General features: G+C 30.6%; 7 protein-coding genes across 7 annotated transcripts; 2 read left to right on the top strand and 5 right to left on the bottom strand.

The window, feature by feature from the left end:
* Nucleotides 1–2,870: 2,870 nt before the first annotated feature.
* On the bottom strand, nt 2,871–5,814 carry LOC145334163 (uncharacterized). Its single transcript, XM_080179520.1, has 3 exons — nt 5,734–5,814; nt 4,576–4,653; nt 2,871–4,040 (listed from the first exon to the last, which is right to left on the bottom strand). Exon 3 carries the CDS (start codon nt 3,976–3,978, stop codon nt 3,022–3,024), a length of 957 nt encoding a protein of 318 aa, XP_080035646.1. The 5' UTR covers nt 3,979–4,040; nt 4,576–4,653; nt 5,734–5,814; the 3' UTR covers nt 2,871–3,021.
* On the bottom strand, nt 5,801–12,819 carry LOC145334161 (uncharacterized). The gene is made up of 3 exons (XM_080179518.1): nt 10,876–12,819; nt 10,544–10,636; nt 5,801–9,183 (listed from the first exon to the last, which is right to left on the bottom strand). Exon 3 carries the CDS (start codon nt 9,119–9,121, stop codon nt 7,862–7,864), a length of 1,260 nt encoding a protein of 419 aa, XP_080035644.1. The 5' UTR covers nt 9,122–9,183; nt 10,544–10,636; nt 10,876–12,819; the 3' UTR covers nt 5,801–7,861.
* A 2,121-nt stretch (nt 12,820–14,940) lies between these two features.
* LOC145334162 (uncharacterized) lies at nt 14,941–18,520 on the bottom strand. Its single transcript, XM_080179519.1, has 3 exons — nt 18,444–18,520; nt 18,122–18,214; nt 14,941–17,451 (listed from the first exon to the last, which is right to left on the bottom strand). The coding sequence occupies exon 3, from the start codon at nt 17,387–17,389 to the stop codon at nt 16,349–16,351; it is 1,041 nt and encodes a 346-aa protein (XP_080035645.1). The 5' UTR covers nt 17,390–17,451; nt 18,122–18,214; nt 18,444–18,520; the 3' UTR covers nt 14,941–16,348.
* Nucleotides 18,521–26,584: 8,064 nt separating this feature from the next.
* On the bottom strand, nt 26,585–30,832 carry LOC145334160 (uncharacterized). The gene is made up of 3 exons (XM_080179517.1): nt 30,325–30,832; nt 29,992–30,085; nt 26,585–29,822 (listed from the first exon to the last, which is right to left on the bottom strand). Exon 3 carries the CDS (start codon nt 29,758–29,760, stop codon nt 28,405–28,407), a length of 1,356 nt encoding a protein of 451 aa, XP_080035643.1. The 5' UTR covers nt 29,761–29,822; nt 29,992–30,085; nt 30,325–30,832; the 3' UTR covers nt 26,585–28,404.
* Nucleotides 30,833–30,975: 143 nt separating this feature from the next.
* Nucleotides 30,976–36,835, top strand: LOC145334402 (uncharacterized). The gene is made up of 12 exons (XM_080179855.1): nt 30,976–32,043; nt 32,121–32,271; nt 32,829–33,029; nt 33,241–34,197; nt 34,406–34,605; nt 34,692–34,757; nt 35,022–35,184; nt 35,261–35,381; nt 35,472–35,571; nt 36,347–36,423; nt 36,510–36,625; nt 36,701–36,835. Exons 1-12 carry the CDS (start codon nt 32,029–32,031, stop codon nt 36,781–36,783), a joined length of 2,250 nt encoding a protein of 749 aa, XP_080035981.1. The 5' UTR covers nt 30,976–32,028; the 3' UTR covers nt 36,784–36,835.
* Nucleotides 36,836–37,854: 1,019 nt separating this feature from the next.
* On the top strand, nt 37,855–42,224 carry LOC145334400 (uncharacterized). Its single transcript, XM_080179854.1, has 9 exons — nt 37,855–38,030; nt 38,242–38,329; nt 38,893–39,059; nt 39,156–39,316; nt 39,416–39,530; nt 39,614–39,746; nt 39,927–40,029; nt 41,195–41,274; nt 41,364–42,224. The coding sequence occupies exons 1-9, from the start codon at nt 37,855–37,857 to the stop codon at nt 41,388–41,390; spliced, it is 1,050 nt and encodes a 349-aa protein (XP_080035980.1). The 3' UTR covers nt 41,391–42,224.
* Nucleotides 42,225–47,931: 5,707 nt separating this feature from the next.
* Nucleotides 47,932–49,897, bottom strand: LOC145334159 (uncharacterized). Its single transcript, XM_080179515.1, has 3 exons — nt 49,852–49,897; nt 49,519–49,612; nt 47,932–49,349 (listed from the first exon to the last, which is right to left on the bottom strand). The coding sequence occupies exon 3, from the start codon at nt 49,285–49,287 to the stop codon at nt 47,953–47,955; it is 1,335 nt and encodes a 444-aa protein (XP_080035641.1). The 5' UTR covers nt 49,288–49,349; nt 49,519–49,612; nt 49,852–49,897; the 3' UTR covers nt 47,932–47,952.
* Between the last annotated feature and the right edge of the window lie 2,457 nt (nt 49,898–52,354).

The following is a 52,354-nucleotide window of genomic DNA, read 5'->3' as shown; positions in this document are numbered from 1 at the left end:
AAACAATATTATAATAATTTGGTTGGTAATAAGTTTTAAAATGATATTAAAAAAATTTCATATAGTGTCAAAATTTTAACTCATATAGTACATATAGTACCTAGTTTGTCATATAGTACCATATAGTACAAAATTTTGACTATATAGTACATAAAGTACATATAGTACACAGTGGTCACCCTGTATTTTATCCATATGATCAATAATTTTCTCTTTAGTTTCTTCTACAACAGTTGTTATTGTTTCATCTATCTGAATTGTAACAGGATCTTTATTAAGAGTTTCTTCTTCACTAATAGAATCAAAATCTTGTCCATTATTTATTTCAGACAATGATTTTATTTCTAAAGGTGAAAGTTTCCTTAGCTTGACACAAACAGGTTTCATTGTTGATAGTAGACCATTGTAGTTGTACGTATGTACAGTCCTATGTTTATTAATATGTTTCCTCATATGTCTGTCTCTACTTCCTTTCCGTGAGAATGATTTACCACATATGTCACATGAATATGGTTTCTCACCAGTATGTATTCTCATCTGTCTATTCTTAACACTAGATGAAGTAAATGATTTCTCACATATGTGACATGAATATGGTTTCTCTCTTGTATGTGTTCTCATATGTAAATCTTTACTACTTGACTGTGAGAATGATTTACCACATATATCACATGAATATGGTTTATCTCCAGTGTGTGTTTTCATATGTAAATCTTTACTACTTGACTGTGAGAATGATTTACCACATATATCACATGAATATGGTTTATCTCCAGTGTGTGTTTTCATATGTAAATCTTTACTACTTGACAGTGAGAATGATTTACCACATATATCACATGAATATGGTTTCTCTCCTGTATGTGTTCTCATATGTGTATCTTTATGCTGAGCTGAAATGAATTCTTTTTCACATATGAGTTCTCATACGAGTATATTTATTACTATACCATGAGAATGATTTCTCACATATATCACATGAATATGGTTTCTCACCAGTGTGTGTTCTCATATGCCTAACTTTATCACCAGACTGTGAGAATGATTTCTCACATATATCGCACGAATATGGTCTTTCTCCAGTATGTGATCTCATATGCTGATCTTTACTACCTAATTGAGAAAATGATTTTTCACATATATCACATGAATATGGTTTCTCACCAGTATGAGTTCTCATATGCCTAACTTTATCACCAGACTGTGAGAATGATTTCTCACATATTTCACAGGAATATGGTTTTTCCCCAGTATGTGATCTCATATGAGTATCTTTATTTTGATAACGAGTAAATGATTTCCCACATATTTTACATGAATAAGGTTTCTCTCCAGTATGTGTTCTTATATGAGTATCTTTACTTTGAGCTGTGGTGAATGATTTTTCACAGATATCACATGAATATGGTTTCTCACCAGTATGTGTTCTCATATGAATGTCTCTATTGCCAGCTGTAGTAAATGCTTTGCCACAAATCTGACAAGAGTTCTTCTCTTTTTCACTATCCATTATTCTATGATGATATATGATTTTAGATATTTGATATTCCTACAGTGGCACCAGTCACAAATCTGTAAAAGTAAACTTAAATAATTTCAAATAAAATATCTACTTTTTAATTGATACTATGATAATGTACATTTTAATGGTATTAAAATAGGACACCTACTATACTTAATTGCGTCTGATGCCCGGTATTGATTAATTAAATCTCAATGCTATACATAAGAACACAATTATTTGTGATATAATTATCAATTAGATGCTCTTGATTTTTTGAGAAAAAGATTTATAATTAAATGTTAGAGAAGCTTTATAAACATAGATCCTGCACAAATAAATTGTAGAAATACAATGCTAGTAAACTGTAGACATACAATGATGATAAACTACTTACCTAGATATATAATATTATGAATATGATTTTAATCTGAAATTCTTTGGAGACCCAAGTTCTGACTGGTACAACATTATTATTCCAAATAATAATTCCTCAGCAGTCTGAAATAATTAAATTAATTTTTAAAAAGGTTTATAATGAATAAATATTGATCAATAGCTTCCTTAGAAATTTTTGTAAGATGATTTAAAGAATATTATGTTTTAAACTTTTCGCCAGCACAAAATAATTTTTAATTAGTAAAGTTCTCGGGGATTACTAATTTATAATTATGATTGGGTATAATTAAACTGGTAGAATTAGCAAAATAATTAATAGTTAATGAGTCACCTGTATTTAGAAATGAACAAGGGTAACAATTCTTAAAACTCTTCCAGCTCTTTATTTCTTTTTCATCCTTTTAATCTGAAATATTTGCACAATTATCAGGATCACACAGGTTGTTTGTTCTATAGGTAAATAATATTTTTACAGCCAAGGAAATAAATAAATCTTGTGCAGAATATACACCCCTGTTTAAATTTTAGATTTAGTGGCATCCACAGAGTTTTGCCAGGGAGATTAAAGCATGATTTGGGTGATAAATATCAGAATTTTACAATTCCTATAATAAAGAGTGTTGCCCCTTTCCTCCTTAACCCCTATTCTACAAGCTTATGCTTAGATTTACTCAATAAAAAGAAATAATTTAAAAATATGGTCAGTAGAAAATCATATGTTAGAATTATATTAGGTCATATTTTAGAGCTTATTATACGCATCTGAGGATTTTACATATATGCACTTAAAACAATTTGTAATATAAAAAAACTTGTGAGTTGGTTATTAAATATATTAGATTTATAAAGATTTAAACCTGAAAAGAACAAAGCTTTAAAACTATTTTTGATTAAATAAACTTAATGACATTACCTTAAAATAATAAAACAAAGTTTATTACAAAGGAAAAACATGTAAAAATCTCTGGATTATTAAAATATAAAACTTAAATATTATTTAAACCTTCGTGTTCAAATGTTTACACTATTTTTTCTACTTTAGTAAATTGTTACGCTTTGAGGCATCAAATCTAATAAACTTTAAATTACAATGTCTTCTATGCTAGCGTGTTACCAAGGCACTAGGGCAAATCTGAAGTAAATTCTTCCCAATATTTTTTCACCAAATCTTCTTCTTCAACTTTCATTTTAACATTTTCTGTTTTTACTTGAGAAATATTAGTTTTGTCCTCTTCCTTTATGAATACTTGTTCAAATTCAGGATTATCAATATTGTTGTCACTAATATCGATATTGTTGTCACTAATATCAATATTGTTGTCACTAATATCAATATTGTTGTCACTAATATCAATATTGTTGTCACTAATAGATATATTATTCTCACTAGTATGTATTTCATGTGTCTTTGCATGTTTTTTTCTGCTGCTGAATTGAGTAAATGATTTACCACAAACACTACAGGAGTATGGTTTCTCTCCTGTATGTGTTCTCATATGAATGTCTTTACTTTGAGATTGAGAAAATGATTTTCCACATATATCACATGAATATGGTTTCTCACCAGTGTGTGTTCTTATATGTTTATCTCTACTATATGCTCGTGAGAATGATTTACTACAAATATTACATGAATATGGTTTCTCTCCTGTATGTGTTCTCATATGGACATCTCTATTTTCCTTTACGGAAAAAGATTTACCACATACATCACATGAATATGGTTTCTCATCAGTGTGAGTTTTCATATGTCTGTCTTTACTTTGAGCTGTGGTGAATGATTTTCCACATATTTCACAGGAGTATTGTTTCTCTCCAGTATGAGTTCTCATATGCTGATCTTTACTACCTAATCGCGAAAATGATTTTCCACATACATCACATGAATATGGTTTCTCACCTGTATGTGTTCTCATATGTGTATCTTTACTTTGAGCTGTGGTGAATGATTTTCCACATATTTCACAGGAATATGGTTTCTCTCCTGTATGTGTTCTCATATGAGTATTTCTATTACTAGCTGTACTAAATGTTTTGCCACAAATCTGACAAGAGTTCTTCTCTTTTTCACTATCCATTATTCTATGCTGTTATATATTTATAGATATTTGATATTCCTTCAATGGCATCAGTTACAAATCTGAAATAGTAAACTTTTATAATTTCAAATAAACTCAAGTATCTACTTTCGTATCAATTCTTTCTTTGCTTGATTATAAATACTATTGGAAGGATATAAAAAAAGGACACCTGATGGATTTAATGATAAGTAATGTATTATAGGTAAGTCTGATGCCCAATATTAAATAATTAAATGCTACCTAATTAATTGTTATCAACTGATGGTTGTATCTCATTGCTTTGGACAAGAATACAATTAATTCTTTATTATTATAATCTACATGTATTTGAATGGTATAAAAATAGGACACCTGCCACACTTAATGTCCAATACTTAATAATACTTGAAATATCAAAATCAATGCTATACATAAAAATACAATTCAATGTAGAATAAGAATTTTTTATTTATACATTTAGCTAATAGCTACCTATTAATTTTTAAATTTTGATAATCTAGATTTACTGTAAAGTCATTATTGAAAAGAGAAATACTATTAAATTAAAGAATCAGAAATTTATTATTATAAATGGTACACTAATAACATACTTACCAATAAAAGAGATGCATCAAAAACTTTTGTTGAGACCTAAGCTCTGACTGGTATAAACAACAATATTTTCTCAGCAGGCTGAAATAATTAAATTAACAAAAAAAAGGGATTGCTGCTGTTTATGAGAAGATATCTATAGCAGAGGCCAATAATGATTCAGCAAAAAAGAGTTTGTTTAAATATTTTGGAAATGATGGATGTAGCACAGAAATTATGATGTAGCTTAAGCAGTAAACTATATATTATCATGTACAGGTTGGGCTTATAGAAGAATAGAAATTAATTCCCATCCTAAATTTGTAGTTAAAACAATCAATTCCTTTTCCCGAGGTTCTTAAAAATTTTTTAAATCCTCCAAAATTATTTCAAAATCTTCCAATTAACACCTTCATAGATTACATTAGAACTCTAAATCTGTCAGAGAGTGTCACTAGAGGAAGGGGAAAAAAACATGTAAACCTGGTTTTTTTTTATACATAGGAATGTTTCTTCTTATCACTACCATGGCAAGGAATAAACATTTTTTGTTCCAGGGAATAACATGATGGAGCAATAGCTAAGGTAGTTATTAGAAATATTTCATTTAATCAAAGTATTAGTGGTAAGTTTTGTTATCTAAGTGATTAAAAAATAGAATCTGCAAAGAAAAATTATAGAGATGTTATTTATTTATATCTTTGTCTCTATCTAAATTCTAAATATCTATTTAAGAAAGTAGGTACATAAAAAAAGTGGTATTTGTAAAAACTAAATATAAATTCACATATTACATAATTAAGGTTTTGGTCTGAAGCTAAAGATCACAGAAAATACTGATCCAACTGGGTTGTACTTTTGAGTGACACTTTATGAATGTCTTTGGTTGGTTTCAGGCTACTTACTGACATCCCCCGCCCTCTCTAGAGTCTGGGGGATTTGCACTATCTATAGAAGTTTTATAAGTAAGTACCTATATAATTGATATTAAAAAAAAATATTATTACAACTGTATTACAAGGGACAGAAGAAAAAGCATGAAACAGTTTTGCCTATTAAAACTATATTTTTTATTTCATTATTGTTTTCATGGAAAATTTGCTTAAATTCTTAATCAGACGAAAATATTGAAGAAAAATCACATTTACTATTCTGGAAAATTATAAAAAATATTTTACTCACCTCTATTTTCCCTATTATAAACTTCAATCTACAGTTCCTATTATTTCTCCTTATTTCTTTCAATACATTTTGTATTTATCTGAAAAAATAATGAACTATGTTCTGTACATTATACAAATAATAATCAAGTATATAGAGTATGTTGGTATTGTACATTATTAAAAAATACAAGACAAGCTTAGCATCAGTTGTAAGTATTTAAAGAAATCAAAATGTTTATAGTTCCATAAAATACATTTGAAAAAGAAGTTATAGTTTAAACAAGGATGACAACATCCGTAAGTAGCGAAGCACAAAAAATAAAATCATAGATGGTAATACGTACAAGTAGATTTAAAGTGTATTTATTAATTGATTTATTGGAAAAAATAAACACGAAACCCTGTTTTATTTTGTATAATGATGAAAATCAAAGTAAATAGCATAAAAGATGCTCATGACAATAGAAAAAATTATTTTGATACATTACTGATATCCCAAAAAAGTTTTAAAATTGGACAAAAAACACCAAAGATATGAGGAAATATGTAAAACATACAAAAATAGCAAAAACCTGCTAAAAGCAGTCTGACCGCCATGCTTGTTTTCTTAAAACGACAGGAAATTTAATTTTTAAATCCTTAACTTAAAAAAATTTGAAAAATTGGACTATACACATCAAAGATATGGAAAAATTGTTTCTTTAAACAACAGGAAATTTAATTTCGATATGCATAATTGAAAAAATTTTGGAAATCGTACCATACCTAAACAACAAAGATATGGAGAAAAATGTGAAAAATAAAAAAAATAGCCTAAAACCTGCTGAAAGACAGTCTGACCGTCATAGTTGTTTTCTTAAAAGGATAGGAAATTTAATTTTGATATCTATAACTAAAAAAATTTTGGAAATCAAACCATAAACACCAGAGATATGGAGAAAAATGTAAAAAATACAAAAATAGCCTAAAACCTGCTTAAAGGCAGTCTGACTGTCATAGTTGGTTTCTTTAAAGGACTGAAAATTTAATTTAGATATCTATAACTGAAAAAATTTTGAAAATCGCACCATAAACACAGAAGATATTGAGAAAAATGTGAAAAATACAAAAATAGCCTAAAACCTGCTAAAGGCGGTCCTACCGCCATCTATGTTTTATACTTAATTGTGCTCCTTATTGATGAAAATGTTATTAAAAAAAATCAGCATTCTATCTTTTATAGGAGCTGAGTAAATCCCATTTCCCCCATAGCGTTACGGACTGACGGACGGACGGACAAAGTGAATTATAGAGTAGCTTCGCTACTAAAAATGGCGTAATGCAATACATAAATTTTTTTTAAAATGTTTCATCTTAAAAGAAAAATTTTAAATTTGAAGGAATAGCTTTCTTTTATAAAATATTATTTTCGGACCTTAAAGCTAAACTCAACTATTGCATTACTGACAAACCAGGCAATTTATATACTTTATTTGCATGGGTACAGGAAATCTTCACAAATAATCACTCTTTAACAGTCCCTGTACCATTTACCATTTTCTACACAGAGATGGAATGATTTACAGAATTTTTCAATGATTAATAATATTATTATATTCATTAAAACAAGAATTTACAAGAATAGGTAGATATTATAGGGTTTAATACAATTAAAACAAAAAAGTCTTCAATTTTCATTGCAATTATATTTTCCTAAATCTCTGAATCACAAATATTGTAACTAACATAGAGATAATCACCAGTTTCTTCTTCTTTTACATCAACATCTGCATCAGCTTTGTCAATAAAAGTAGGCTCCTCTTTAATAGAGAGAGGATCATTAGCAAGAGTTTCTTCTTCCTTAATTTCATAGAGATAATCACCAGTTTCTTCTTCTTTTACATTAACATCTGCATCAGCTTTGTCAATGAAAGTAGGCTCCTCTTTAATAGAGAGAGGATCATTAGTAAGAGTTTCTTCTTCCTTAATTTCTTCTTTTACATTCATGATATTAAGAGCTTCATCATTATTCAAAAGTTCATCTTTAGTAGTAAGAGGATCAATAAACACATTTTCTACAAATTCTTCATTTTTAATTTCACATATTTTATCCATATGATCAATAATTTTCTCTTTAGTTTCTTCTACAGCAGTTGTTATTGTTCCATCTATCTGAATTGTAACAGGATCTTTATTAAGAGTTTCTTCTTACTAATAGAATCAAAATCTTGTCCATTATTTATTTCAGACAATGATTTTATTTCTAAAGGTGAAAGTTTCCTTACCTTGACCCAAACAGGTTTCATTGTTGATAGTAGACCATTGTAGTTGTTCTTATGTACAGTCCTATGTTTATTAACATCCAGGAATGATTTACTGCACTTGTTAGATGTATCTAGTCTCTTTCCAGTAATATGTTTCCTCATATGTCTGTCTCTACTTCCTTTCCATGAGAATGATTTACCACATATGTCACATGAGTATGGTTTCTCACCAGTGTGTGTTCTCATATGCCTAACTTTATCACCAGACTGTGAGAATGATTTCTCACATATATCACACGAATATGGTTTTTCTCCAGTATGTGATCTCATATGCTGATCTTTACTACCTAATTGAGAAAATGATTTTTCACATATATCACATGAATATGGTTTATCTCCAGTGTGTGTTTTCATATGTAAATCTTTACTACTTGACTGTGAGAATGATTTACCACATATATCACATGAATATGGTTTCTCTCCTGTATGTGTTCTCATATGTGTATCTTTATGCTGAGCTGAAATGAATTCTTTTTCACATATTTCACATGAATATGGTTTCTCACCAGTATGAGTTCTCATATGAGTATATTTATTACTAGACCATGAGAATGATTTACCACATATATCACATGAGTATGGTTTCTCACCAGTGTGTGTTCTCATATGGCTAACTTTATCACCAGACTGTGAGAATGATTTCTCACATATATCACACGAATATGGTTTTTCTCCAGTATGTGATCTCATATGCTGATCTTTACTACCTAATTGAGAAAATGATTTTTCACATATATCACATGAATATGGTTTCTCACCAGTATGAGTTCTCATATGCCTAACTTTATCACCAGACTGTGAGAATGATTTCTCACATATTTCACAGGAATATGGTTTTTCCCCAGTATATGATCTCATATGAGTATCTTTATTTTGATAATGAGTAAATGATTTCCCACATATTTTACATGAATAAGGTTTCTCTCCAGTATGTGTTCTTATATGAGTATCTTTACTTTGAGCTGTGGTGAATGATTTTCCACAGATATCACATGAATATGGTTTCTCCCCAGTATGTGTTCTCATATGAATGTCTCTATTGCCAGCTGTAGTAAATGCTTTGCCACAAATCTGACAAGAGTTCTTCTCTTTTTCACTATCCATTATTCTATGATGATATATGATTTTAGATATTTGATATTCCTACAGTGGCACCAGTCACAAATCTGTAAAAGTAAACTTAAATAATTTCAAATAAAATATCTACTTATTAATTGCTACTATAATAATGTACATTTTAATGGTATTAAAATAGGACACCTACTATACTTAATTGCGTCTGATGCCCGGGATTGATTAATTAAATCTCAATGCTATACATAAGAACACAATTATTTGTGATATAATTATCAAGTAGATGCTCTTAATTTTTTGAGAAAAAGATTTATAATTCAATGTTTAAGAAGCTTTATAAACATACAGCATGACCCTCGAAAAAGTATTTTTAAGCATCTGCAGCCCATATTTCTCAATGAATTATCAAAAAATGTATATGTCCTTGTTCTCTGTAGATTTCCACATAAGTAGATATAAAAATATTTTTTTTACATCAAATAACAGCTGAGGTTTTTAGAGCCAAAGTTTTGAAAAAGTGGCTGAGGAAAAAGTAACTTTTCAAGAAAAATGTTTTTTTTTTAAAGTGAAATGACGTGTTTTCCTCATAATTTCAATACTTTTTATAAAACTTATATAAAGATGTTTCCAAGAAATTTATTTCATGCTGAAAGCACTTTTTTCACTTGCTCTAAAAGGCATTTTTAGATTAGTGTAAATTGCAAAAACACCCTTACAGAAAGAAATCCTATAAAAAATAGTAGCAAATTGAAAGTTTACATAAATAGAAATGAAACACTTTTTATTTTATCAAAATAAGTTAAAACACCAAAAAGTTACAGCTACAAACTTTTATTAAACATTTAACAATTTAAATGATTTTTATGTGTCTTAGATTAATTTGATGAGTGGGCGTGAATTTATTGGTAAAGGTGGCGCTAATCCTTCCGGTAATGAGCATAAATTGGGGAGGGGTTTATTTAAGGTCATATTAATAAGTGGGAGATATTATAAGATTTGATGGAAAATGGTTATAAGAAAAATGTATTCAGTAAAATTTGAAAAGTAGTTTTTTATAAGTAAAAGTAACGTTTTTTAATGCAATAAAAAATGTATCAATTGTAAACTTGCTCTTCTTTCTTATTTGTTTTTTAACTGGTTGATAAAAAGTAATATACTAATAAAAAACTAAGAAATATTTAGCAATATCCAGTTTCTCAAGCACTTTTTCAAAACTTTGGCTTTAAAAATCTCGGCTGTTAATTGATGTAAAAAAAATATTTTGATATCCTTTGATGTAGAAAATTATAGAGAACAAGTACATATGAATCTTTTAATATTTTATTGAGAAATATAGGCTGCAGATGCTTAAAAATACTTTTTCGAGGGTCATGCTGTAGATCCTGCACAAATAAATTGTAGAAATACAATGCTAGTAAACTGTAGACATACAATGATGCTATAAATACTTACCTAGATATATTATGATTTTAATCTGAAATTCTTTAGATACTCAAGTACTGACTGGTACAACAATATTATTCCAAATAATAATTCCTCAGCAGTCTGAAATAATTAAATTAGTTTTATACAAGGGTTATAATGAATAAATATTGATTAATAGCTTCCTTAGAAATTTTTGTATCTTATATTAAGATGATTTAAAGATTATTTTGTTTTAAACTTTTCGCCAGCACAAAATACGCTTTAATTGGTAAAGTTCCCGGCGACTTCTAATTTTTAATTATGTCTGGGTATAATTAAACTGGTAGAATTAGCAAAATAGTTGATAATTAATAAGTCACCTGTATTTAGAAATGAACAAAGGGTAACAATTCTTATATCTCTTCCAGCTCTTTATTTTCTTTTTTATCCTTTTAATCTGAAAACATTAAATACAGGGATGACATTTTAGAAACTAAAGACATTAGGTATAAGATTCATTAATCAACAAAATTATTTACAATAAGTAATATTATAGAACAATAAAAAGATGAAATATGGAATAATATTTGGTCATTTCATTTCAAAGATAAAAACTAATAACAACTGAAATATTTGCACAATTATCTACTTTGAGCCAATACAAAGAAGTGTTGCGGATCCGGATCTGGATCCGCAAGGATCCGCATTTTTTTGAGTCCAAACTTTTAAGTATAAATTTTAAATCTACCTAAATTTATATAAAATAGTCACTTACAAATTTTGAACTATCTGGTAACCTTGTTAAGAGATTAAAGAATAAATATTTTTTGAAAAATTTGGTGATTTTATTTTTATTGTCAATGATCCGGATCCGCACTGACCAAATTTGGAGGATCCGGATCCGCATACAATCAATGCGGATCCACAACACTGATACAAAGAGGTGGATTTACATAAAAATATGAATTATTATTGTAACAAGGATGACAACATCCATAAGTAGCGAAGCAGAAAAAATATGTATAAGAATTTAAAGATTATTTGTCAAAAGCATGTATATTAGGAAAAAAATCACGAAACCTTTTTAACATTTGTATTTAATTTCTTGATATTTATATTTCAGTACTATGACTAACAGACTGTCAGTCAAAGTAAATGGATGCTCAAAACAACGGGAAATTTAATTTTGATATTTTTAACTACAAAAATTTTTAAAATCGGACCATAAACACCAAAGATGTGAGGAAAAATGTGAAAAATATGAAAATAGCCAAAAACCTGCAAAAAGGCAGTCTGACCGCCGTTGATGTTTTCTTGAACGACAGGAAATTAAATTTTGATATCGATAACTAAAAAACTTTGGAAATCGGACCATAAACACCAAAGGTATGGAGAAAAATGTGAAAAATACAAAAATAGCCTAAAACCTGCTTAAAGGCAGTCTGACCGTCATAATTGTCTTATAGAAAAGACAGGAAATTTAATTTTGATACTATAACTGAAAAAAATTTTGGAAATCGGACCATAAACAACAAAGATATAGACAAAAATGTAAAAAATACAAAAATAGCCTAAAACCTGCTAAAAAGCGGTCCAACCGCCATTGATGTTTTAGAGTTAATTGTGCTCCTTAATAATGGGAATGTTGTCAAAAAATTTCAGCCTTTTATCTTTTATAGGAGCCGAGAAAATCACGTTTCCCCCAAACTAAGACATATGGACATACAGACAGACGGACATTGCAAGTTATAGAGTAGCTTCGCTACTAAAAATAGTTTGAAAATATAATACTAAAGGAAGTTCTAATTTACAAAGTTTAAACTGACACTTTCTTAGAAGTAAACAATGGACAACAATAAAGTTTAAAGTACTAAACATTTAAGTAATATTAATAAATTATAGGCTAAAAAAATCCTTCATTTGCCTCAAAATAAAAATTAAAAAAAAAAATATTTTAGTATCATCTCTATCTAATAAATTAACTTCTTATAAAAGAAAAAAATAGATTAAGATTTACATTTTACATTATCATCAATATTGTAGAATTAAATATCAATTTTTTCAATTATCATAGAGATAATCACCAGTTTCTTCTTCTTTTATATTGACTGAGTCATAAGCAGGCTCCTCTTTAATAGAGAGAGAATCATCATCAAGAGTTTCTTCTTCCTTATTTCCTACTTCTGCATTTATAATATCATATTTCTAGAAATCTTTATTTAAACTATCAGAGGTGGTTTCTTAAAAAATATAAAATTGCTAAAATGGCGATGGTAGCCAGATCACAAAATTTCATTTTAAACAAAATTGTCTATAAAGGGGGGGGGGGGTGGGGTTAATGCAACCATCTCGTAATCAGTGATTAAATGGAACTTAGAATTCGAATTTCTTTCTGAAAATTTTCATTGGTAAACCTTGTCAGGTCTATTTTCCCTAAATCGAACAAAAAGTTGGAAAAGTAACGGCTGGCGGCTCAGCCGTTTAGCCGCTTTTTGCCTATTTTCAGGGCAAATTCATCATTAATTACGTAGGAATCAACTTTTTAAAACATTTTTTGGTTTAATTCATATAAAATGATAGCAATAACCATTTTTTAAGTTTCTAGTACTAACAGCAACCGGCTAGAACCGTTTTATACGTTTTTTAAGCAAAAAAAAGTATTATGAGGAGATAGGTTTCATGACTAATTTTCTTTTAAGATACCCAAAAAATGTCAAAACGGCTGAGCCGCCAGCAGTTAGCCGTTACTTTTCCAACTTTTTGTTCGAATTAGGGAAAATAGACCTACCAAGGATTACTCATGCAAAATTTCAGATCAAAATTCGAATTCTAAGTGCCATTTAATCATTGATTACGAGATGGTTGCATTAACCCCCCCCCCCCCTTTTAAAGAAAAGTGTTAAAAAAATCATATAAGCACAGTGGGATCTTTTGAAAAAAATCGGGACATCCAAAAAATTTAAAATCGACTTTTATCTATCCTAGGAATTAATAATGGCTGTAAGTAGACAGCTAGAAAAGAAATTTTTAAAAAATATTCATTTTTGGCGGATTTATGCCATTTTTAAAAAAGGTAGCGAAAAATTTCTTTTCAGTTTTGATGATTTTCCAGATTTTTTTTACACAATTTTTTCAAAGCATCAAAAAATACATTTATGTTCATCTTATGAAAATAATTTTTGATTGAGGTACTTTTCAGATACCTGTACCAATGTCTAATTAAAGAAAATTTAAAAAAAATATTTTTTTGGTGGTGTAAATTGACATTTTGTGAGAAAATTTCACCAAAAATATTAAGATTTTTAACCCCAAAAAATCAGTTTTCTCCATTTTACACAAAAACGGACAGGAGGCCCCGGGTTTTGCAATAATAATATCAATATACAACATGTATTGTGTATTAAACAGTTTTCACAACCTGGGGCCTCTTGTCCGTTTTTGAGTAATTGAGCATTTTACATTGCATGGTTTGAACAATTTCGTTCTTGTTAATTTCAAATTTTCCCCCGTTAGAGGGAGAAGGAGTCATTTTAGAGCCCAAAGTCATCTCTGCAATGTTTTCAAACTTTTTGAGGCGGATCTTTCTTTACTTCTGCATTATTTGCCTCCGGCCAACCGTTACGCCGTTATTTGCCGCCGTTGGCGTGATTTTTAACGATTTTTGCCGTTCTCGCGGTTTTAATGTACATTTAAGGGTTAAAGAAGTCGTCTAATAAAGATGGCCTTCAAATACTTTTATTTTAGCAATTAAATTTGCTAAATTTCATGTGTTCTGAAAAAAATTGTATTTCTAACTGGTTTTGGTTCAGCAGAAATTCAAATTCGGGGATTAATTATAATATTGCAAAAACATTATATATGCGTCTGAGAGAGAGAAAGAAATATACGTTTGAGAGAGAATATAATATAAGCAATTATGTTTATATTCTTATACAAACTTTAAATGAAGATAGCTAGACTAAGAATAAAGGTATTAACACAAAATCAAAAGTGTTTTGAAAATTATGTTATTGTTGTTTATATCTGTAAAAAAACATTAGAAAACATGCCTTATTAGTGTCCTATTTTACTTATACTGGACCTACCTAAAAATGCCAAGTCTCGAACTGGGTGCACCTGACGCTATATTCATGTTCACAAACATTGTATGCATTGAAGAAATATTTACATAGACGTTTATTTTGTTAAAATATTCCTATCCTAACTAAAGTTATGAAGGTTTATAGATTTTTTAAAAATAGGGTTGCTTCGCTCCTCCAAAACCGCCAGACGTACAAATGCACATTAGAAGTTAACAGGAGCAAAATTTATGTTATTTTTGAGTTAAAGCAAAAGAAATTACATCATTTCGTCAAATACAAGCTTTTTTATTGATGTTTACTTTTGTCTACCCTAAATGTCCCGTTTTTTGGCAAAAGATCCCACTGTGATAAGGGTTGTTACAAAATAATTTTATTTAATTTTTGTAGATTTTTTATACCTATGATTTTGGAGGATATTTTTTAGAAAAACAACTTTGGTGATCTGGCTACCATTTTTTAAAAAGAATTCACCCCAGCTTTCTATTATTCTTCTAAGTAGATACTTGAATTATGAAATCTCTACAAAAATTCCCCAATCTCAAGACATGTGTATGGTAAAAAATTCTTTTTTTTAAGTTGAAAAATATCTAAGAAACCGTCCATTTTAATACATTTTTATTTATTACAAAGCATATAAAAATAAATAGAATTCTATTAAAAATAAACAAATGGAATGTACCATTAAAACTGTTTTACAAAAGTTTAAATTTTTAAAAATTGTCTTGCTCATATCGAACAAGCATAAATATTCCAGTATGTCTTCGAAACCGATTAATATCGGCTGGCTTAGAGCCGTTTCTCCGCCATACTGAAAATTCATGTTTTGCATCGTATTACAGAAATTTTTTTACGAATATTAATATGAAATCACAAATTAATACCAGTTTTATTAATCCGGTCCTTAGGCACTACTGGTCTAACAAAACTGTCTTAAACCTATAATTTTTTATTTCAATATCCAAAGAAGACTGTCTATGATACGATGCGATAAATAACTATTATGATATTTAATGCAAAGTATATTTTTACAAATGTATAATTTATATTGTAGTTATAAGTTTTCTATTTATGTAATCAAAAGCTAATAAATAAATATTTAAAATGAAAAATTTTCTACTATTAAATTAAAACAAGAAAGCAAATAAGAAGCATTGCATTACTTTTAGATTATTAATATATAAAATAAAAAGTGGTAAGTTTTAAAATCTTAAAGTTTAAATTTTATTAACACATTTATTTCCAAAATTTTCCCTTCAATATCAGGACTCTATGTGATACTAGCGGTTTCTCCCCTAGATAGAAAGAAAATATAAAAAATTTTTTTTTTTGGGGGGGGGTCATTTTTGCTAGGGGCGATTTCTCTTAGGATAGTGCCGGCAGCCATTAGTCTTTACTTTTCCAACTTTTTATTTGATTTAGGGAAAATAGACCTACCAAGGATTACTCATACCAAATTGTATCCTGAAATTAGGATTCTAAGTGCTATTTGCGCATTGATTACGAGATGATTGCATTAAAACACCCCTCTCCCACACCTTATTAACCTTCCCAGGACCTAAGAAGTTACATTGTAAAGGAGAACCAAATCAATTCAGCGGTTAGCGAGATCCTTTAGTACAGACAGACACACAAAGATCCTGTTATTTTTTTATAAGGATTAATAAGACTTATAGTTTTTACATGATTATGATTATATAATGGTCACATACATATGTCACATGAATATGGTTTCCTAGTATGTCTAGTCTAGTATGTTTATAATAGCTTAGTACTAAGGTAAATCTGAGGTAAATTCTTCCCAATATTTTTTTACCAAATCTTCTTCTTCAGCTTGCATTTCAGCATTTTCTGTTTTTACTTGAGAAATATTTAATGAGTCCTCTTCTTTTATAAATACTTGTTCAAATTCAGGATTAACAATATTGTTGTCACTAATATCAATATTGTTGTCACTAATATTAATATTGTTGTCACTAATATTAATATTGTTGTCACTAATATCAATATTGTTATCACTAATATCAATATTGTTGTCACTAATATCAATATTGTTGTCACTAATATCAATATTGTTGTCACTAATATCTATATTGCTGTCACTAACAGATATATTATTCTCACTAGTATCTACTACATGAGTCTTAGCATGTTTATTTCTACGGCTTGATCGAGTAAATGATTTTCCACATATTTCACATGAATATGGTTTCTCTCCAGTATGAGTTCTCATATGTATATCTCTACTGTATGAATGAGTAAATGATTTCCCACATATATCACATGAAAATGGTTTCTCACCAGTATGTGTTCTTATATGAGTATCTTTACCATAAGCTGTGGCGAATGATTTTCCACATATGTCACATGAATAAGGTTTCTCACCAGTATGTATTCTCATATGTCTATTCTTAACACTAGATGAAGTAAATAATTTTCCACAGATATCACATGAATATGGTTTCTCTCCAGTATGAGTTCTCATATGTCTATCTTTATATTGAGCTGTGGTGAATGATTTTCCACATATATCACAGGAGTATGGTTTCTCTCCTGTATGAGTTCTCATATGCTGATCTTTACTACCTAATTGCGAAAATGATTTTCCACATACATCACATGAATATGGTTTCTCACCAGTGTGACTTCTCATATGTATATCTTTACTTTGAGCTGTGGTGAATAATTTTCCACATATATCACATGAATATGGTTTCTCTCCTGTATGTGTTCTCATATGAATATCCCTATTTTTAGCTCTACTAAATGTTTTGCCACAAATCTGACAAGAGTTCTTCTCTTTTTCACTATCCATTATTCTATGCTGTTATATAATTATAGATATTTGATATTCCTACTATGGCACCAGTCACAAATCTGTAATAGTAAAATTATATAATTTCGAATAAACTAAAGTATTTACTTTCTATTCTTTATTATAATGTATATACATTTCAATGGTATTAAAATAGGACACCTGCCATAATTAATGGTAAGTAATATTCTGCTGTATTATTGTAAGTGAGCCTGATGCCAATATTAAATAATTTAAAAATAACAAATAAATTGTTATTATTTGATGGTTGTATCTCAATACTATACATAAAAACACAATTATTTGTGATATAATTATCAAGTAGAATCTCCTAACACTAATTATAAATTTCTATTAAATGTTAGAGAAGCTTTATTAATATAGATCCTGCACATAAATTGTAGAAATACAATGCTAGTAAACTGTAGACATACAATGATGCTAAACGGAAAAGGCAAAAAAAAATTTTGGCGGGAAACGGCGGTTTTCAGCGCGAGCGGCGTTTCCGCCGCCGTTTCATCACAGTTCCATATTGTTTTCCACAAAAGCAACTGCTGTTTGCTGAATTTTAGAGCTGTAACTCTTTTTATTGGCTGAGATCATGCGCGTTTTACTTTGGGTTTCAAAAAGTGGCACATCCGCCCCTACCCCTTTTTATCCAATTAGTTATATTAATATAGATCAATACAATGCTAGCAAACTGTAGACATACAATGATGATAAACTACTTACCTAGATATATTATGATTTTAATCTGAAATTCTTTGGAGACTCAAGTACTGACTGGTACAACAATATTATTCCAAATAATAATTCTTCAGCATTCTAAAATAATTAAATTAATTTTTAAAAAGGTTTATAATGAATAAATATTAATCAATAGCTTCCTTAGAAATTTTTGTAAGATGATTTAAAGAATATTATGTTTTAAACTTTTCGCCAGCACAAAATAATTTTTAATTAGTAAAGTTCTCGGGGATTACTAATTTATAATTATGATTGGGTATAATTAAACTGGTAGAATTAGCAAAATAATTGATAGTTAATGAGTCACCTGTATTTAGAAATGAACAAGGGTAACAATTCTTATAACTCTTCCAGCTCTTTATTTCTTTTTCATCCTTTTAATCTGAAATATTTGCACAATTATCAGGATCACACAGGTTGTTTGTGAGACAGGATTCAATAAGTTATTTATGTTGATTTAATATTTCAGGATCCTGTCATTGTTATCAACAAAGAAGATATAGTTTTATCATATGTATTGATTGATTTATATATGTGTTTTATATATTAAATATTTATGTGTTCAATAAAGAACAATCTGTTTCAATATGATTCTTATTTGTGTTTATTAATTGCAGATACGTTTCTCCACAATTGAGGTTCTTAATATTATGTTTAATTAATCATTCTATTTCAAATAAAGATGGTAAAGATGGCGGGTGCGTACGAGGTTCGATTACCGGCATAAATACCTATTCAAAGGTAGTGTTTCACCACTGTTTCAATGCTAGCAATAGCGTAGTTAATTTTTTTTTTGTTAAAGATCTACGGGAAAAATTTTTCAAATAATGCTGTAATTGAATCAAGTACAAACATGCATCTTTACTTAGTACCAGTGATATCAAAAACAGGTACGGTGGTAAATGAATAATACTTCGAAAGAAAAGAAGGGTGAAAAGAGTAAGGCTACTCTAAAAGTTACTGAATGTTCAGTCCATACTTCAAATGAGAAGGGTGATAGTATAAATACTTTCAAAAGAAAGGGTGATATTTCAAATATTTCTCAAGAGAATAATAGTTTTCCAAATACTATTGTACAAGAAAGTAGCTTGTCTGTGTCTCAAGGGAAAGGTGGTAACACAATTACTTCTGTAAGGAAGGGTGGTGCTTCAAATTTTCAAAATTTGGAGGAAAAGTTTTCAAATATTTCTAAAGAGAAAGGTGAATTTTCTAATACTTCCAAAGAGAAGGGTGGTGATCCAAAATTACAAAAATTGGATACTAATTTTTCAGATATTTCAATACAGAAAGGTGAGTTTTCAAGCACTCTGGAGAAAGAGGATAAAATTTCAAATATTCCTGTTGAAAAACAACAGGAAAGTGCAGTAAGTATTTCAAATATTCCTGTTGAAAAACAACAGGAAAGTGTAGTAAATATTTCAAATATTCCTGCCACAAGGCAGGAAAGTGTAGCGAACATTTCCGAAACGGAAGATAATACTGAACCTCAATTGTCCAATATGGGGGAATTAAGAGTAGGAGTCGATGCTCCAAAACTAAATGATTATGAAAGTTATGAACAATTTCGAGAAGTAGTTGAAATGTGGGATCTAACGTCAGATCATCCACCAAGAAAAAGGGGATCTTTACTAGCGTTGGCATTACCAAATAAATCAAGCGTTTTTGGGAACAGCATTCAGACGTCATTATTCAAAAAGATAAAGCCGGCTACGTTGGCGGCAGCAGAAGACGGAGTGAAACAGATATTAGAATTTCTAGACGCGCTACTGGGACAGGATGATTTTACAAAAGAAATAAATGCGTTTGAGAAAATATGGAATTTAAGAAAGCGTGCGGGTCAAACTATTGTAGAATACGTGAAGGATTTTGAATTGAAAATAAATGAATGCAGTCTAAATAATTGCGAATTTACAGATAAGTGTAAGGCTTTTATGCTACTCTTAGCGGCGGGTCTTACGCATACGCAATACGAGCTTATCAAAGGTACCGTAAATTTAAATGAAACTGGGAAAGTATTTCAAAATGTTAAGGCAAAAATGGTTACTATGCTTACAAATTCAATTGGTAACGTGGTAGGTAATTCTAAACCAGATAATGTTGATGAAGCTTTCTTTGCTGAACATGAACAGGCATTTCTAGCCTGGAGTAAAAAGAAAGGTAATTTCAAAGGTAAGTCATGGGGAAATAATAACAATTCAAGCTCATTTCAAAAGCAATCAAATGACCCTATCAACCCAAAGGACAAAGACGGACGCACGTACAAATGCAGAATATGTGATTCCTATAGACATTTGGCTAGGCAATGTCCACACAATACCAAAAATAAAAACCCTACACAATTTTCAAATTCAAAGGGGAGCAAGCATATGTATATGGCAGAAGGCGAAAAAGAGAGTGTAGAAAAGGGGAATGTTACTGAACCAGAGAGTGATGAAGAGGAAAGAGAAAAAGTGTATTTCACAACAAATCAAAAAGAGCTAAGCAAGTTCACAGCAGAATCTCTGAATTCTGCTGCATTGGACACATGTTGTACAAAATCACTAGCAGGACAGAAATGGTTAGACATATTTCTACAGTCAGCCCCTAAACATCTACTCAAAGATGTTAAAGGTCCATATGCCAGCAATACCACTTTTGAATTTGGCAACCAGGCTATTTTGAAAGCAGGTAAAGCATACACCATTCCTGTTATCATTGGGGAAGATTATCATCAAATTGAAATTGATATAATCGACAGTGATATCCCTCTTCTACTGTCCAAAGAACATATGAAGAAAATGGGGATAGCTCTGGACATGAGCAATGATACAGCAACGGTTAAGGGCAAAAAGCTAGATGTTAATACAACAAGTGCTGGACATTTTACAGTCAGTTTATTTGGTGGAAATGATGAAATTGATGACAACCAAGTGATGAATGAAGTAATGGCAGTGCAATTGATTGATGGAGATGAAAAGAAGAAGTTAAAGATGTTAACAAAGTTGCACAGGCAATTTGCACACAGGCCAAAGCTGGTATTTGTCAATTTGTTGAAGACAGCTGGACAATGGGATGAATCATTTGATCCGCTAATAGACAAAATAATAAATGGTTGTGAAGGATGTATACTCCGTAAAAGAAACAATGATAGACCAGCAGTTGCGATGACAATGGCAAATGATTTCAATCAAGTAGTGTCATTGGACCTGAAGATCAGAGGAGATACAATAATTTTGTATATGATCGATATATTCACAAGATACACTTTAGCAACTACAATTCCAAACAAGAATCCAGAATCGGTGGTGAAGGCTTTGATAAGAACATGGATAAGATATTTTGGTCTAATGGAGGGATTGATGTTTGATAATGGAGGTGAATTCTCAAATGAGTGGATGAGAGAAGTGTGCAGCAAGTTAGACATCAAGAATCATACTACTGGAGCCTATTCACCGTTCCAAAACGGAATCAATGAGATAAACCATGCTCATGCAGATGGAATGGCTGATTGTGTAGAGAGAGATTTTCCTGATATGGATATTGAAACGATATTGGCATGGGTTTGTTCTGCCAAGAACTCATTGACCAATGTGTATGGATTCTCACCAAATCAACTAGTATTTGGAAGAAATCCAAAACTTCCAAATATAATAGATTCTCCACCCCCAGCAAGAGAAGTGAAAGTGCAAAGCAAAGCTCTGTTGGATATGCTGAACATCATGCATAAGTCAAGAGAAGCTTTCATGAGGTCAGAGAGCTGTGAGAAGCTAAAGAAGGCATTGAACAGCAAGATGCGAACAGCAGAAAGACTATATCGTCACAATGAGTGGGTATATTACAGAAGAGACAAAGATGATATGTGGATGGGACCTGCCAAAGTTGTTTTTCAAGATGGAAAGGTGATCATGATAAGACATGGTGGCAGATGTGTCAGAGTAAGTGCTACTAGACTTCATCCAGTCCATGAAGACTTAGCAAAGAAACTGGACAAAAATGAAGAGAATGATGAAATAGAGACAGAGGTTGAGAAAGTTGAAACAAGAGCATCAAAAGCAGAGACGAAGAATAAGGAGGATGAAGGGCTAAGAGTAACAACTGAAGAGGAGATTTTTACCCTAGCAAGAGAAGAGCCCAGTGAAAACCTAGAAGAAGTGGAAGATGAAAGAGAAGAAGCAGATGATGAATTTGTAGATGCTCAAGAGAACAATCCTGAGATAGAAGATAATGGAATGACAGAAGAAAGAGCTGAACAAGAAAAGAGAAAAGTGGGAAGACCAGCTAAGAAAAGTAAGAAGAAAACAATAAAACCATTGTTTTCACCTCCAGAGAGAATTGAGATAAAAATGGATGGAAAATGGGAACCAGCCACAGTTCTTCAAAGAGGAGCAAAAGCAGCTGGCAAATATCCAACATGGTACAATTTTCAGCTAGACAATGGGCAAATTTTCAATGATGATGCGAACAACTATGAATACAGGAAGATATCTGAAGAAGATGATACAGTTAATTGGGCGCATGAAGAAGTTCTAGCTGTTTTAGTTCCTAAAGAAAAGAGAGACACGACAGAATGTTTAGAAGCAAAGCAAAAGGAGATGGACAAGCTAAAAGAATTTGGTACATATGAAGTAATAGAAGATGAAGGGCAAGGCCATGTAACTACAACATGGGTGCTGACAGAAAAGGGCACGGAGATACGAGCAAGATTGACAGCAAGAGGTTTTATGGAAGATGATGAAGTACCAAAAGACTCTCCAACTATGCATAAATCTTCTTTAAGAATAGTTCTAGCCATAGCAGCAGCAAAAGGCTGGACCATAGAAACATCTGATATTCGTAGTGCTTTCTTACAAGGAAATCTGCTAGACAGAGATGTGTATGTAAAACCTCCCAAAGAAGCAGGATTGACAGGGAAGCTCTGGAAATTATACAAATGCTTATATGGTCTGAGAGACGCAAGTAAGCAGTGGTATTCGAAAGTGAAAGGAATACTAAAGAAGAATGGTTTTCATAAATCAAAGTTTGATTCTGGACTTTTCTACATTTTTGATGAGAATGACAATCTTATAGGCATTATTGGATTGCATGTAGATGACTTTATTCACTGTGGTACAGAGAAATTTGTCAAAGAGATATTGCCAAAGATCATGGCAGAATTCACTGTTGGCAAATCAGAGAGTGGAAATTTCATGTATACTGGTTTTATGATAAATCAGGATGCTACAGGGATCTCTCTTGATCAAGCTGAATACGTAGAAGGGATAGAGATACCTACTTTGGAGGCAAGGAGAATGGCACAAACAGATGAAGAAATGACTGCAGAAGAGTTAACAATTTTGAGGAAGATGACAGGACAGTTAAACTGGACTGTTAGAGCAACACGTCCTGATCTGAGCTTCAACATGATAGCTCTATCCACCAAGTTCAAAGGAGGATTAATCAGTGATCTGAAAGAAGCTAAGAAGGCAATTGCGAATTTGAAACAGAACAAGGCAGTTGTCAGGATTGGAGCAATCAAGAATCTGAAAGAGGCAGAGATTCTGTTGTTTACTGATGCTTCATATGGAAACATAAATGATGGAAAAGATAGCACTGCTAGCTACATCATTTTTCTGATAGATCCAAAGTCAGGAGTGTGTGCACCTCTAGATTGGAGGGCAAACAAGACCAAGAGAAGAGCTAACTCTACTTTAGCAGCTGAAGCCTTAAGCCTGAGTATAGGACTAGATGCAGCTGTAGGCATCAGATGGCAGTTGACTGAAATGATGGGAGAAGATTATAAATTGCCCATCACTGCCATAATTGACAACAAAGACACATATGACGCTGTACATTCAAGCACAGATGTGTCAGAACGACGCTTGAGGAGGGAGATTGCAGTCCTACAAGAATATCTAGAGACAGAAGAGCTGAGAAGGATTCTTTGGTGCAGAGGAGAACATCAGTTAGCTGATTGTTTGACCAAAAAGGGTGTCAACCCTATACCACTCATGCAAGTCATGCAATCTGGTAAAATGGGAGACAATATCTTGGAGATTATCTCTTAAGATATCCCTAAAAATTTCTTTTCAAATGAAATTTAACACAAAACTAAAAATTTTTTTTTCTCCAAAAACAAAGGGGAGATTTCAAATGTCCAGGTAAGAGAAGGGTGGTCACAAATATAGTATTTTCAATATTTTTTTCAAATATTTCAAAAATGAACCACAAACATGTTATATTTTTTTCAAAATAAAGGATAAAAATCAATTTTCAAAAAATGTCAGAAATAAATAAGCAGTAATTATCTCAAAAGATTTTATAGACATTTGATTGGTCCCAATTTTAACCATATCGACGGTATTTATAGAACTCGGGAGAAAGCTCTACGAGTTAAAAATTATACAATTTCAAGAGTAAAAATGTTTTCATATTTCGAACAAAAATAAGCAACAAAGAATAATTCCTTATAAATTATGGATTTTATTGCAATTTACATGTTATGAAGTAACATTATGAAGAATTACACAAGCAAAGAATAGTATTATTTCAATAATTTCCGACTACGAAAGCAAAGACGACTTTAGAATGAAGAATTATTTGGATGCGCAATATAGCGGCATTTACACACAGGAAAATCATTTCAAACTCGTGCAGAAAACGATTCACGTAAAATTCATTTGATTGGTTGAAATATTTTTAAAATGCTTACTTTTAAAACCAAAAATCGTATAAAAATTAAGTTTTACGATTTGTTTGGTATCAAGCGCAAGCTTAAGCTACTTTTCTCTTCCAAAAGGTAATAATTTCATAATTATTTTAAAAATTATTTTTATTTTTATCTGTTCAAAGTTTTTTTGTCACTTTTCAGCGACAAATAATAAAACAGCGTATAAAGTTGTTTTCGTTAGTAAAGCAATCACAAATGCTATCAAAAATATTTTTGTTTGAAAAACATTTCAAGAAAACAATTTTCGTTGCTCGTATTATTTTTTTTTTTGTTGCGTCGTAACCCTTTATTTCAAAAAGGGTCAGTTCGTGCATATATAAAATGTTCCAATGTAAAAAGAATTGATTTTTATTGTTAGCACTAGTATTAATTTTTGATTTCAAAAACTACAAATAAAAATGACTGTTTAATAGATTACAAATTTTTTTTTTTTGCAATAACTAGCGATATTTTCAAAGAAAGCTAGCAGTTTATTGAAATTTCAATCAATTTCAAAAATTAAACAATTTTTTTTGAGAAAAGTTAATATTTCAAAAATCTTTTTATGCATATAAAGAAGCTAACATTATTCAATTTTCAGCATGGCTCAAGTTGACGAGATTGTCCCAAGAGACCAGATGGAGATGGAGACCATGGAGAAGGAGACTGTCCAGGAGCCAGCGAAGGAGACCGTCCAGGAGCCGGCGAAGGATGACCAGCAGGATGGCGACGCAGTGTTCAAGGTGCCAGAGATGGGCACATTTGAGCCGTATCATGTTGTAATTGCCCCCATGGAGATACCAGAGTCAATCTTCTCTGAAAATCAAACTGGCATTAAATGGTTGCCAATGGTGACTGAGACCGCAGCTCAAATTGCCGAGTTTGTGGTGGACCAGTTGGAACAGGCTAGGCCAAGATGCATCACTGTGATGGCGCTGCAGAATGCCATGAGGGTAGAGGCGATGGAGACCGTGGACGACGTCAAAGGAGCCAATCGATACGGTAGTAGATTGCTGGCGGTTGAACATGAGGCATAGGGTGGTGTTTACAACCCTCATATTCACGCCCAATGAGGTTGAGGAGTGGGGGAATATCGCCGAAGTTAATGGCCATATTCACCAGGCCAACAAGCAGATGTCTATGCAACCTCTGCGGATTCACAGGATTTTTCTCAGCAAGCAGCGGGGTGAGAATGTGCTGGTAGTGAATGGCAGCCGTTTTGTTGAATTCAACAACAAAACTGGGCTGGGTGACACGCCGACGCTGGAGGCCTTGAAGCTGATTGTGAAGTGGATTCTCTTGCACCACAGGCGTGGTATGTTTAACCGCGATGTGCCAGCCAGTTGCCCAGAGACTGCGCTGATGATGCCTACACCCTTAGGTTTTACCGAAGGGTATCACAATTGCGCCATATTGTCACAAATTTTGCGGCAGCGGGGACAGTTTGTCTCAAGGAGATCGCGTAGTACATCCAGGAGGAGGGAGCCCAACACGAAGCCGGTGAAGAGGGTGACGTCAGCCGAGCAGGGACGTTTTCCGCGCAAGCAGAGGGTGAGTTCGGTGACCGACAACGAGGACCCCAGTCAGCTGTTGGTGAGGAAGTTGTCAGAGGCATATCGTCAGAATGCCGAGATGTACCGAGTGGACGCGGCGAAGGAGAAGGCGGCGGAGAACAAGAAGCTGGAGTCTCTTTACCTCCTGTTTCATGAGAAGGCTGAAAAACTCAAGGAGATGGAAAAGAGGTATGAACAACTATTATACACCCGGCAGCCTGAGGAACAGCGTAAGGACAGTGCAGAGATCCGGCGGCTAAAGACAAGGAACAAGGAACTGCTAGAAGACAACTATTGGTTGGAGCGTGAGAACGAGCGTCTAGCCAGGAGGTTCCAGGATCTTGGGCGTCAGTATGATGATGTGTATGCGGATCTACTCATATGGAAGAAGCGTGCGGAAGGCAAGACAACCATCAGGTGGTCCACTAAGTCCGACAGAGATGCCAGAGCGCCAACCAAGAAAATCAGCCATAAGAGAAAGGACTAAAGAAGTATAATGAATGAGACAGGATTCAATAAGTTATTTATGTTGATTTAATATTTCAGGATCCTGTCATTGTTATCAACAAAGAAGATATAGTTTTATCATATGTATTGATTGATTTATATATGTGTTTTATATATTAAATATTTATGTGTTCAATAAAGAACAATCTGTTTCAATATGATTCTTATTTGTGTTTATTAATTGCAGATACGTTTCTCCACAATTGAGGTTCTTAATATTATGTTTAATTAATCATTCTATTTCAAATAAAGATGGTAAAGATGGCGGGTGCGTACGAGGTTCGATTACCGGCATAAATACCTATTCAAAGGTAGTGTTTCACCACTGTTTCAGTTTGTTCTATAGGTAAATAATATTTTTACAGCCAAGGAAATAAATAAATCTTGTGCAGAATATACACCCCTGTTTAAATTTTAGATTTAGTGGCATCCACAGAGTTTTGCCAGGGAGATTAAAGCATGATTTGGGTGATAAATATCAGAATTTTACAATTCCTATATTAAAGAGTGTTGCCCCTTCCCTCCTTAACCCCTATTCTACAAGCTTATGCTTAGATTTACTCAATAAAAAGAAATAATTTAAAAATATGGTCAGTAGAAAATCATATGTTAGAATTATATTAGGTCATATTTTAGAGTTTATTATACGCATCTGGGGATTTTACATATCTGTACATGAAATTTGTAATATAAAAAAAACTTTATAATAATACTTGTGAGTTGGTAATTAAATATATTAGATTTATAAAGATTTAAACCTGAAAAGAACAAAGCTTTAAAACAATTTTTGAATAAATAAACTTAATGACATTACCTTAAAATTATAAAAACAAAGTTTATTACTAAGGAAAAACATGTAAAAATCTCTGGATTATTCAGATATAAAACTTAAATAGGTATTATTTAAACCTTCGTGTTTATATGTTTACATTATTTTTTCTACTTCAGTAAATTGTTAAGCTTTTAAGCATCAAATCTAGTAAAACTTAAATTACAATGTCTATATTAGCTGGTTACTAAGTGTGGCGCCTAAAACTTATATTTACAAGCCAATGAAATATTTGCCCAATTACTTGAAAGAACTTCACATTAACGAGAAGTGATTGTCCCAAATAAAAGCTACTTTTGGTATGCAATCCTTGCAATTAATAGAATAATGGAAAGGTATATTTTTATTAAGTTATTTTATTTCACTTAACAGTACATTTTTCCCTTTAACACACTTTTATATTACTGGATATTTTACATACATTTCCTATAATAGGTGTGCTTTAAAAATAGTGAATTCTCTGAAAATAAAATTATGTCCCTCTTTAATAAAGAATTTCAAATATAAAAGCTTTTGAATAAAGAAAAATTAATATAATTCTATATCATTGAAATTACAAAATATAAACTTTGATCTTAATCATTATTTCTGATTTAGGTAATCTTCACATTCACAAATAATTTGCAACAAACAACCTAAACAAATATTTTAGTTATTCACAACTTTAACACACAATTTTTAGTCCATGGAAATTTTTAATTGACACACTAAGGTACTAGGGCAAATCTGAAGTAAATTCTTCCCAATATTTTTTCACCAAATCTTCTTCTTCAACTTGTATTTCAACATTTTCTGTTTTTACTTGAGAAATATTAGTTTTGTCCTCTTCCTTTATAAATACTTGTTCAAATTCAGGATTAACAATATTGTTGTCACTAATATCAATATTGTTGTCACTAATATCAATATTGTTGTCACTAATATCAATATTGTTGTCACTAATATCAATATTATTCGTACTAGTATGCACTTCATGTGTCTTAGCATGTCTATTTCTGCTGCTTAATTGAGTAAATGATTTTCCACAAACACTACAGGAGTATGGTTTCTCTCCAGTATGTATTCTCATATGTCTTTCTCTACTTCCCTTTTCAGAAAAAGATTTACAACAGATTTCACATGAATATGGTTTTTCACCAGTATGTGTTCTCACATGCTGGTCTTTACTACCTAAATGAGAAAATGATTTTCCACATATTTCACATGAATATGGTTTCTCACCTGTGTGTGTTCTCATATGACTATCTTTATGTTGAGACTGTGAGAATGATTTCCCACATATTTCACAGGAATATGGTTTCTCTCTTGTATGAGTTCTCATATGTATATCTTTATCACTAGACTGTGAGAATGATTTACCACATATTTCACAGGAATATGGTTTCTCACCAGTGTGGGTTCTCATATGTTTATCTTTACTACCTAATTGAGAAAATGATTTTCCACATATTTCACATGAATATGGTTTCTCACCAGTATGTGTTCTCATATGCTGATCTTTACTACCTAATTGAGAAAATGTTTGACCGCATATTTCACATGAATATGGTTTCTCTCCAGTATGTGTTCTCAAGTGTGTATCTCTATTATCTACTCGTGAGAATGATTTACTACAAACATTACATGAATATGGTTTCAGTCCTGTATGTGTTCTCATGTGTGTATCTTTACTTTGAGCTTTGGTGAATGATTTTCCACATATTTCACAGGAATATGGCTTCACTCCTGTATGTGTTCTCATGTGAGTATCTTTATTTTGAGCAGTGGTGAATGATTTTCCACATACATCACATGAATATGGTTGCTCACCAGTGTGAGTTCTCATATGCCTGTCTTTACTTTGAGCTGTGGTGAATGATTTCTCACATATATTACATGAATATGGTTTCTCTCCAGTATGTGTTTTTATATGATCATCTCTACTGTTTGAATGAGAGAATGATTTACCACATACATCACATGAATATGGTTTCTCCCCAGTATGAGTTCTCATATGAATGTCTCTATAACTAGATGTACTAAATGTTTTGCCACAAATCTGACAAGAGTTCTTCTCTTTTTCATTATCCATTATTCTATGCTGTTATATAATTATAGATATTTGATATTCCTACAGTGGCACCAGTCACAAATCTGTAAAAGTAAACTTAAATAATTTACTCTAAATAATTATTTATGATGCTCTTATACCAATTATAAATTTATGTTCAATGTTAGAGAAGCTATATTAATATAGATTCTGCACAAATAAATTGTAGAAATACAATGCTATTAAACATACAATGATGCTAAAAATACTTACCTAGATATATTACGAAATTAATCTAAATATTCTTTGGAGACTCAAGTACTGACTGGTACAACAATATTATTCCAAATAATAATTCCTCAGCAGTCTGAAACAATTAAATTAATTTTTAAAAAGGTTTATAATGAATAAATATTGATCAATAGCTTCCTTAGAAATTTTTGCATCTTATATTAAGTTGAGTTAAAGAATATTTTGTTTTAAACTTTTTGCCAGCACAAAATAATTTTTAATTGGTAAAGTTCTCGGGGATTACTAATTTATAATTATGATTGGGTATAATTAAACTGGTAGAATTAGCAAAATAGTTGATAGTTAATAAGTCACCTGTATTTAGAAATGAACAAGTGTAACAATTCTTATAACTCTTCCAGCTCTTTATTTCTTTTTCATCCTTTAATCTGAAATATTTGCACAATTATCAGGATCACACAGGTTGTTTGTTCTTTAGGTCAATAATATTTTTACAGCCGGGGAAAAAAATAAATCTTGTGCAGAATATACAAATCTTAGATTTAGTGGCATCCACAGAGTTTTGCCAGGGAGATGAAAGCATGATTTGGGTGATAAATATCAGAATTTTACAATTCCTATATTAAAGAGTGTTGCCCCTTCCCTCCTTAACCCCTATTCTACAAGCTTATGCTTAGATTTACTCAATAAAAAGTAATAATTTTAAAAATATGGTCAGTAGAAAATCATATGTTAGAATTATATTAGGTAATTTTTAAGAGTTTATTATACGCATCTGGGGATTTTACATATCTGCACATGAAACAATTTGTAAAATAAAAAAACTTCATGATAATACTTGTGAGTTGGTAAATTAGATTTATAAAGATTTAAACCTGATAAGAACAAAGCTTTAAAACAATTTTTGAATAAATAAACTTAATGACATTACCTTAAAATTATAAAAACAAAGTTTATTACAAAGGAAAAACATGTAAAAATCTCTGGATTATTAAAATATAAAACTTAAATATTATTTAAACCTTCGTGTTCAAATGTTTACACTAGTTTTTCTACTTTAGTAAATTGTTACGCTTTGAGGCATCAAATCTAATAAAAGGGATAGTTTCACAAAGTGCATTTGAAAAAAAATAGTGAACTTTTAATTTTTATTGTTTTAAATTACGTAGTAATGCATAATATTAGGTTATTGATTAAAAGAAAAAAAATCGACCAGGGATTTTTCACAAAAAATGAGTTTTAAATCTTTATATTCGGCTTATTTACATGTGATATATGGCGAAAACTTTTTTGTCAAAAATGAAACTTTAAAGAGCATTTACTAATCAATAGAATATTTAACATTTGGAACATCAAAATACAGGGACATTTTATTGGTTATGGAAAAGAAAAAAAAATCTTCCAGGGATTATTTCTCACAAAAAATGAGTTTTAAATCTTTATATTCGGCATATTTACATGTGATATATGGCGAAAACTTTTTTTGTCAAAAATGAAACTTTAAAGAGCATTTACTAATCAATACAACTTTTAACATGGAAACAATTTTACCAAAACTTATATTTTATATTTATATATATTTATCTTATATTTTAGTCCAGATACGTGGTGGGTACATGGTGTATTTCATATGTTTATTTCATACATATTTATTTTTCAATCAAGTTTTATGTATAATGTATATGGTTATATTGTTATGTTAAAAAAAGTTGTTGTTGCTCTATATGGTATATTACTTGTATAATATCTTTATTAGTTTCAAAGAATAACTCGTGTATAATTATACCTAGTCAAGTGCTATTTTAAATAATGATATTGTGATTTAATTCTTCTTTTTTTTAGGAAAGAGTAAGAAGTATACATTTCATCATAATCTTTTTATTTTGAAGATTCTTAGGTTTAGAGAAACAATCACAGGAATACACTGCAGGCTATGAAACACAATAAAGTAAGATAAAATAAACTTTAGAATGCCTTATTTTTAAAACGATATCTTTTAAAGTTAAATTAATACAAAGCCTAAATTAATTCTAATTTCAGAGTGTAGGATGACTCAAAATGGGTAAAGAAAAGGTAATACGAGATTATGTACCCATTTATTTTTAGAAATTAGGATTAATTTTGAATTATATTAAAAAATATTCTTTTAGTTAAGACATCGATCTGGCCGATACAGTAAGACATCGCCGTATTTTTCTGGGCAATGCAAAGATTGTGATAAAACATTCACTGCTGTATCTGCTGAAAACTTGGCCAAAAATATACAGCGACACAACTCTCTTTTTTGTCCAGCTAACCCAGGTCAATTTTTTTTAAATGATGTAACTTAAAATTGATTTTGACAAATATTTACATTTATTTGGATTGAGAAGAAAAGATTTTTTAGTTTATTAAGTATTAAATTATTTTTATTTCATATAAGGGTGGGGGAAGTTTTGACACATTTGCGTAAACAGTGAGTATAGGCTTTATCTTTGGACTGAGAGGATAGGTTATTAGGGATAAAATCATTCTTATATGATGGATTTTCCCAAGTTTAAAGATTTTTTTGGATAGGCCTCCAAGTTCAGGAGCTGCGGGCCTCCAGGTCCTCTCTGTACAGGTAAAAATTAAAAAAAATTTTATTTTGAAGAGTTAGAAGTCAACGTATGAAACAAAATATGCATTTTTTTCTTCAAATATGTTAATAACATTCAAAAATATGCATATTTTGTTTCATAGGTTGACTTGTAACTCTTCAAAAAAAATTCATCATATAAGAATTATTTTATCCCTAATAACCTATCCTCTCAGTCCTAAGATAAAGCCTATACTCACTGTTTACGCAAATGTGTCAAAACTCCCCCCCCCCCTTTCAGGCACTGTAAATGAAGACAGAAATGATGATAGTGGAATCGTTTTGGAATCGGAAGCTTCTCTGTGCATTCCTATTTCACCTGAAATACAAATTCCTGTCCCGGAACCTGTTATTTTTACCTTACCACTGTTAGAACATCAAACATTGATCCTAGATTCAATCAAGATTTTGCCCTTCGAAAATAAAGCTTTGTTATGTCAAGGTAACTTAAATTCTCAAACTTCATAAAAAGACAGCATCATTGTTGATACAGAAGATTGTTTTACCTTTAAAAAATTAAATTCATTGTACTGTCACACATGTGAAAAAAATTTTTGAAGCAAATTAATTTGAAAAAACACAAATTAATACAAAATAAAACTTTTCATTTGCCTCTATTTCTTTTCATTCAACTTGAATTGTTTTTTATTTAGTTCTGAAAATTGCTTTACCTGGTGTTTATCCTCCATTTCTTTTAAAAAGAGGCAATAGAATCTCAGAAGAGATGAGAAAAATGGGTGTTGCAGCAAATAAATTTTTCAAAGCCATTAAACACAAAGAAATAGAAATCCCAGGAAACTTTATCATTCGAGATTTAAACAATAGTAATTCTTCAAACTTCAGAAACAATTTAGATCATCATTTGCTTCAAAATTTTCAAATCAAACACCATTTTAATCACATTTCCATCAAAAAGTCTAAAAGTATTATCCCTTCCAGCAATAACTTAAATGACGTGAACAGTGATGACAGTAGTGAAAGTGAAAACTCAGAAAGCATTGAGGAAGGTGGCCGAGAAGCTAGACAACCAAAGGAATCATTCACACCTGCTGAAACCAGGCAGACAAACCGCTACCTAGCTCCTGAGCTCTACAATGAGCATGAAATTAGAATTCAAACAGGAATGAACAAAATATCTTTTAAAAGATTTTGTGATTTGCGTGAATATAGTTGCATCGACCGTTCAAGACTCTCTGTAAATTCACAAATATTATTATATATACAGCGATATAGAAAGGCTAAGCCATACAGAGACCTTAGTGTTGATTTTTCTCTCGGCGTTAGCTCAGTTTTCAATATTGTCGAGAAGCTTACGTTTTCTGAGGTCAAGAATTCTACCAATATTCCCTACTACATTCAAAGTTCCAACATTGATAGAGATGTCAAAGCAACGATGGAGTTTCTAGGTAAAGAATGCCCCCCACTTTTGTCAAACCTTGCTAATGAATTTAGAGACCCTACAGGAAAGAACCGTAAAGTAGCATGGGGATTTCTGGATGCCACCTACCTCTATATGGCAAGAAGTTCAAATCCTTTGATTCAAAAGATAACGTTTTGTAAATTCAAGGGCCAGAACGTACTAAAAGTGTCGGCGATAACAACTGCAACAGGTAAGATTCATTTATATTATTCTTTTCTATACTTCATATATGTTACTATAACCTAATGGTTTTAAACCAATTACCAATAACACTATCGTATCCTATAAAAAGATTTTTTGTAAGAAGCTTAAGATCTGGAAAAATACTTATCCGAACTTTTTGTACATTTAAGGGAAGCTTGATAAATGTCATTCTAAAGTATTCTTATTTGAATTAGGTAAATTTGTGGTTGTGTTTCCACTGGCTTCCAGTATATCCCCTAAATCTGGAGACACAAATCTTATGTCAGCACTAATAAAGGCAGAAGACGCTATAGATGATGGAAACAAACTAACTTTTAGACGGCTATTGCGTGGCACAGATGAATGGTGTTTTGGGCTTCTCACAGACTCTGGCTACGAGCATGATGATTTAAAGGTTTTTTTTCATAATTTTCATCTTAACTAATTGCATACTGAATTTTAAGTGAACTTTGAAATAGAAAATTGTTTTATGATTTTTAGGATGATGATATGTTGTTGTTGTCCGACGTCTGTGCTGAGGAAGGTGCCATTTTCATGTCTACGAAGGTAAGATAACTTATTTTAAACGAATAATATATAGGTATGATTCTTGGTTTTGTTTTCAAATAATGAATTCGTCCGACTCTGTGCGGCGTTTGTCATAAACATAACTGCAAATTGCAATCATATAAATGAATACATTGTAATAATTCTTTGAAATAGCAGATATTCGTATTAGTCCATTTAAATGTGATATATGCCATAAATGTTTTCAACTTAAAATAAATACTTTTGATAACATAATATATCACATATTTGTATTCATTTTAGTCTGGGAAAAGAATTTTGCAACGAGATGATCAAAATGAAAGGATTACTGTGGTACAGGTGGATGATATAGAAGAAGAAGACAATGACAAGTGTATTTCAAGATACCATACGATTGTTAAATTGGTTAGAATCTGTCGTCATGGTAATGAGCAGGGTCATGGAGGTAAGAGGATTTCATATTCGTTCGTTTTATTTAGTATTTTATATTGAAATAACAGTTGAAAATAGATTTTTTAAAGGCTTGAAGATGATTTTTCGACACTTACGAAGGCACAAAATTCCTGTTCATTCACTGGGACCTGTTTCTAAAAACACACTGGAAAAATATGGATTGCCATTGACTTTAGAAGGCGTTCCCAGGCAAGTACAAGTCATTTTAAATGTTTTTTTTAACATCTCACTCTCATAATTAAACAATGTAGTAAAGAATAATAACATAAAATATTTTAGAATTTTCTTTGAAGTTGTTGCCTTAATTAACGTGTACAACTCTCTGCACCCTGGATTTGGTCTGGTTTACATCAACGAAGCACAACAAGCTCGACTAAGTGTAAGTATAAACATTTTTTTTTAAGGAAACCAGTTGACAACTCATTTCAATAGTAAATATTAAAGTAGTCCATTTAAATGAGATTTATGGCATAATTTTTATCAAGTTATGGAAAATTAATGTAATCACATAAGGAAACCAGTTGAAAACTTCTTTGAATAGTAAATAATTGTACTAGTCCATTTAATTGTGATATATGCCATCAATTTTTTCAACTTACGGTAAATTAATGTAATCATTTAAGGAAACCAGTTGAAAACTTCTTTAAATAGTAAATATTCAAAGTGGTCCATTTAATTGTGATATTTGCCTTCATTTTTTTCAAGTTACGGTAAATTGATGTAATCACATAAGGAAACCAGTTGAAAACTTCTTTAAATAGTAAATATTCAAATATGCCATTAGATTTTACAAGTTATAAAGTGTTCATATAAAGAACACTTTAAAAAATGAGATATATGCCATCAATTTTTTCGAGTAATGGTAAATTAATTTAACCACATAAGGAAACCAGTTGAAAACTTCTTTAAATTGTAAATATTCGAAGTAGTCCATTTAATTGTGATATTTGCCTTCATTTTTTTCAAGTTACGGTAAATTGATGTAATCACATAAGGAAACCAGTTGAAAACTTCTTTAAATAGTAAATATTCAAATATGCCATTAGATTTTTCAAGTTATAAAGAGATCATATAAAGAACACTTTGAAATACTTTTTTAGATTAGAGACAATAATAGTTATCCAAACACAAATTAATTTTTATTTTATTTTTAGAAAAAGCTATTATCACGATTGAACCTAGAATGCCAATTCGATCATTCTCTAGGATGGAACAAAGAAATTCGCTCAAGGTATATGCTTCAATAAGATCATTTATTATTATATAAGGCAATTGAGAAACTAGATTATTCTTAATCTAAAACATATTCTTTTTTAGGAGACGTTTACAATGGAATGTTGTAAAATTAGAGGATCTTCCTGAAGTCAACTATTTGAATGTTCCACAGTTAGATCAAACCAACATGTATCCAAACTTGTATGATATTTTCATAGGTAGGAAGTTTTATTTTTAAAAACTTCATTTATGTAAAAAATTATTATTAAAATTAAAATCTAAATATTCTTTAGGTCCGAATATTATTGACAAAGCTAGAAAGTTGTTTAGTTATGAACTGAGATTACAGGTCAGGCAGGAGAACTTTGAAACTTAGGCTCAATATGCTGAAGAGCTACAGAACAGACAATTGGACAAAGATATCTTTTATAAAGACTTTACCGAAGCTCCTGATGATTGGGATGATGAACTTTTTGGTCCATTTGTTGAGCAACGAATAATCAAATGTTTAGTGCCTCCATCGATGAAGTCTGCAAATGACAAGCAAAAAGTAAATTACCGAATGGCTCACATTGCAGTTTCTAAAGAACCCTTAGATCGACTTGCCCTAGAAGGTGACCTTCGAAGAATAGTTGCGTGGGGTTGCACCTGTAGCTACAAAGCAGGCAGTATAGGTAGGTTTATATTTAAAAAATCATTTTTGTTTATTGTAAAAATTAGATTTATAAAACTTTATTTCTTTTATTTTTAAGGTGTCTGTTCGCATGTGTCTTTTTTGTTGTTGATTACTTGCTGTCCAGCACTTCTGGAGGAAAAAATTAATCCTGATTGTCGTTTGTTAACAAATAATCATGAAGCTTTAGTTCCTGATTATACAATTCAAAGTGAAGTAGAGAAAAGGAATGAAGTTTATAGAATGGCAAACATAGGACCAATACGTTGGCGACATGATCTGAGATACCAAAACTTTGATGATTCTATGTCTTCTGTTTCTCAACTTTCTGATCAATCATACTTTGATGTTTCAATGTCATCAGTTTCTTTAGATTCTGATTCAAACGTGGACGATCCCCTGAGCTCACATTCTGCTACAATTGATGGAGATATCAGTTCAATTGAAGAAGATTCCTTTTCAGAAAATCAACATCTGAATAGGTCTTCGAATACTATATATTCTTTTTCATCTGATAGTTGCCCTCCAGAGTTAAACATCTCTTCAAACACATTTTATTCATTTTCGTCTGACAGTACAATCAATTCCAATTTGAACAGTTCTGTTGATTCTTACAATGATTCACCTTGTCATAACAATAGCAACAAATCTATTTTTCTAAATAATTCTGTTGATTCTAATTCAAGTGTACATGAAATTTTAACTCAACCAAATCTTTCAAATGAAACAATTGATTTAGACAATTCCTTAAATGAAAGCTCTACCGATAATTTAATGATTTGTCATGATGAAAAGTCAATCAATCCTAAGAAAATCATAGTTATTGACGATTCAAGCGATTCAAATGAGTCGGGTGACGAAATGAATGTCATTTTGCCTAAAACTCCAACACAGCTTAAGAGAATCCGCATTGTTGCAAGCCCTAGAGTTTTACATGCATTAAAACATAGGTTAGTGTTTAAACTTAATTCTGTTCTGTTTTATGACTTACGTGTTTTCATGTTGGGGATGCGATATAACTATGGGAAAGGAAATAAAATCCTAGTAATGAAAGACATTTTTGTGTTTTTATGTTACCACTATTGTAAATGATTTGTTGTGTTGAAAGACCAAAATGTAGAGTGATTCTATTAATCTAACTCATCAGGTTATTTTTTTCAGGAAAGTAATCTCATCAAAATCTGAAAATCTTTTTCCATCGCCAAGTCAAGACCCTTCCCCTTTTCAGAAAGCTGGTATGACAAATGAGGTAAAGATTTTGTTTTATTCCTCCTCCATATCTATTTTCCTCATATGGGCGAGGCTGATGTTCCGAACAACGCGTCCAAGTCCACCAGCCATAGGAAAACTAAGGAGAGCAGTAGTGTCCCCTTTTCTGTCCATTCACCCTAAATAAATTCCTGTTATAGATCATTAATATTCTCGTTAGGGTGACCGCAGCCCTTAGAGGGATTTTTATGGGGCGTGTCTCTAATACACCGCATGCACAGTCCTAAGATAATTAGATTAAGGAGCAGCTAAACACAGGTATCAGCTGAAAAGTAAAAAGGTTAAGCCATACAAATGTGATATATGCCGGTTTGAAAAAATAATCTTAATAACGTTTTTAAAGAGCACAGAGCGAACTATAAAAAGGCCATTTAAATGTGTTTTATGCTGGTTTGAAAAAGCGAATCTTAATAACGTCTTTACAAAGCGCAAATTAAAATAATCCATATCTAAAGAGATTTGTTAAAAAATCAAAACATTGGACAATGTCTTGTTCTTAAGTAAAATTTAATTTACTTTTCCTGATAAAATATTATGATTTAGACAATGACTCTTTGTCCCATACAGTGTTTGGTATTGCTGTTTCACCACATGAGTTTAAAAGAACATTTGCCGAATATTGGATTTTGTAATTATGTCACTGAGGTTGTAAATCTGTATCTGTTGAACATGCCATCTGAGGATCCACTTTCAGTTCACATATTTGCCAAGTAATTTTTTACCTATTACCTACAATTTTCATTTAAAATATCAGATACGACTTTTTTACCTTATTATTTTACCTACTCTTATGGACACTTGTTTAGGGCCATCATTGAATTTGAATGTACTCCACTGTCCTTGTCGGAACAATCTGATTCCACAGAATGGCTGTATTTTATTCTAAAGAGTATGCTCCAATGCCGAAGAAACACCTTTTCAATGTTTCATTGCGAAACAAATTGTAGTGGCTGTGGAAAACATATAAGTATGCATTTTTTTAACTGTAAAGCGAAGCTCATTCTTATGTTCATTTTGTTTAAAAGACTAATTATTTAAGAGATTCAAATAATAGTTTTTGCTTTAGATGAATTTGGACAAGGGATTGTTCACCCTAAAATATGTTATTTGGAGATGGAAGAATCCAGTGAACCTCTAGATGTTCAGAAACGCTTTTCTGAGTATTTGGAGAGAAATTTTAGGTAATAAAAGTTTAATATTTTTTCGAGTAAACAAGATTAGAATAATCTAATTATTATCATTATTAACATATAATATTATCTAGATCCCTATGTTATCTATGTAATAGAAGTGTCCCGGGAAAAGTTATTTTTAAACCTGGTTGCTTCACGTGGCTAGCCTTTGTCAGAACCAATACCAATGGGAGAAAGATAATGAGAAAGTTATCAATGTTAGAGGTACACAATATTATACATGTTATTGAGTTGAATTCAGAACATTTTAAGAAAAAATTGAAGTAACTGCTTTTGAAGACCTTTTTTTTCACTATCAATCGAAGAAATGATTTTTTTTGCAATAGTTTTGTTATTTACCTATGTTTATTTTATCTCCAACTTAATATTTTCATTGTTACCTAGGGAAGGAGTCTTACTACCACGGTTGGAGAGCTTGTTGGCTTAGTTGCCCATATGGGAAGTTTGCCAACCAATGGCCATTATGTCTCATACATCAAAGTTGAAGGTAGGGGTTTCTTCAATTTCTTACCTGTTGAAAACATTTATGGCAAATGATACATTTAAATGGAACACTTTACAAGAACTTAATTTGTTTATTTAAGGTATACTTATCATTACACATGTGATTACACAAAATTGCTTTAAGTAGAAATCGGTTTTGGCATATATAACATTTAAATCTCGGATATCTACTTTTTATTATTTTATCAAAGTAATCCCACTTGTATTCTCATGTGATGTTATGTTACATAAGTCAATCTTGAAAAAGTAAATATTCGACATTTAATGTGATGCCAAAAATGTTTTCAACGTAAAGGAAATTAATGTTATCACACAAGGAAACTATTTGAAAACTTCTTTAAATAGTAAATATTCAAAGTGGTCCATTTAAATGAGATATATGCAATAAATTTTTTCAAGTTACGTTAAATTAATGTAATCACATAAGGAAACCAGTTGAAAACTTCTTTAATAGTAAATATTTAAAGTGTCCATTTAAATGTGATATATGCTATCAATTTTTTTAAGTTACGGTAAATTAATGTAATCACATAAGGAAACCAGTTGAAAACTTCTTTAATAGTAAATATTTAAAGTGTCCATTTAAATGAGATATATGCTATCAATTTTTTGAAGTTACGGTAAATTAATGTAATCACATAAGGAAACCAGTTGATAACTTCTTTAAACAGTAAATATTCAAAGTGGTCCATTTAAATGAGATATATGCCATCAATTTTTTAAAGTAATGTTAAATTAATATAACCACATAAGGAAACTAGTTGAAAACTTCTTTTAAAAGTAAATATTCGGAGTAGTCCATTTAAATGAGATATATGCCTTCAATTTTTTAAAGTTTCGGTAAATTAATGTTATCACATTGGGAAACCAGTTGAAAACTTCTTTAAATAGTATATATTAAAGTTGTCCATTTAATACAGATATATGCCATCAATTTTTTCAAGTAAATGGACTACTTTGAATATTTACTATTTAAAGAATTTTCTAATGGTTTCCTTATGTGAATACATTGATTTCCTTTATGTTGAAAACATTTTTGGCATATATCACATTTAAATGTCAGATATATACTTTTGAAAAAAATGTATTTTAACGTGTTCTTTCAATTTCCTGGATATGATTAAAATTCATTCATATAATTATTTTAGGGGACTTGTACAGACAAGACATGCTGAATCACTCTCTAGTCAAGGTTTCGGAGGTTGACCAGACCCGTGATCAGATTCAGGTACCATTTATTTTTTTAGTTGATAATATTATGTTTTCTTATCTTTATGTCATGTATCAATTGATTACATAATGTTTTTTTTATTTAAGCTACTGGTCTTCAAGAAACAAATATGAAAAAAAACATAACTATAGCTCTTCAGCATATAGAGCCCTATTATATTATATCTGTCTGTTATTTTCTACACCTTTTCTTCTAATTATCCATGTTATTTGTTAAGTTTTTGTTAAGTTTTTTATTATTTTTGTTAGAAATATATGTTTGTTTGATTTTTACAATGCTAATACCTTAAAACAACATAATATCTCAAAATGTTCAGAGAGTCTTGTGAAAATGGATTATTGATATAAAATGTTTAGAACAGTCCGATGAAAATGGATTTGAAAAATGATATCCTATAAGTTGTAAGTTTTTACTTTGGTTTATACACCAGGTAGGTAAGTTTGTACGTACGATCTTTATGTATGATCTCAGTTATTCTTTGAAATGTATATTTTTTAATATTCATGTAAAACTTACATAAGTGTGTGTGTGTGTATACACCTATATGTTTATATTGTATGGTTTGTTATTTTGTATATCGTTTGAAATAATGTGTATATCGTAATGAAAATGGACGTTTTTATTTTTATTTTTTAAGAGTATCTATAGAAAACCTGTACCATGATGAACCGGACGTTATTTTTTATGTTTTTTAAGTAACCATAGAAAACTTGCCCCAAGGGGAACCCCTGTTCAATTTTTTTAAACTCTTGTGAATTATGTGAAAAAACATTCGCTAAAAATGGTATTTTGGGTATACATATTAGGAAAAAAAAGACCATTCTCATGTAATTTATGTGGCAAATCACTTTAACTTTTTTTAGAAATTGTCAAATAAAAAAAGTTCTGTCTGGTCAAAGTTAAAAATTTTTTTACACATCATTATATCTTTCAAATGCCGAATATATTCTACTGAAAAAGGATTCTTACCTTTAGAATAGAAAATAAAGAGACCACGATTTTGATTATTTAGATACGTTTTATATGTTTTAATTAGACAATAATAGAATATATAATTAAGATTGTGAACATTAACTTTAGCTAATTTGACATTAAGATTGTTCTAAAAGAATGCTTTAAGGTGTCTGAAAATATTAAAAGTCAGTCATAATGAAATCAAACAATCCTTAAAAGCATAAAAAATCACAAAGTAAATTAATAATCACAAAAAGAACAACATATTTATAATCATTACAATTCAGCTATAGACCTTTCACATTGGAACTCAGATGTCAATTGAATGTACGTCAATGTAAACAAAGATCAGCTGATGGAAAAATGTGGTGTGTATACATAAATGTGAAGTCAAATGTCGTCTTTTGTGTTGGAATAACATTATAATAAATTAATAACTTAAACAAAAATTATTTTGTTACACTCCCGCAACAAAGATTTCAACACAATAGCGTACATTCCCTTTAAGCAGTTAGGTTATTTAATGAAACCCATACTGTTATTAACACCAATTATAAATACATACTTTAACAGTTAGGTTAACATAAAACCTCTACTGAAAATAAGACTTATCATAATTATGTTATTTAGTTAGGTTATAATAAAACCTGTACTATAATAACATTAAATAACTCACATTTGCAGTTAGATTTATAATAAAACCTCTACTGATAAAATAGATAAAAATACATTTTTATGGTTATATTGTATTCTCTGTATCTATCCTTAGAATTAATAAAACTGGAGTTCATTAAATTGAAACATCCTATTAAAACAAACAATTTCTTTTTAAATTAAGGTAGTCAATCACAAGATCTTTAATGACACTTTTAACACAATGATTGAATACTATTACAATGAAATTAAAATGATACAACATAAATTAATTGGTATTGAAATAAAGTAGATATTTTTGGCTTGCAGAATGCAACCAGATAGTGACAAACAAGACTTTAATCATCTTGATCCTTGAAATCTTTCCATACATACTCTCTGTCCTACATTAGGCTTAAATTCAGGAATGTATTTTTCCAAACCTTTGAGGATTTCAGAGTCTGGTGGTTTTCCATGTGAATTGGTTAGACAAAACAATACAGAGTAACATGGTCTTTCAGGATAAATCTTATTCATAGATTTACACCCTTTGCATAATAAAATCTTTGGAACAGATTTTATATTTATGCATTTACCACCATGACATGAGACAGATGATTGGAGACAAACAGCACAGTGTTTATATATGAAATCCTTCCTATGCTTAACTCTTTCCTGTGTTGAAAGATTGAGGAATTTGGAACACTGACTTACACTGTGATTGTGTCCAGAAATCACACAAGGAAATGATTTCTCAGCAGCAATTGGCTGCTTTGATATATTAACAAACTTTATCCTTTTGTGATAGGAATTACATGACTCCTTGTCACAATTGGAATACTTTGAAGCAGAACTATCATGCTTTAAGATTCTATCATGAATTTTGAACTGAAATCTGACTGTATCCAACAGAACATTAAATGCTATTTTACCTTTAACATGAATAGTATCCTCTTTAATCAAATCCATCTGCTTAAAGAATTTTTTCTTAGCATCATGAGGCATGAGCTGTAAGAGTTTATGAAGAAACTCTTGTGAAAAGATACACACCTCAAACTCCTTTGAATGTTCAGAATTAGAAACTAGGTAAGAATTTATTGTTTCAAGAACAGCTTGAAACTTTCTGTAGTATGGAACTGAAACAGCAGGATTGGAATGATTGTCAGGTATTGTTAAATCAATTAAAGGTTGGATAAGATTCATTAAAATAGGTTTAGGATCCCCATATTTATGAATCATGTAAGATTTGATAGCTTCATAATCATGCATGTATCTTGTAACTTCGTCCTGATGAATCTCAACAAGATACTTGGAATACAAAAATTCAGCTCTTTCAGCAGAATAATCAAAATCGATAGTTAAAGCCTCAAATTCATGGAAGAATCTGTAAATGTCAATATTAGGATCTGTAGAAAACTTACTCAAATTACCATATAATTTTTGGCCTTGAGATTTCTTGAAAAGTTCCTTAGAGAGAAAGAGATGTCTAATATCAACAGTCCAATTAATTGCATCCCTAATTACATCAGCAACAGATAAAGCTAACTTAGCATCATGAAATTTGACAGTAATGTAGTCTCTGAGAGAATGTTGAAGTGAAGATATTTGCCTATCTACGACAGGAACATGGCTATTGTGCAAATAGACCAAATTAGAATGAGACAAATCCTTACTGGAAGTAGCAATCAAAAGCTTGGAAAGATAATACATCTCATTATTCAGAACTTTATCAACAATATCAACCTTCTTCCTTTCATTATCCAGAGTTGGATTGATGTTTTCAATATGACTAGAACAAGAACTACTGTGTATAGAGAATGAAGACTGATCCTGAACTTTAGGTAAAGAGTTGGAAATAGTATTTCTGCAAGGAATAGCAGAATCCAAACTGTCAAACCTAGCATTATTATCATGAAGTTCATGTGAGTTTTGTATGAGATTGGTAGGAATAACATCAACCTCTAAAGAACCAACTTCATAAATGCTATCAATGTCAGCTGAAACATCAAGTTGAGTCTTCTTAGTAAGAGATAGAAAAAGATGATTAGGACAGTTAACAAGCCACTCAAGTTTACTTTCCTCAATCTGAAGAATTAGAGCACAACATTTTTTAATATGTGTAATAGATTTCATATTAAATGCTAATGCTTGGGCAAAATGTAACCTTACATTTAAATGTTCATAGGATAGAAAATGGCTATTCAAATGAGAAGAATTTGAATATACACTGCCATATATTTCTAGTCTAGAAATCAGTTTTTCAGCATTGGCAAGAAACAAGTCCAATTCAGTAATAGTACAATTATCATTCAAGTCTGGAAGTGAAAGGTCAGAACTTGAAGCACCTAAATTACTCAATGAACATGTGCTGCTATAACCTGATTCAGATTCTTCAGGTATTAAGGGTAAAAATCTCAAATTTTTATATGACAACATGATTCAGTTATGATTATGCTTGAATAGGCAATTATTGAGAATGAAGATTCAGAATTAAATATTCAACAAAAACTGAACAAAGTATTTGATTAGGTAGTACAAGACTCCTTTATCAAAATATTTTGTGCCACAAAATTTCTTGCAAGTTAATTGTAATCTGTACTGATAAAACAGAACTCTCCTTAAAAAGACAAAGAAAACAAGAAAAGAAAGTTTTGTATCTGATACACACAAACTTTAACTCAATACAAAATAGTTAATCATACACACCAGTAGTGAACACTTAAATTATGATATATGTAATAACTTGGTAAGAAAAATGAGTATGAATGGATTTTTCCTTTCTCAGATATTCTTAATGTCAGAAATTACAATGACAAGGATGACAACATCCATAAGTAGTATGAAAATAAATGTTTAGAGATAAACAATTATAATATTTCATAAAGTTTTTATTACATCAATTAAACTGTGAACTTACAATAATTTGAACATAGCTAATTCTCTAAAACATACAAGTAAGAAAATATTTAAGCGTTTGATTTTGTCACAACAATTGTATAGGGAGTCACTACCCCTTACATGAAGACTCTGCCCCAAGAATTTAGGTAAATAGACTTGAAGAGCTCCACACTTAGAAATAAAGAGGGAGAAGAAATGCTATCTATGCCTTTTATCTATATTGGGTTGGAGATTTTATGATATAGCCAAACTATTTTGTCCTTGCCTAACAAAGCAAATTATAAATAATTTGGGAGGTATGTTAAACCAAGTCTTTCCTTCTGATAAGTAGAAGGGAACAATAAAAATGATTTCAAACTAGTTCATAAAAACCATTAAATCATTTAGAGGGTAGAATTATGAATAATAATTGGGAAAGATATATTTCCCTTATTATATATTCAACACTAGGTTTAAGATAAATCATTAACTATAAACTTTAAGTGAAAAGAAAAGGGAAGGGGAAATTCAGAGAAGTGTGTTACCACAATTAGCTCCACCTATGATGAGGGTAGGAAAATGTGAAAAGGGGTTACAAACCCTTTCTAATGAAATACCTTTTTTTAAAAAAAAAGGGAGGAGTAGTAAACCCCTTTGAGTATGTTACTATGTAACGATGTAACAAAATGGGCACACAGAACCAGACAGCAACATTCTTTATTCCTTTTCCTTGTTAACCTGTTATCAACAATTGAACAGGGAGGAACATACAAGAGAAGAGGTCTAAATAATTTTGAATGATAACTTCTTAGAAGTTTAGAATATTACGAGTGTAATGTTTCCTTTAATATTATTAGAATCAAAGAAAACATACAGTAATATGTGAATGTACAATTACACAAGAATAGGTATATTAATAATAGGAATGTAGTTTTCCTTAAATATATTCTTATTTTATATTTGTACCATAGAAAGAATTTTTATCTATGAAAGATAAAAGCTTCATAAATTAGGACACAAAAGCCCTGATAAATACTCAACCATAATATACAGTGAAATCACAAATGGTCTACCTTTTGAGAAGTAAAAGGAAGAGGGTTGTATTCTACACTTTATGGGAGAGGGATTTACAAAGATGAATAGTACATATTTGAAGTGTACAAAACCTTTCAATAGATTATCCCTTTTCTATGACACAAAAAGGGGATGAAAGGGAGCAGGAATGGGTTGTAATAAAACCCCTTTCCAAAAGAACTTAACTTCCACCCTGAGAAGGAGGGGGAAGAGGAGAAATGGATTTAGACTAACCCTTTTCTTTGAATTTTAATCCCTAAGTTACTACACTATAATAACTGTAGTAGGGATTAGAGGTACTCTAATGAGCTTTGAAAGTTTGGTGGTTTTATTAACAATGGATATATGTACTATTAACACTAACCTGATATGTTATGTAACAAGTAACATAAGAACTCACCACTGTATAACAACACCAATTAGCAGTACATTTTAATTCACTTGTTGAAAAAATTAAGTTGAAATTAAATGCCTTGCCTTTGAAAGAAAGAATTGAATTAACGTAAAAAACACGCAAACGTTTTTTTAATGAAAATCGCTAATAAAATCTTTTAGAACTGAAAAAAGGATTCTTACCTTTAGAATAGAAAATAAAGAGACCACGATTTTGATTATTTAGATACGTTTTATATGTTTTAATTAGACAATAATAGAATATATAATTAAGATTGTGAACATTAACTTTAGCTAATTTGACATTAAGATTGTTCTAAAAGAATGCTTTAAGGTGTCTGAAAATATTAAAAGTCAGTCATAATGAAATCAAACAATCCTTAAAAGCATAAAAAATCACAAAGTAAATTAATAATCACAAAAAGAACAACATATTTATAATCATTACAATTCAGCTATAGACCTTTCACATTGGAACTCAGATGTCAATTGAATGTACGTCAATGTAAACAAAGATCAGCTGATGGAAAAATGTGGTGTGTATACATAAATGTGAAGTCAAATGTCGTCTTTTGTGTTGGAATAACATTATAATAAATTAATAACTTAAACAAAAATTATTTTGTTACATCTACTAAGACATATAAAAGTTCACTACTCTAAGTACCTTAACTCTTTAAATACACTTCATAGAACTATCCCTTTAAATTACAATGTCTTCTATGCTAGCGTGTTACCAAGGCACTAAGGCAAATCTGAAGTAAATTCTTCCCAATATTTTTTCACCAAATCTTCTTCTTCAACTTGTATTTCAACATTTTCTGTTTTTACTTGAGAAATATTAGTTTTGTCCTCTTCCTTTATGAATACTTGTTCAAATTCAGGATTAACAATATTGTTGTCACTAATATCAATATTGTTGTCACTAATATCAATATTGTTGTCACTAATATCAATATTATTCGTACTAGTATGCACTTCATGTGTCTTAGCATGTCTATTTCTGCTGCTTAATTGAGTAAATGATTTTCCACAAACACTACAGGAGTATGGTTTCTCTCCAGTATGTATTCTCATATGTCTTTCTCTACTTCCCTTTTCAGAAAAAGATTTACAACAGATTTCACATGAATATGGTTTTTCACCAGTATGTGTTCTCACATGCTGGTCTTTACTACCTAAATGAGAAAATGATTTTCCACATATTTCACATGAATATGGTTTCTCACCTGTGTGTGTTCTCATATGACTATCTTTATGTTGAGACTGTGAGAATGATTTCCCACATATTTCACAGGAATATGGTTTCTCTCTTGTATGAGTTCTCATATGTATATCTTTATCACTAGACTGTGAGAATGATTTACCACATATTTCACAGGAATATGGTTTCTCACCAGTGTGGGTTCTCATATGTTTATCTTTACTACCTAATTGAGAAAATGATTTTCCACATATTTCACATGAATATGGTTTCTCACCAGTATGTGTTCTCATATGCTGATCTTTACTACCTAATTGAGAAAATGTTTGACCGCATATTTCACATGAATATGGTTTCTCTCCAGTATGTGTTCTCAAGTGTGTATCTCTATTATCTACTCGTGAGAATGATTTACTACAAACATTACATGAATATGGTTTCAGTCCTGTATGTGTTCTCATGTGTGTATCTTTACTTTGAGCTTTGGTGAATGATTTTCCACATATTTCACAGGAATATGGCTTCACTCCTGTATGTGTTCTCATGTGAGTATCTTTATTTTGAGCAGTGGTGAATGATTTTCCACATACATCACATGAATATGGTTGCTCACCAGTGTGAGTTCTCATATGCCTGTCTTTACTTTGAGCTGTGGTGAATGATTTCTCACATATATTACATGAATATGGTTTCTCTCCAGTATGTGTTTTTATATGATCATCTCTACTGTTTGAATGAGAGAATGATTTACCACATACATCACATGAATATGGTTTCTCCCCAGTATGAGTTCTCATATGAATGTCTCTATAACTAGATGTACTAAATGTTTTGCCACAAATCTGACAAGAGTTCTTCTCTTTTTCATTATCCATTATTCTATGCTGTTATATAATTATAGATATTTGATATTCCTACAGTGGCACCAGTCACAAATCTGTAAAAGTAAACTTAAATAATTTACTCTAAATAATTATTTATGATGCTCTTATACCAATTATAAATTTATGTTCAATGTTAGAGAAGCTATATTAATATAGATTCTGCACAAATAAATTGTAGAAATACAATGCTATTAAACATACAATGATGCTAAAAATACTTACCTAGATATATTACGAAATTAATCTAAATATTCTTTGGAGACTCAAGTACTGACTGGTACAACAATATTATTCCAAATAATAATTCCTCAGCAGTCTGAAACAATTAAATTAATTTTTAAAAAGGTTTATAATGAATAAATATTGATCAATAGCTTCCTTAGAAATTTTTGCATCTTATATTAAGTTGAGTTAAAGAATATTTTGTTTTAAACTTTTCGCCAGCACAAAATAATTTTTAATTGGTAAAGTTCTCGGGGATTACTAATTTATAATTATGATTGGGTATAATTAAACTGGTAGAATTAGCAAAATAGTTGATAGTTAATAAGTCACCTGTATTTAGAAATGAACAAGTGTAACAATTCTTATAACTCTTCCAGCTCTTTATTTCTTTTTCATCCTTTTAATCTGAAAACATTAAATACAGTGATGACATTTTAGAAACTAAAGACATTAGGTATAAGATTCATTAATCAACAAAATTATTTACAATAAGTAATATTATAGAACAATAAAAAGATGGAATATGGAATAATATTTAGTCATTTCATTTCAAAGATAAAAACTAATAAAAACTGAAATATTTGCACAATTATCTACTTTGAGCCAATACAAAGAAGTGTTGCGGATCCGGATCTGGATCCGCAAGAATCCGCATTTTTTTGAGTCCAAACTTTTGAGTACAAATTTTAAATCTACCTAAATTTATATAAAATAGTCCTTACAAATTTTGAACTATCTGGTAACCTTGTTAAGAGATTAAAGAATAAATATTTTTTGAAAAATTTGGTGATTTTAATTTTATTGTCAATGATCCGGATCCGCACTGACCAAATTTGGAGGATCCGGATCCGCATGCAATCAATGCGGATCCGCAACACTGATACAAAGAGGTGGATTTACATAAAAATATGAATTATTATTGTAAAAAGGATGACAACATCCATAAGTAGCGAAGCAGAAAAAATATGTATAAGAATTTAAAGATTATTTGTCAAAAGCATGTATATTAGGAAAAAAATCATGAAACCTTTTTAACATTTGTTTTTAATTTCTTGATATTTATATTTCAGTACTATGACTAACAGAAGGTCAGTCAAAGTAATTGGATGCTCAAAACAACGGGAAATTTAATTTTGATATTTTTAACTACAAAATGTTTTAAAATCGGACCATAAACACCAAAGATGTGAGGAAAAATGTGAAAAATATGAAAATAGCCAAAAACCTGCAAAAAGGCAGTCTGACCGCCGTTGATGTTTTCTTGAAACGACAGGAAATTAAATTTTGATATCTATAACTGAAAAACTTTGGAAATCGGACCATAAACACCAAAGGTATGGAGAAAAATGTGAAAAATACAAAAATAGCCTAAAACCTGCTTAAAGGCAGTCTGACCGTCATAATTGTTTTATGGAAAAGACAGGAAACTTAATTTTGATACTATAACTGAAAAAAAATTTGGAAATCGGACCATAAACACCAAAGATATAGACAAAAATGTAAAAAATACAAAAATAGCCTAAAACCTGCTAAAAAGCGGTCCAACCGCCATTGATGTTTTATAGTTAATTGTGCTCCTTAATAATGGGAATGTTGTCAAAAAATTTCAGCCTTTTATCTTTTATAGGAGCCAAGAAAATCACGTTTCCCCCAAACTAAGACATACGGACATACAGACAGACATACAGACAGACGGACATTGCAAGTTATAGAGTAGCTTCGCTACTAAAAATAGTTTAAAAATATAATACTAAAGGAAGTTCTAATTTACAAAGTATAAACTGACACTTTCTTAGAAGTAAACAATGGACAACAATAAAGTTTAAAGTACTAAACATTTAAGTAATATTAATAAATTATAGGCTAAAAAAATCCTTCATTTGCCTCAAAATAAAAATTTTAAAAAAAATATTTTAGTATCATCTCTATCTAATAAATTAACTTCTTATAAAAAGAAAAAAAATAGATTAAGATTTACATTATCATCAATATTGTAGAATTAAATATCAATTTTTTCAATTATCAAGGAGATAATCACCAGTTTCTTCTTCTTTTATATTGACTGAGTCATAAGCAGGCTCCTCTTTAATAGAGAGAGAATCATCATCAAGAGTTTCTTCTTCCTTATCTTCTTCTTCTACATCCATAATATCAGGAGTTACATCCATATATACAGGTTCTTCTTTGATGGTAAAATGGCTATCATCAAGAGTTTCTTCAATTTCTTCTTTTATATTACCTCCACAATCAACAAAGACAGAATTTGGATCGCTGTCAGTAGTTTCATTTTTGTCCTTGTGTGTTTTCATATGTCTATTTTTATTACTTAAATCAGAGAATAATTTACCACATACTTCACATGAATATGGTTTCTCACCAGTATGCAGCCTCATATGAGTATCCTTTTGGCCTAACTGTGAGAATGATTTATTACATATTTCACATGAATATGGTTTCACTCCTGTATGTATTCTCATATGTGAATTTATTTTGCTTGATATTGAGAATGATTTACCACATATTTCGCATGAATATGGTTTATCTCCCGTGTGTGTTCTCATATGAACTTTTTTATGATCTAATCTTGAGAAACATCTCCCACATATTTCACATGAAAAAGGTTTCTCACTTGTATGTGTTCTCATGTGTTTATTTTTAGTGCTTAAATCTGAAAATGATCTTTTACATATGTCACAAGAATATGGTTTCTCACCAGTGTGTATTCTCATATGTGTATCTCTTTGTTGAGCTTTACTAAATTTTTTGCCACAGATCTGACACTCATGCTTCTTCTTCTCTTCACCAGATTCGTCTTCTTTTATATTGACTGTGT

Source organism: Acartia tonsa, chromosome 12 (genome assembly GCF_053477335.1).
Source record: "Acartia tonsa isolate MP-2025a chromosome 12, ASM5347733v1, whole genome shotgun sequence".
Lineage (NCBI taxonomy): Eukaryota > Metazoa > Arthropoda > Copepoda > Calanoida > Acartiidae > Acartia > Acartia tonsa.
This window is presented reverse-complemented; position numbering and strand designations above follow the sequence as displayed.

Bases quoted from the DNA above. Each gene is read 5' to 3' on its own strand.
- LOC145334163 (XM_080179520.1), bottom strand. From the start codon at position 3,978: ATGGATAGTGAAAAAGAGAAGAACTCTTGTCAGATTTGTGGCAAAACA.
- LOC145334161 (XM_080179518.1), bottom strand. From the start codon at position 9,121: ATGGATAGTGAAAAAGAGAAGAACTCTTGTCAGATTTGTGGCAAAGCA.
- LOC145334162 (XM_080179519.1), bottom strand. From the start codon at position 17,389: ATGGATAGTGAAAAAGAGAAGAACTCTTGTCAGATTTGTGGCAAAACA.
- LOC145334160 (XM_080179517.1), bottom strand. From the start codon at position 29,760: ATGGATAATGAAAAAGAGAAGAACTCTTGTCAGATTTGTGGCAAAACA.
- LOC145334402 (XM_080179855.1), top strand. The intron at 32,272-32,828 runs GTCAATTTTTTT...CCCCCCTTTCAG, and splicing joins TTTTTGTCCAGCTAACCCAG to GCACTGTAAATGAAGACAGA. The intron at 36,626-36,700 runs GTAGGAAGTTTT...AATATTCTTTAG, and splicing joins CTTGTATGATATTTTCATAG to GTCCGAATATTATTGACAAA.
- LOC145334400 (XM_080179854.1), top strand. From the start codon at position 37,855: ATGATTTGTCATGATGAAAAGTCAATCAATCCTAAGAAAATCATAGTT. The intron at 38,031-38,241 runs GTTAGTGTTTAA...TATTTTTTTCAG, and splicing joins TTACATGCATTAAAACATAG to GAAAGTAATCTCATCAAAAT. The intron at 41,275-41,363 runs GTACCATTTATT...TTTTTATTTAAG, and splicing joins AGACCCGTGATCAGATTCAG to CTACTGGTCTTCAAGAAACA.
- LOC145334159 (XM_080179515.1), bottom strand. From the start codon at position 49,287: ATGGATAATGAAAAAGAGAAGAACTCTTGTCAGATTTGTGGCAAAACA.